The 59,214-nt window shown below is 41.4% G+C and overlaps 3 protein-coding genes and 2 long non-coding RNA genes across 5 annotated transcripts in view; all 5 read right to left on the bottom strand.

The window, feature by feature from the left end:
• Window positions 1–2,232, bottom strand: part of LOC145439004 (uncharacterized) — a 7,074-nt gene extending 4,842 nt beyond the window's left edge. The window contains exons 1-4 of the mRNA XM_080316423.1: window positions 1,545–2,232; window positions 1,223–1,342; window positions 1,032–1,163; window positions 33–195 (exon numbers count right to left, since the gene is read on the bottom strand). Of these exons, the coding sequence (XP_080172549.1) occupies window positions 33–195; window positions 1,032–1,163; window positions 1,223–1,342; window positions 1,545–1,671 (542 nt within the window). The 5' untranslated portion in view covers window positions 1,672–2,232. The remainder of the gene's footprint in view (window positions 1–32; window positions 196–1,031; window positions 1,164–1,222; window positions 1,343–1,544) is intronic.
• A 4,831-nt stretch (window positions 2,233–7,063) lies between these two features.
• On the bottom strand, window positions 7,064–9,956 carry LOC145439011 (uncharacterized). Its single transcript, XR_013915070.1, has 4 exons — window positions 8,297–9,956; window positions 8,161–8,226; window positions 8,013–8,102; window positions 7,064–7,774 (listed from the first exon to the last, which is right to left on the bottom strand). It is a non-coding gene; the product is annotated as an uncharacterized LOC145439011 (long non-coding RNA).
• A 1,197-nt stretch (window positions 9,957–11,153) lies between these two features.
• Window positions 11,154–16,308, bottom strand: LOC145439010 (uncharacterized). Its single transcript, XR_013915069.1, has 4 exons — window positions 15,685–16,308; window positions 14,293–15,628; window positions 13,682–13,842; window positions 11,154–11,589 (listed from the first exon to the last, which is right to left on the bottom strand). It is a non-coding gene; the product is annotated as an uncharacterized LOC145439010 (long non-coding RNA).
• Window positions 16,309–19,084: 2,776 nt separating this feature from the next.
• LOC145439007 (protein O-mannosyl-transferase TMTC1-like) lies at window positions 19,085–21,521 on the bottom strand. The gene has a single exon (XM_080316426.1). The coding sequence runs from the start codon at window positions 21,374–21,376 to the stop codon at window positions 19,298–19,300; it is 2,079 nt and encodes a 692-aa protein (XP_080172552.1). The 5' UTR covers window positions 21,377–21,521; the 3' UTR covers window positions 19,085–19,297.
• A 14,286-nt stretch (window positions 21,522–35,807) lies between these two features.
• LOC145439002 (tumor necrosis factor alpha-induced protein 8-like) lies at window positions 35,808–48,581 on the bottom strand. Its single transcript, XM_080316421.1, has 2 exons — window positions 47,610–48,581; window positions 35,808–37,802 (listed from the first exon to the last, which is right to left on the bottom strand). Exons 1-2 carry the CDS (start codon window positions 47,759–47,761, stop codon window positions 37,376–37,378), a joined length of 579 nt encoding a protein of 192 aa, XP_080172547.1. The 5' UTR covers window positions 47,762–48,581; the 3' UTR covers window positions 35,808–37,375.
• Between the last annotated feature and the right edge of the window lie 10,633 nt (window positions 48,582–59,214).

Raw genomic sequence — 59,214 nt, 5'->3', positions numbered from 1 at the left:
TTACTCCATCTCTATATATGTTGATTGCTTACCTTAGACAATACGGAATGTCTATCGGCGGTGTTATAATTTGCTGCAGTGAAACGCTCGGGCAGTTGAATGGAAATGGCTGACAAGCAGGCGGCGAAGCGGGTAGGCCAATGCCTCCGAACATTGGCGCGCTATCATCCATTAAACCGGGCGGCATAGGAAACCCTGTTCGTGGGCACAAGAGCTTTAATGATTGGCAGTGAAACACACTGTATATTTGAATCATATGGAAATATGCAATACATTACAATTTGCTCGGCACAAACTGTAAGGCCTGATATGTGACGTTGTGACGTGTATCCATTCCAGATTTGCGTCAAGTGTCAGCAACGATACGGCGGAGGTCATTTGATAATAATCGTTGCGGTAGGCATTGGATAATGATTGCGCGACGTTTCAGCAGCAATGGCGCGGTGATGAACGGCAGTTGATCATTAGACAGCGTCATTTCAGCATGAAACAGTTGAGTATGTGTCTTTATATCACTAAAACTAACCCTAACTCAAACGTAAGTCTAACCCGAACCCAAATACCCGAGTTTCGCATGCTCATGCTCATTGGTCATGTGCGTTGTGCATGTGCATGTGCATTTGTGCAATGACCATGTGCGAAGGCCTACGTGTACTGTAGGTGTTGTACAGTAGTATACATAATACATGGGAAAATAGTGATTTAATCGTTTTCAAGACTCACAAAATTAATCTAATTGCGGATAATCGTGATTACATTGCCAGTTAATCGGAACCGACTTTACTGCCAACTGCGAGACTGTATTTTCATCTAAATCGCGAGCTTCGGTTCGGTTCAGTTTAGTAGCTATATTTATCAGTTCAATGCACCACAAAATTGCGATACAATAAAAAGATAGGAAGGTGTCGAAATAACTTGGAGTAGTCTTTGGAATCAGACACCCACTTTCGTAAGTGATTTTAATCGCAATGGATTGCATGATGCAGTAATCGCTCCACTGCACAACAATGCGACCAAACAGAGCATCGTACCTGGGAACATTTGCAAACTTCTCGCTCCGTCAGAGTCACGCTGGGGCGCAGTTATGTTAAATTTCTGCTCCAACTCTTCGAAGAGCCTTTCCTCTCGCTTTTTGGCGGCATGCTTGTTGAATCGAGTTACTTCTGTAGACGTCGCAGAGATATAGATAGAGTAAGAAAAAAGTCCATTACAGATTCGTTACTTCTCCGGAAAACGCACGTATCTGCCACGAAGCAGCACTCCGGAGCCTGATCGCACTCATCTTTTGCAGTGATTTCTTTACCGTTGCAGGCATTTAGGCATCGCACGTATTTTGAAGTCACTGTATGCAAATCATCAATATCAGAACCGATAGACAAAGCAGCAGATGTGGCGAAATGCAGCGGCCTAGTCTGACCGTAGAAAGGCTCACGTTCCTGATAGCGTTCTGTTTGCTTTGGTTTGATCGCAAAAATCCCGAAAACAAATCTTGGGATAATATCGAATATGAACACAACCTCACGACTTAAAAAATTCTAACCTACCGTCTGGACACTCTCCATATTTCAGTGTAAGCCGAGCCGAACACGTGATCTCCTCTTCAGTTGTGTTTTTGCATTCTACCGATGACAACGCCACGAGTAAAACCATAAATATCCAAACAGGAGCCATGATAATGGGCAAGTCTTGTTGCCTTATCTGTAGTTGGTCTCTGTAGGGTCGCGGTCAAACCTCTTCTATTTATGCATGAGGTCACAGTCTTCGCATGCGAGTGAGTGAGGATAAGGACGTGCCTGAGGCAATATCACTTTCGCTCAAAATAGACTGGCATTGAGTACTACATCCATAAAAATTCTAGTAGTGCCACTTCGTCACAAGTAAATACTGCAAGGATGCCACGTCACCGGCGTCATGAGCATATAATTGCAATCATCCCTTATTCCGTAATTGGAAGTGGTGTTGAAAGAAAGTCATGTTGAAGTTGTTTATGAGATGTATATAATGATATGCTACACATACAGAAATAGAATTGTTCTGGAAGCCTCGGGACAGTGATACGCAACCTATGAAAGATTGCGAACCATGACGATCCAAGTCGGTGTCAAGTGGAAATAAGAAAAAAATAGTTTGTGGGGCATTCTTCATTCCAGATCGTCAGTTACAGCATAGGCAAATACATGCCCCACTACTTCACCCTGCTACTTCGGTAATTCCTTATTGTTTCTCCTGAAACATATATGCGAGTTCTATATTAGGGAATTAGAAATTGCAAGGTCGAATAAAGATCCTTAATCCAAACCAATGTGCCACGTTACAGACTTGGACAACTAGAAAATTTTCAGCTTTTCCAAATTAGATTAGAATTAGAATTAGAGCGGAACATTTTTTTCCAGATTAGATTGGAATTAGAATTAGAGCTACACAATTTCTCCAAATTAGATTTAGAATTAGAATTAGAGCTACACAGCTTTTTACAAGTTAGATTAGAAGTAGAATTAGTGCTACTCGGTTCTTTTACAAATTAGATTAGAATTAGAATTAGAATCACTGAATTCTCAAAAACTTTGACAATGAATGAAATTTAGAATGAGAAATATAATTACAGCCAAAATCAAGCTCAGTTCATATCGAATCACAGTGCATTCCCATGAACATGAGAACGGTTAACGTCTTTACACCAAGCTTGGCTCCTTCTGCACCATACCAGAGGCCACCAACACGCGGGCCACATGTGCCCGGTGATATGATTTGTGATTTTGGAAGAACGCGAAGTAAAGCATTTGAAACGCTGAAATTGATTTGAAAGCGTGGTCACTGATGGTCAGGCAGCGTACGCAGCTCATAGCTCAAAATATAATGAAGTTCATGATATTTCTTGTTGTATTTGTACTACTCAATAAAATATTACTTCTTCTTGTTATAACCATGACCATCGCCTACGTAAGTGAGCATGGCGTTGTACTAACGTAAAGTTTTAAAAAACTTGAGATGAGGAAAACGATTTTCTCTTCACCAGCAACTCAAAACACCGCAGTCCATGCTCTTACTCTCTGCTTCGAAATATATTTCCACTTCCACTTGTGATCGAAACTAGAATGTTGTTCGCAGATTAGCTACTATGCCAACATGGCTATTTTTCGTCACAAGCACTACCATGCCGGTACAATGTACATTGCTGTAAGTAATGCGACGGCGGTTTGGCACTGGATTTTCTTACGCGAGAGGGATATTCATATTAATTCGCTGCAAAATGCCTCGGACAAAGAGGCATTTTCAGGAAAACAATAAATTCGATTAGAATTAAAATTAGAGCATAGGAACAAGTTACAAATTAGATTAGAATTTGGACTAGAGCATAAGTCATAAGAGCATTTCACAAATTAGATTAGAATTAGATTACTGGCATTTCGCTCTATAATTTAGTGAAATTAGACAACTACAATTATCTAGTTGTCCAAGTCTGCCACGTTATACCAATCGTCGACTATAGGCTCCTACACATTACGCAAACGTAGGCTATATAATCCTAAAATTGATTCTGACCTTCATTATTTTCCTTTCTTCAGTTTTTCTCAATATATATAGTCAACATTGAATATATACATTGCATATTGGCCTACACTACACGAAACACGATATTTGTTGACAATCCCGACATGCACTACATATCTCATTTTCAGATGCGCGGCCGCATTTCAGTGCATAGTCGTTGAAATAATTGGACGCCAAATCTCCATGTTAACCTGTCCATGTCCAATTGTCCATTTCCGGTATACTCGGGTCCAATCTAATGATTCATATCGGCTTTAGAGATGTAGACGATCAGGATTTGCGCATTTTTTTCTCAAACCCGATTGGATCCGTATTCACATATTTGCCCAACTGCCGGAGCCGGATCAGGAAAGGATTCTAAATTTATAGTGCACGAAAGTGACTTTCTGTTTGTTCACTTCGATGTTTTGTATGGACTTGGAATCAGCTGACTTATGTATTGCACCGCTATTTCCAGAAAATCCTTGATAGCAAACTTCTATGCATTGCCGGAGTGTGATTAAAAAAATATCGACGACAGGGTCAAATAGATGCTCAGCCTTCACGGTTCACTTTCATCATTAATATTATTAGTTTCACATATTACTATCAAACATTTATCCTTTCTCATGTGATCAGATTCACCGGTAGAGTTGATGAAGCTGGTGTTTTCGAAATTTTAGGGCAAGTTATAAATGATGATGCATCTTGGGGTGGGCCAATTGTTATTAGTCACTTTGATGCATGCTGGTATTTCTTGGCCTCCCATCAGGATTGTCGGTATAGCGGAAAGTAGAGATGGTGTGAACGTGCGTTCACGTTCGCGTTCTGTGTGTGAACCTCGGAATTTTAGAGGTTCATGCTCACAAACGAACCGTTGCAGGTTCTGCACTGTGAACCTTTTCATATATATACAATTTTTCACGTAATTATAACATTTTTGGTTTAAATTATTTGCATTTCAACTGCGAGTCACACTATGCATGGCGCTGGCAGCATAAAAAATTAACACTAAACGAGCATCCACCTTGAAAATCTTAAACATTTTACTTGCTTTGTTAAAAAAGTTTGGTAGAAATATTCTGTTTTCCGTTTGTGAAAGAACTCTGCTGTAAGCTTAACCCGCAACCATACAACATCAAGAGCGAAATACGCTACATGTCGCTATAGTCAGCGAATTATACTTATACCAATCAATGAAATTTATGTAAAGAATACATCGTTGTCTAAAAAAAATCTAGTAGGGGCATGAGGTCCATCTTGATTTGATATGTTTATTGTGTCATAAAAACCAAATCCGTGTGATCGGGGTGTTGGCTACTCCTATATAACTTGTTAATGGGATAATATCGGCAGAAAGTACAGAAACCGGTTTTACACTCTGCTCAATATCAGCGTAGCAATACTCAGACCAGGGATATCTAGATATGCCTGGCAAGACCTCGTCAAAATTGTTGGCAAAGGGACGGGATATTGATTTTGTGGGATTATTATATCATTTGATTGCTCCAGTTAGTAGCCTACTTTTGGCGACTGTTAAAACGTCAGTATGTACTTCAGAAGTGTGGCATAATTTAGCCCGAGTTGTCGCTACAGGTATCGTGTACATCAATATATCAAGTCACTGAAATGTAGGGTTGGAATTAGCAACATGATGTCACGTGACGTCATGAGGTTCACGTTCGCGTTCACACAGAACCTTTCTAAAAGGTTCGAGTTCACACGAACCTGAACCTTTCAGAGGTTCAAACCATCCCTAGTGGAAAGATATTGGAATCGCTTAAACGTACCATGCAGAAACAAATTTCTTTCGTGAGGAAAAAGCGATTCCATGTTGGTATTTCTGTATGGGGAGCATCATTTTCCTCTGCTGTTCGCATCAGTATTGTGGGGCTCAGAATGCAAGGCTCCTATATTGAAATCAAAAAAATTAGTCGCATTTAATCGCGGCTAGCGCGATGAAAATTTCGAGAATAATTAAAATTTCTCAAAAATCCGGGAGTCAATTTTTGAATTCAATTTGCATGTCGACGGCATACAAATTGGATTACGTGTCGACGGCCACACACATCTCCTTATACAACAGCAGGTTGGCCACCAATGTCCATGCTAAGCTGCGTGCGTGCGCGGCCGCGCACTGCTGACAAAGTCGCCGCGCACAGGAAAATCTATGCCGCGCACCGGAAAGCCGAAGTGATTACCATTTTTAGTCGTAACGCGCTGTTGTCCAAGGAACCACGCGGTGAGTTGGTGAGTTCGCGCAGACTCGTGAAAAATTAGAAGGAACATTGTTGGCCATCCCTGGTAGAAGATATCATTGTCGAAATATTGTGGTGTCTATTAGGGATGTTGCAAACCCCTGGCAGTACCTCCATAATTTGTCCGGGTGTAGTATTACAACATGGTTTGCTTTTATCCGAGGTATGTCCCGGTGCAATAAAACGACAAGTTTTGCTTCTTTCCGAACACATTAGAGTAGTGCTGCTGATTTATCATCCGTATCTACCTAGTAACTCATGGATGATATCCTCAGTCAGTAATTCCCAATCGACTGTCTCCATATTAATAATATCTAGATTATGAAAACTTCTTCTTTTTATCAATTTATATCAAAACCTATATATGATTTTGATTATACAAATCAAACCGTTTTAAGGAAGCCTTAGCTGAAAAATGACGGTCAATATTGAAACAAAATGATAACATTGAAACGTTGAATGAGTGAATCTCATGACTTCTTTTGCTCATCAAATATTCTACTGATATTAATGCTTTGATAGCCGCGACAATTGCTAGATGTACTGTACCACTAAATAGCCTGTTCTCCGCGTCCTCTTCAAACCAAACATAACTGTATTTTTACGGTCAATCAATCGACCGACCACAAATCGGCAGCACCGTCGCGGTACTCAACTGTTAAATCACGTGTTGGACATCTATCCGTAGGTTAGTCAGTATTTCAGCTAGTACCGTGTCTCACTCTGTGGCGAGATAGCGCAGTGGTATAATCCGCGGCTGCAACAGCAATGGGTGCGGGTTCGAGTCCGACCGAGGTCGACTTCCGAATTCCGATACCTAAGGGTGGGTTTCAAAAAGTTGTCTTAATTTAGACCTGGCTTAAGGCCAGTGATTGACTTGCTCAAGACGCCAGACGTCGGCGGTCTTAATTCGGTTTCAAATGTCAATTTGGCGCCGCGCTCGGCCAAGTCCGTTAGTTGCGAGTAATTACTGTCTACTTCGTCGCTGTAGCGAGTTCAACACGGAACCGAGGCCAGTTGTTATTGTTTTGAGTTGCTTGCTGATGTCGTATAGTATGGTAGCGATGCGGTGAAGGAATACGGAATTGCTTGAGTTGTTGAAATTTACGGACGGATGATCAGAACGGAACCCCGAGGAAGTATCTGGCAAATGATCAGCACGTTATCGCAAAGTATTCGAAGAAATAGTGCGGCTGTGATGTGATACCGATTTTTGAAGACACAACTGCCCAGCATTTTGGCATATTAATTGATGAAGATTATGCTCTTGGAGATGCTGAATATCCACTGAGGACTTATTACTCACGCCACTATTATGCCCAAGAACTTTGACCGAAAAAAGTCACTATTGTTTTCATGCATATCGTTACCCTCTGGCAGAGCGCAGTGCTTTGTGTTGAAGAAAATATCTCGCACATTGGCTATATTCAAGGAAGAACCTCAGAATATCGATATGACAATAGCCTGCTTCTGCCTTTACAATCATAGCAATGCTGACAAGGCAGATGGAGCTGAATTTGATGACATACTGCAACTGGAAGCGTTGACCGCACTCCCACAGTATCGACTCCTACAGAGAAATCTGCACGACAACGCATGATCTAGAGATTTTTGCAATACATTTGATTACATTCCAAAACATACTGGTGCTTTATTTCTTGTGACACGTTAAAATGAGGTAAAATGTGCATTATGGCTTTAAGTAAGTTCAAGTTCATAAATTTGGACACAAGATAGCGAAGTTATTGCAAGGGGCTTGGAAAACTGGAGCAGGCGAACATGAACGGCTGAACAAAATTGAATCAAATGTACAAAAGACATGTTTTGACTCTAGATTCGGCTAGCGTCAAATTAATGTTGTTCAGCATCTTCTATAATTATTAACGTTGAGACCATGCTCAACTTGTTTCATTCTCTTCTGCTTTATCACTGATTTTCAAATCTTCGCTGCTTCATAGTTGACTTCGGGCCTGGACTTCGGTGAGCTGTTGGTAGAGATATAACTGATAAATTTCGAACGGATTTTTTAAATTTTATACTGTTGCTATCCATACAAAACTCAATAGTCTATTGTAATACATAGCATCAGCAAACTATACAAATGTTAATAGCAATAATAATGAGATAATAATTAATAGCAATAATAATGAGATAATAATTAATAGCAATAATAATGAGATAACAAACAGACAATTGATGGCCTAGTAATGAATGCAAACTTACCTTGATCTGGTTGGAAATGTTGCCCAAACAACTAGCAGATGCAGCTCCCAACTGCTACTCCATAAGTTGGCACATCAGATGGGTCAGCATCTATTACAAAACAACTTATCAAGCATGGTATAAATATGAATGGAAATGACATACTTACAGCCCAGTGTTGGTATCATGGTGCGAGGAACTGGATAAAGCTCGAGCAAAGTGCTTTCAGAAAAACCTTAATATAAAAGGAACCGGATATTGGTATGCGCATTCACACTCACATATACGGATAGATAGATAAATACCTATTTGATGGCTTGGCACATCACTGCTCGTTTGATTTTCTCTGTGTTCCAAAAGAATGGTGCTATCATTTGTTTCACAGCCTGCAGCTCACTCTGGTGGCACATTGCACAGCTATATAATAATTTTTACATGGACTGATTATGCTGCTATGTCGATACTATGACTGGGTAGCAAATCTGTGAAAATCAATGTTGAATTGACATATATCTCAAAACATTTGGATTACTGAAGCGTTAGCATGTACTGCACTTTGAATATTATTGGCATATATCACTTCACATCAATGGCCCCTTTAAGCTGCATACATGCGCAAATGCGCAGTGCTGACACGGTTTATGCACACAGAAAATCTGAAGTCATGACCCTTTTTTAGTCGTTACGCACTGTTTTTCGAGGGTCTGCGTAGTGAGTTCTTGAGTGTACGCACAGACTCGTCAAAAATTAGAGGGAACATTGCTTCACATCTATAGCAATTCACTAACAACTTCATGCAAAGTCATGTCATTTTTCTTTCCGAAACTTCTGGATCTTTATCCAGTATGCTGAAATTCGGTGCGCGTGCAGTGAACGGAATATCAATACAATGCTGGTTGAATAGACACATATTGATCAAAGTTCCATGTAGTCGGCACTATTCTAGAAAGTAGCAGTTAAACATATTTATGACAATGCTCATAGGGGTGGAGCGAAAATGGATATTGAGGGGAACCCTGCAATCAATCACAGTTGCGTGCAAGTGGTGCAACATTGATTAGGCTCAACAAAATGAGCATGATACATATTTTCCATTTTCTGGTGATGCGTCGTGTGTTCACTTTTTGGCTATAACCACAGCAAAGCCAAACTGTCAAAACGTCAACGTGCCTAAGTTAAAAGACGTAACCAGTCGAGAAAACTATAATGATGAGTTGACGTAGCATGTAGGCTATCAATAAAGGATCTGTTGATCTGCCGCAACCTAAAATCTCATCTTGGGGCTTCTTCGATACATGCACTATATTAACTGATGTTCCCCATGACCACTGATCAGCATCATTACCCGTAGCGGATTCTTATCGCTGACCTTTCTTTGCCAAAATGGGCGGGATTCGCAAGTCCAACGCTAGGCACCTTTACGCCTTACCCCAAATATCACTTCCCGTGTCTCGTAACCATAGTCATATCATATTCGTAACCGAATCGATTGGAGCCAGCGAACGCGGGTTATGGTGGTCATGGGGAACATTGCTTGATACTATATGGTGCGGTTATGGAAGAAGTGCTGATGTGTCCTGTGTGCCTCAGGGGTCTGGCTGTCCATTTGAATTGAAATCCGTTCAGTATACGAAGACCCCTGCAGCATTCCACTGTAAATCCCACTATAACGGTATATATGATACCAACTTGTCACGTTTGTGATATAAACATTGTTCCAAACTGCCTGACATCAATATAAAATGATCTAATCTGATTTGCCAAGCTATACATCAGAAGAACGGCCAGTATCCTTCAACAAACAGCACAACAGTTATCAGCACTGTTGACTTCAGCCTACCCCCTAGCTGGCTTGGATATCTGTCTTAACAAAGCGCACGCTGGAGGGGAAATCCCCTCAAGTCACAGTTTTGAAACCGACTTCAGCCTGAGGGGTTTAGCTTAAGCCCGACGACGGGCCTAAGTCGACTATTTGAAACCCACCTAGGCTCCTCCTCGCCACCTCATCCGCGTCAGCGGTGTCTTAGAAAAGCCTAGAGGTGGGCCGTGCTATAACTCGGCAGTTACGGAAAATAAAAAAAATATCGGCCTGGTGTAAATGACCATAGTAGTCGACAAACACCATGAATACCCCAAAAACAAACAAACAAACAAAACCGTGTCTCACTAGCCGCAATATCGGCCCAATAATTTTTGTATCTGAGAGGTCAATACAGTGGCGTATGCAGGTCAGGGGTTCGGTTTTGGAACCCCCATTTTGTGAAAATAATAGATTCATATTTCACTGTTGTCTACATCCGTTGGAAATCCAAATAATGATTGTCTGCAGCTTCGCAAAATCATATGCCTGCCACTGTAATACAATTAAAAAGATTGCAACTTGTAAAAGATCCACGTAACTCACGTTTCGCATGATCAGATGCAACCAGCATGATTAGTATGAGTTTTTACAAAGAAAATACGACGCACACGACGACTCCCAGTGAGTTCCAATTAGTGCTATCATGACCTCGTGAATTTTCAATTATGGTGTACCAGATGATTAACATGCATGCCTCTTTGGGCGTTAAAATGGAACATATAGGACGAAAAAGATTCCCGACCCCTGCTATATAGGATGCATATAATAGCGGACGAAAGAGAATAGCATAGGGCATGGGTGTCAAAGTCAACTTGGGTCGCATGCCGGATTCAAACCTTTTGTTCTCTCGCAGGCCGCACCAGTCAAATAATTCCAATAAGTTACCTCCAAATCCATACCTTTGTTTTCACTCGAATGCTTTATTATCCAAGATCAAGGCTATACATAATAGTCCTACAGATCATGTAGCTACCCAGCAAACACCCGATGTCCAGTTGACTTCCTGCGGAAAAGACGCAGGACGCCCAGTGTTACTTCCCTGGAGTGAATTTGTCGACTACTAGAAGCGTCCTAAACACTTCCTGAGTTGGTCTACTGTGGACGTGGAGCGACTCCAGATGGACTCATTGGATCTGCTGTGAACGTGACATGACTCTCTATGGATGCGTCAGACCTACTGTGGACGCGACGTGACTCCCTATGGATATGTCATTTATCACCTGTTCTGTTCTATTCCTCAGGATTACCATATCAGGACCCCCCTCCTAACCTGGTGCAATTACATGGAATTCAACATCATATAAACTAACGAACTGTTTATATTGGGTTACTGTAAAACGACAATTGCAAAATACAAGTACAACATTAACTAATGAACTATTACTGGTAAACAAAGTTCAGGCTTACGTGAAAAATCGATCAGGAAATCACTACGAATAAATGTGTCAGTGGGATTTTGCATATAACAGCAAGTTCTAAGTCAATTTTATATTACCATTACGAACATTTCAATTGAAGTGCATCATGAAATTAGAAATAAACGTGTCACATGACTTTGAAAAAGTACAACTGCTAATACAACTAAAACAGGGAAAAGGATGGAGCAATCATAAGTAAAATTTACATTGCATATTATAAAACGATGCATCATTTGCACCGCATCATGTTAAAAGCGCGAGTGCGTATTCGCAATAAACTTGGTTGCAACAACAGTTTTCTTCTTGGTCTTTGTTTTGCCTGAAACATATACAACAATGTCAGCAAATCATTTGTAGAGCCACTCTGCTGACATAGCACATGAAATTTGCGTCAGAGCTGCTTCAATTTCTATTCCCTCATGCATTAATTGTGATCCGCTACTTCTACTTGTGCTGAGTGATAATTTATGACGATACTACAATGTCTACTCGAGTACGGGAGCTTCTGACGTTGTGATACAGAGTATGAAACCCGTCAATCAAATTATATTGTGGAAACACCTCAAGTACATACTTCAGTACTTTCCAGAACTTCTACTTTACCTAAAATAGTTTTGATAAGCCATGTATATCGCTGCTTGAGTGCTTGAACCCGAGTAGAAATACATTGCGTTACTCTTACTTGTACTAGACGACTGACGCTACAAATATTTCTGATTGAGTGCTGAACATGATTGCTTTCCTTATCTCTGTTTAAAAGCATACAACTACGACATTCCTCAAGTCTCCATATTTTGACCATGTCGACACTTGGAAGTAGTTTGATGTCTTGTAAATCGCTATTTATACTATTTAGTACGGTACTAACGATGAATACTTTGACCACCTTTATTTGGAACTTATCACCTACTACAACTAGGGCTTGCCACGAATCTGAATAGAGCAACGATAAGTCGAAACAGATGATCTTTTAGGGTACATAAATTGTATTCAACAAGAATTAGAATTCCGATTCTATGTACCACTGCGAGGCCTAAAAATATAGAGTCGTCATATCGCAGAACACGGCACATGTAGGACGTAGCTACGCACGATCGTGTGAATGACAAATGTATTGTCTCAAAGTACAATAAAATAGGAATTATCTTAAATCTAAAAAACATTCTTCGATATGATGTAGAGCCGGTATTCATTTTCTTCGAATTCGCATACGAGATAGATATTTCAACTTTTCCTTGTTCATAATGTTGTCACATCATATAGAGCAGAGGCTTCAAATTCAAATGTGGTCGCAGGTCAATTTCCGGATTTTTGACGACGCAGCAAGATAGGGATATTCAATGTAGAATTTCCATGTAGGCCTTATTTGACGGGAGCTTGCAGACAGGCATTCCACAAACATCTCGAGAATATAATTTACTATTGTATTATTCACGTTTGACACGAAAAAAAATCACAGTTTTGAATATTTCAATAAAATTATTTTTGTGCTGGGCATAATTTGTTAAAATAATGAGTTATAGAGATGATGCAATAGGATGCATCATGACATCATCAAACTCTGGGTTATACTATTTCAGTTGGTGGACCTTTGACGTGTCACAGTTGTATTTTAAAATCTACTGAAATTTGATCTGGTATCAGAGCATTTGAGCGGTGTAGCCTAATCCGGGTTTTGATATAGTCGTGATAAGTAGGCTGTTGCTACTGTCATTACCAAAGTCAAATTAATTCAGAATTAGATGTTGGCTTCGATTATTATTGGAACATATCAACAACTTTAGCCATAGTAATAGCATTGATTCTTAGCCTTAGCGATCGCACACTTCATGCTACTCATAAGATTTCTAGCAGCCCAAAATTTATTTTCAACACAATTTCTGATGGTACCTATATTAAAATCAGATAGTCAATTCACATAAAATTGCGCATAGCACGAGAACCACAGCATATAGGTCTAATTCCACGATGCATATCGTACCACAAAAGGGTCTACGGGCCCTGTTCAAGAACCCCTGGGATAGAATAGAGCACAAAATCTTCTTTTAGAACTTTTTACTTCATTTTGAAGTGAATTTTACAAGCCTGGTAAAAGGCTAATTGTACAGTAGAAATTCAAGGCGTTGCAACTATTCAAACTCCGGTGCAAACAATATGTACTTTGACCACCAACTATGATTAAACGCTAAGAATGCCTACGCAACACCTCGACCAAATCTACTTTTTCAAACTTATTATTTGTATACTTTCCAGAAGTGCATTATCTACTTCCATTTCGAGTAGATCTAACGCAACTTTAAAGTTGTTACCTCTAGGTGTGTATAAATCCATAACATTACATCTACTTCAGTTCAAAAGATGATTACTTTCACAGCCTCTGGTTTCCATGAAGTGTATTCAATGTTTTATACCTTTTGACTTTTTCCTGAGGATGACGCAGCACCGATTTTACAGCAACGCTTGTTCCATGTGGCAGTAGTTCTTCCGAACGTTTTTGGTTCCAGTCATCAAGACATACTTTGTACAGTGTTCTTGACGTTGTTGAACACTATCAATTGAAGACATTGCCGATCTAAATAATCAAAGATATTATAATGTTTGTAGTGAAGCCATTTGTCAAGAAGCCAAGCGAGGAATCTAGAATATCCTGTAAAAAAAAAGACAATGAAGTTCAAGCTGGACCATTCGCACATTCTACTCACTACAATGAATAATCAGTAGGGCTGAGCACATTGGTATGGTTACTCAAATCTCGAACGAGTATCAATTCTTATTTCTTATGATTCGAGCCAAGTATGCGACTATTTTCAAGACAGCCTACTGAAATTACACGCTCTGTGCCACTATAACAATGCAGTTTATAATAAAATTATAGTTCCACCCAGCACGTTTTAGCAGCCCGATTGCGAACCACCGTCAATTGTATATTTCCGCATCATCGATGGCACTTTTTTCAGGGTAATAAATTGCTAATTAATGAAATATCATAAATCATCATATATAGTTCGTAACTTCAACTTACATAATTTAACATCTTGATCCATGAACAATGCACCACTGCGGCGCCTTCCTCTGAAGTTTAGAACTACATAACATTGCCTGTTCAATATCTAGTCTCCTGGTAGAAATGAAGTAACTTTGTATACATAAACACAGATATGTCCCATCCATATATAGTAAGAATCCATTGATAATAAGGTTGTGTTTTCTTATCGACGGCAAGATGACCATGAGCAATGAGCCTTCCTTAGGGCCCATCCATAGCCTACTTTTTTGATACTGCTGCAATGTAGGCAATGTTTCCGTGTATATATATACTAATATCGAAAGTTATAATCAAGCAATAAAAGTATGCACGGAGGCCGTGCCAACATTGCGGTAACATTGCCAACAACCCGTCTGCACCAGGCCATGAACATGTTAAGTTTATAGAGTTTATAATTGGTTTAGTGTTTGAGTATCCTTTGATTAGAGCGAGGTTAAAGATGGGCTAACAAACTATTATAATGTTGTTCCTAAAATACCCTAAATATAAACCAATATTGCCAAAAATTCTTACATGTACACTGAAAGCCTCAATTATTTTATTAACGCTATTATCTAGATGGTTATGGTTATATACTGTTGTGGACACAAAAATACGAAAATGGATGTTAATGTGATGCTACAATCTTCATGCATCCACAAATTCAGCAATCTCACATTCCATAAAGGAACATTCCACATTTCTGTAAGCCTATACATAACATTTCAAAATTCAGTATAATATACCGATATGTTATAAAATACCAGTACATTACTTTATGCGGCATCTGGTTTGCTGATTGGGTCCTGCAGCCCTAGGAAATCCTTGTAAAACTTTTCACAGGATGCACATGAAATGGCAAGTTATTGCTTGTGAGACATTATGGAACAGAGCACAATAAATCAGACTTCTATGATCAATACATTATCATATAGTATCAAATGTAGCCTACTACAAGAATTATCGGCTTGCATGAGTTACCGATTAGCAGCGGGTCGATCAATTCCGTCTGTAGGTGATATTACAGCCGTGTCACTATAATCATATAATCGAATTCATTATATCGCATCAGCAGTTCATGATGATCGAGACTATTGCTGTTTATTAAATATAGCACTCAAAAACCAAGCTCCCTGCCCTTCCGGTACTCATGATAGAGACATCTCACAGTCCACGCTGTTAACGTTTCCAATTATGAACTAAACCATTACTGTGATAATTCGTCCCTCCGCCATTGCTACATACGGTGATCAAATTGAATTACACGCGCGGCGCATGCGCGATGCTCGCCAAATAGAAGAAGGCAGGCTTCTGGTTTTATGGTTGGATGAATCTGAAGCAACAGGCGTGTTCGACTCCATTATCGAAATAGCCGAGAGGATTGCTTACTGCGTTGTTCCGTGATTGGAATAGTCATCACAATCCCATCATGACGATTATCAAGTTCTGATATCGGAATATTTCACATGCATTACGAGTATTTGCCCCTGATGTGGGCATTTTCGACCCAGTAATGTCACAATAAAATAAGCCACTGTGTCTCTGTATCGCACATTATATCGAGCCTCTTTAGCACTGTGCGACCGCAATGATCGACAGCCGGGCTTGTGAAGTTCCACGCGATGAGAAAGTCACACCATATCAACATTCACGGCTTCACTCCACTAGATTTCACTTGTATCATGACTGTATTCAACACAACTTATTCAGCATTGACTGCAGAATAATGCACATTTGAGTTCATAGAAACGATTTCCCAGTAAGGACATCCAAATCAACTCCTGTGTTGGTGGCATCCAGGCATCACACTATTATGACATCCACTGGAATGGTCATTGGTGACTGGCATAGGAGCACTCTTAAAGTTACTTCCTCTGGGGGTCTCTTGGAGTTACATAATTGGACGTCAATTTGTGACCTACTGAGCAAGTCCTCAGTCACTAAAAGTGGGACGTGGGACGACTGGGCACAATTGTGGACGTACCCGTAAGTCCGTGGGAGATCGGGTGTTTGCTGGGTATTTTCTAGCAACGACTTATTTCGCAAACAATGGAATTGACTAAAATACGAGGATTAGCCGATTAAATACAGTTATAAATTACTAAAACGTTGGTACTAATGACAATACTAATACAAGTTGGCGTATTTCTATGCTACCCTTGTTTTAGCCGTGATCCCGCGTAAACCGCCCTGCCCCTGCTTATTCGTTTTGAGCAATACAATAGTTGACTGTAAACGCAAACGTTGCTCCATTATTATTATAGGCTATAGATACCCATTCAGGTTTCCCTGGAGCCGAGGCTGGGAACTTTTGGGTCACAATAAGATATACAGCGGTGCGATCAAGGATATTTGAACTATATTCTTTTTCAAACTATTATTCACCATGTACCTTCCACTTCCATGTATAAACTTACCCAATGGGTAGTACCCATACATACTATATGTAAAATGGTTTCGCATTGCATTTCCACCTCTGTAAATAATTAAATAGTATATTCATATTGAAATGAATCAACTTTTATCAAAATACACCAACCAAAACTCTGTCAACAAAAGGAGTTCGTGTATCACCTAAAAATAGTACATTGAACGCTCTCTCATTCGAAATTTCATGCTGGTGACGTCATATTTTGTGATACGATTGTTGATATACAATGTTCTTTCCAATTCTCTACTAGTTGCTGACGATTACCCCTGACGAGTGTCAGCCGAAAATATTCGGGTTCATTTCAATATGAATATACTATTTAATTGTATATTGAAGTTCTGTACCTCCAAGAAGCTCCTCTGTAAATAACTACTTTGGTCGACCTACTCAGAAAACTCTAATCTGAGTTGAATTCTTTTTCCTTCACAGAATTTGACTTCAATGTCATGGACTAGTTCAGTGGTTCCCAACCTTTTTCGACTCATCGCCCCCTTTTGAAGTCCACACCGATCATCGCCCCCCAAATATTGGGAACCGAAAAACAGCACTTCGTCACCCCCCTTTTGGCCCGATAGGGTGATAAACCACCTCCGACCCCCTGTCAGCCAGTGTTTTTTTTCGCTTCATATCAGCTATACCCTATTTCATGTACTGTTTGGTAAGTCACCGTATTTCACCTAAACGCGCGAAGTGCCACAAATTTATATAATTCATGTTTGAATCGGTCAATATGGTCGGGAATTGCATATATATTGCTATCAATTTTTTTCCTCTTTCTGCTCACGTAATCAGATTTACCGGTAGATCTGAGTGTGGTGTGTTGGAAAAGTTAGGGCACCCTTAAATAATAATTAAACATCTTCGGCCGTATACCCGTTGGCAGGAATGAAACAGCACTTCGTCAGGTCACCAAAAAACTTTGGTCTTGGGCTCCCATAGGGTGATAAACCGACCCCCATCACGTTGTTCGCTTTGCCACGAAATTAGGTGGAATCTTTGTTATATTGACTTCGTTACATGATGCTATCTCGCAGTGTTGGCCCTACCAACGGAGTGGGGGGGGGGGGCTGGGCGAGACTTACCGGGGGGCCGCCTATAAGTATCTATCCGTAACTTCTAGGGGGCTCCGCCCCCCAGACCCCCCTTTCGCATCGGTTATTATTATCTATCTTTCACCACCGCAAAAGGTTTGTCCAGGTGCTGGATTCAGCCATGTCTATTTTGCATGTGTGCAAGTATAGACTACATCAAAACTAAGTAATTCTACCGCATGCAGAGACGTGATGATTATCGGGATACGGGACGTTTCTTACAAATGCAGTGATGTGATGATGATTGACACATCTGTACGGAATCATATTCTTGCTTGGTGCAAGGATTTCCATGTTTCTTCGTCATTCTCCTTTAAAAAAGCGCCAAATCCAAATAGGGGCCCCCTCGACCAGGAGGGGGGGCGGGCGACCGCCCACCTCGCCCACCCCAAAAGCCACCACTGCTATCTCGTGACCTCCTATATCTGGTATGTCAGCAGATATGGAAATCGTCAAAACGTACCAAACTAAAAGACGCAGTTGATTTCAAATTGGTATTTCTTAACTGGCAAATAATTTTTTCTTTCCCGGATGGCATTTGTCCTGATAGGGTTAAGGTCGCCAGGACAGGAACATTCGACGCCAGCCATTGAGGCACATTTGGACAATTAAACATATATGTATAAGTATACATATCGAAGTTTTCGGTCAGCACAAGGGCATTCCTTTTCGGCCAAGGTCTTCTCGCTGCTGATTGTTCTGGCACACTTCTCGGAGTCGCATGTTACATGACCTCTAACTTCATATGTCTTGGTGCGTCGTGGCGCAATAATGGCTGACGCCGAAGTCTCCCATTTCCATAAATCATGTGTATTTTTGTTGGGGGACGGGTACTCCAAAGTCAAAATATATGAAAATATAAAATCGCGCCGAGGGCGAAAATTTTTGGAAAAAGTTCCATGAATTTCTAAAAAATTACACTACAATTTTTGTTAATTCACGAAAGATTTTTTTGCCCCCAATTGGGGGTTTGGGGTGCGGTAGTTACGGTCCCGACTCCAATATAGCCGTCTTAACGCGCCATCGCCCCCTTCGTTGTTTTCGCCCCCTATCGCCCCCTTCGTCCGTTTTCGCCCCCATATCGCCCCCCTAGACCGCCAAATTGCCCCTGGGGGGTGATATCGCCCACGTTGGGAACCACTGGACTAGTTCCTAATGGTGACCTGAATCAAAACTAAACACTGCTCCACGGACATTCGATGTCGGGATTTCTCACGTCGAATTATTTGGTAAAAATCTCGACTTTTGTTAGAAAAATGCCGGACAATACAACAATTTTTTCATTTACTCAGAATTGCTGCGGGGCCCGATGAAATCGCCTGGCAGGCCGGGTGGTATGTTTGACACCCCTGGTATTTGGGGCAGACAATTTTACGAAACCAACAATATAAAATACCAAATTTAAAAACAGAGAAGAGGGGGAAAGCATCTTCGCTTACGCATTCTGATGTATTCTATATGTTTATTACTATCACCAATATCATCCCTCCATCTGCTTCCGTACTTTCAAAACAGATTGCGTCATAGTTTCAGATTCTTCGAAGAGACCTTTGGAATGTAGTATGCGCGCGTACAGTAACAGAGCCCGCGTGAAAAGTGCCTTCTCGTCAAAACACTGCTTGCTTTGACGATTGTTATTGAGCTTAAGCGCCGCGCGACGCTCTGCCAAAAGGCCCAAGACACGCTCGTCTCTCCTGGCGTGACAAAACTGAAAGAGCAGATTACTTATTGCGGATTCCGCACTGTCCAGCGAATTGTTCTCCACGAGAGTCTCGGCAAGAGATATGGTCGGCAGAATAGGGTACATATGTCGACTCATCATCTTCAAATAGATATCCGCTGCCTTCTCATAATCTTTGGTGCGGTTAAAAATCGAAGCTAAATTCATGTACGCTTCGGCCCGGTCCGGCACGATAAGAATCAAACGAGTGTACATCTCCCTGGCTCGCTCTAGCGTAGAATCGTTTTTCTCGAGTATGACCGCAAGATTATTCAGCGCTCCGGGATAATCCGGTTGTAATTTCAGTACCTCCTCGTAATGTATGACCGCTTCTTCGTAGCGGTGGGTTTCTCGGAGGTAATTCGCCCAGTTGTAACGAATCTTCGGATTATCAGGGGCGGATTCCATGCCGGATTTGAACAAGGCTTCCTTCGTTTGCCAAACCTTATTTCTTTCCCAGGTTTTTGCGGCGTAGAACGCCAACAGTGCGATGAGTAAAATGTGCGATGCCGAACGAGATTTAACTTCGATGTAATTTTTTATAAAACATACCATCAAAATCGAGAATCCTATACTCGGCAAATACAGCGTTCGCTCAGCGACGACGAACCCAACAGGAAAAAATATGTTCGAGCACGGAATGTACGGTAAAATGAGCAATAACATACCCCATGCTTCTGGCGTAAGAAATTCATATAACAGACATTTCCGACAAATTTTGAGAACAACAAGAAACGAGGTGGTGAAAAATGCGAGCGTTGCGATGCTGCGATAATCGCTGAAACAGTCAACCAACGGGACGGTATCATACGAATAATCGTAGAGGAGATTAATTGGCATCAATAGTAGTTTAAAATTGACCCAGCTGATGTATGAGTAGGTAAGAAAGCGTGTTTTTAAAAACGGACTTTTCGAAGCTGGGTTGTCCGCCGATGAAAACGTCGGTTTTGTCCAACCCATTGCGTAAAACCGTAAGAACAGAATCGATGACATCGCTGCCATGATCATCACAACCCTGAATATTTTCCAAACTGTGGCGCACATTTTGCTGACATTGAAAGTTGCATACACGTTGAACGCGTCTATCACAAACATCAAACCGAAAACTGTGATACCACTCTCTTTCATTAACATTGCACATCCAGCGGTTAAAACAGACATAGATAATGTTACGACTTCAACTATTCTGGAATCGCATTTGATACTGATGTTATGCAAAAGCACAGCCACCAGGAAAAACAACGCCGACAGCAATTCAGCTCTGCCGACAATATTCGCGACTGCTTCTGTATGAATTGGATGAGTGGCGAATACCAAGCCCACAAGAAAGGCGAGATTTTTTCCGCGGTCTTCGTATCTGCAATATATCACCTTGTGACTTACCACCGATGTGAGTACCGATACCAAGGCATGTGTCAAGCAGTTGACAAGATGGAAGTAAAGCGGTTGCAATCCGTGAAGGTAGTAATTCAGTCTAAACGTCAATACGCACAGCGGTCTGTATGATTTGTGACTCTTCTTGTTGACGATGTAGGTGCCCCAGAAATCGTTTTTGAATAAATTAGTTAGCGATGTGTTACCGACGACATCCCGATTTCTTACAATAGCCACAATGTCGTCATGTAGAAATTGTCCATGGTTGACGTTGGAGTATATCAACATCGCGGATGCAAATATCACAATGTGTCGATATGGAATGAGTTTAAGAAGAGGTTCGTAACTAAAGGTCGACTTCGGAGTATTACCGTCGGTACTAATAAGCCTCGTTGATTCGTCGTCAGAGATGCAATCATCATTTTGTTTTTTGCGCTTCCTCAATTCTGCTGATCTATCTTCCATGCCTGTGTATTTAGATTAGCGACTGCTGTACGAACTCCTAACATTAGTGAAGGTTGGAGGATGCTGGCGACATCTCTGCAATATCAACGATACGGAATACATGCTGCAGTGTCGGCTATATATGATCAGTAGCTAGCCTCGGGCTATGTTAGCAACTGGTAGTGTCTGACATTATCCGTTCTTTATCAAGCATGTTCTGCTCGTTTGGATCCCGAATACAGTCGACAAAATCACCCCGATCCAGCTAAGAGTGAACAGAGGACCAGAGATGGAAGCGGGCCGGGTGAGCCGGACCCGAACCCGGCCCGAACCCGACAAGTTCAGCCCGAACCCGGCCCGAACCCGACGGTTGAGTTTTGAGCCCGTTTCGGCCCGAAACCAAGTTCAAATAGCAATTTTCAACTGTTGCGAGCAAATAAGCTGATATACGATTCAAATTTCGAGCATTTCAATGCTCTAACTTTGTTTTCTTTCGATAGCAATCTTGCATATGGCAAGAGAGCTTAATATATCTGAATGAGAATACGCTGAAAACAGCCCCACTGTTAACTTAGTCTGCAACTTTACCCTGAATTTTAGTCGGTTCACTATAATTGAGATTTAGTCGCTTCTGCATGCTCGATCGTGGCGTCTTTGGTATCATAGAAACAAGGAGATCGCCCTCTACAGTATTATGCCATCGAAAAAGCTATCCGCAAGGTGTATCATAGGGCTATTGGCTGTTGAAAGCGAAAATATTAAGTTTTCCTCAACAATTCTGTTTTTATAACTGCTGATGAACCCTGATAAACTGTTCTGCGGCATTAAACATGTTGCTATTTGAAAAGATAATGATCTTCTCTTCTCAACAAAACATCAATGATTTCTTTACCGTTATTCGTCTCGAAATAGTGTGTGGAATTATGACCTCGGTTTACAGAATTTCGGTAGGCCTGATATCTCGATGCGATGCCGAGTAATCACGGCTGAGTGAACACTTCTTGAAATAGTGATTACGCGATGCCTACGCAATGTCGACGGCTTGTAGCTACCTTGCCTGCAACGATACAGTCATTGGACACAAATCATATAACAGATATGAACAAAATTTGAATGAATTGCCTAAAAACTATGTACATACATGACGCTCACAATATGAAATGTTCATAACAACAGGATTCGTGTTCAAGTCAAGAATCAAATTAGACTTTTTGGTGATAGAACAGAAAGCATTGTTAGACATTGTGAGACCATTGTCAGACAAAACAACATCCACTCTAATGGCACTCTCTATCTATAAGCTACTTGCGGCCATTGTTTATACTGAAAACAACATAAATTGGCCGGCCTCTACGCATTGGAAATATTATGATAATTAAATCAGAAGACTGCTGACTTTCAATAAAATCTAACCTTGGCCAACTAGCACGTATACACACGGAGAAATTTGCTACCGACGCTTGGGCTTGAGATCCATGTCTATTTATAGACGCAGACTTCAAAGGGGTTAAATGGTTCAATACCAAACTAAATTAAAGAAATAAAGGAATGAAATTGGCCAAGATGAGAAAAAATAGTGTGTTCAAAATACAATTCAACTTTCATCCATACAAAGGGCGTTGCATTCACACGTTATACGAAGAATTGATTATTTCAATAGCCTCAACAGTTACTGGAGACAGTCGGGTTCGTCTCTGGGACAAGGTCAGACCGCACGATGAAAAATCTCTTTCGGATTGCGCACTTGAGCACTGGGCTGCAAACATCTTTCTAGCCACCCTGGAGAGCGTTGGAAAGTCCCGTTCATATTTTCTCCAGAAGTCCAGCGGATTGGGGTGCGATGATGCATTTTGGTATTCCTTGTACCGTTGAAGTTCCTGGAGTAAGTTTCGCTTGATACTGTCAGACGAAGCGAGGCTTGGAGCGGAATGTCTGTCAAGACCGTCGCGAAATTGGGAGAATGGATCATCAAGTTCGATTGGTCGCATTTCTCTTGCTTCTGATCGAACATAGTCTTGATTGCCTGGGCTATAATCGGCAACCTTTTCCATGTGTTCAATTACCCATTTATCAATGTCCGAGAGCAATCTTATCTTGAATGAGACCTCTTCATTACTGATAAGTGGCAGAAATTCAAATCGTTTGAAATTTGGATCAAGAAAGGTAGCTAGCCAGTGATGGGCCTTCAGCGAAGATTCAAAATATACTGTGTCCAAAAGTTGTCTAAGTTCTGTCTTCATGGCCTTGATAACGGGATGGTCATTCTGGCAAGGTTTTGCAAGTTCAAACGCCTTATAATACGCTAGCACGGCGTAGCCTATCGTTGGTTTGGAATTAAATTGCATAACATCAAATATATCGCCGAATGGTTTCATGAATTGTAAAATTTCCGCGTTCATTCTTCGATTAACAGATGCTATGAGCTGCATGCGGTCTCTGTGTGGTTCTGAAAGAATGCGCACCAAAGCTTCATAACTTTCGTTGATGGAATATGCTCTATCAATATAGCCTTGCCATCTCCGAGTTGACGAGCCTTTTTTCAACGACACGGGCAGTTGTTCCTGCACACCGGAGGCTTGATTACAATACTTTACCAGAGAAGATGCATTGTTATCGTAATCGAGCAATTCTGACTGTGAAGTGCATACCCGTGACCACATGGTTGAGAAGCAAGTGTGTAGCCTATGTGCCATACAGTCAAGGCGTGCGGACGTTTCCAACATTCCTACTCGAAAGGCAGCGACCACATTTGCACCGTGGTCGGTAGTTGCCGTAATGTTTGAAGCATCAATAGCATATTCAGCCAATATAATATAGTCTGTATAGCCTGTGAAATATTTTCAGCAGTGTGACGTTCAGTCCCAAAATGACGTACCGCCAAAACTTGATGTTTCATTTCAAAGGACTTATCAATCCAGAAGACGTGTACGTCTAGGTATGACGTATGCTTGTATTCGTCCGTCCACAAGTCCAACGTTACTGCGACGGCTTCGGCTAACTGTGGTTCAACTAAAACCTCTGTTATCCTTTCCCTTATTACTGCAGCTTTTTCCTTGCAATATAACGATATAGTTTTACGTCCATATATCACGTCTGATACATTAAAACGTCCATGCGTCGCGGACATGTTCACAAATTGCTGTAATAGCTTGATCAGGCCGTCATTTTCAACTGAATGAAAGGCATGATAGCCACGAACGCAAAACTCCAATTCAGCAGTTTTTATGTCCAGCTTTTCAGATTCGCTTAGTCTAAGCGTTTTATTTGCAAACTGTAACATTAGCTGCTGCTTCTTTTTTCCATGAGGCCCAGGCTTGCAATGTTCGGAATGGCGCTTGATATGGGACGACCCTGTTTTTTGGCAATCGTATTTTAATACTAGTTTGCAAACACCGCATGAAACTATTCCGGTCAAAATTTCCGGCGTGACACCAATTACAGCATTAGTAGGCTGACAACGCCGTGCTACGACTTTCATTGTCGATTCGCATTATATTTTTGACGCCATTGTTGTGCCTTGTCTTGACCTCAATGACCATGTATACGTCATACTAGATTATGCCTTTCGTGATCGGTATCCCACCAGGACGCATTCAGCCTTCAATAGCCGCGCCGAAACTTGTTTGAGATTCCCTCGCTTTGCGAATAAGTCATTATTCACACGCCGGTACAATTAGTATATGCGCCATGTTCGAAATGAATGGAATTAAAACGCCGAGAAGACGTTACTCTTACACGCGAATTGAGTCATGTCAAAATTCATGAAGATATAACAGATTCTGCGCTGTATAGATTGTTCGTCGTGAAATGTTGTTCTGGTATTGTTTCAAGGTCGATTACTTATTTGAATACAAATAAGATCTCCTGCACTGTCACGGGATGAGCGCATGCGCATCGTAACATGATCCCCGTGCAAGTTGTTGATTGCTAACACGATCCCGTGCAAGCTGTTGATTGCTAACTCGCTTTCAGTAATTAGATCCGCCAATTAGTTACGCTGTCAAAAGCGTACGGAATACAGAAGTCGCTATCGCTAAAGGTATGACGCATAGAGGCTCATTCTGCCCCCTTTATTCAGTTCTACCCCCTTTTTATCTCGGCTGGCTACGCCCCTGACTATGGCGCATCTAAAAGCTTTCTTTAATAAATATTAACACCGCCTTAACACATCTATCGATCAATCCTGCTGTGCCACAACGGAAGCCGTCGTCTCATCACCTGCTTCTAGCTGTTCAGATCAGCATGCCTCATCGAAAATAAAACTAAATTGGTAGTAATCCAGGCTCCAGCATGGTTATCCATCCATCCGTAATTCATGTTTTCGTCACAATGTGGCCTGAACAATGATCAATGTTTGGCGTATTTGGGACGCTTGTTTACTATTTAGCTGACATTGTTTCATTACAATCATAGTCTTCGGGCCGTCTTATAATGAAGTTTATCTGGGTTCGTACTTCGTATAAAGTTTATTCACAGATATTGCCATACTTACGTGATACGGTATTGGTGTATCTTATATGTAGTTGTGCCACTTTCGATCAAAATTGCAAATCAAATTTGTATATGAAGTCAATGCTTTTCGTAGTGACTATTCGGCCCGATTCAAGCCCGATAATTTTTATAACTTTGGGCCCGAACCCGGCCCGAACCCGGCCCGAACCCGGCCCGAACCCGAAAAGCCCGGCCCGACTTCCATCTCTGCAGAGGACACCATAATCCAGTGGCCAGATCGTCCGCTCTAGCTGTGATCTCAATCGACCACATCGACACACGTAACAATATTGGTCTCGCTCGCCAGAACGAAGAGACTGTAAAAGACGAGTATCAATAGTGGAGGTCCCATCGGGCTTTTAGTAAGAAAAGGCGTGAACAACGTTTAAAACGTATGTGTAGAGGCGTTTAATTTTTATAATACTGCAGTATTAACGATACTCGTCTATTTTACTGTTTTAACACTGTATGTTGTTGTTTGAATGTCTAACGTGTGGTAGCCTACCTGTGCCGATCCGTGTCATACCCAGGTTGGTGTCCGATTAAACGACTACTCCAAATCGTTTCAGCAGCCTCCTAGCTTTTCATTATATCGCAATCTTGTGATGTTTTGATATGATAAAAATATTTAATAAAATATTGATCATGATGATGATGGTATCTCGCATCTTGCCGAAAACCGTAACGCGAACAGTCTTATTCGTACAGAAAACTTTCGAATTCAGCTCTCAAAATCTTTTCACCCGCGATACCGAGTCTCAAAAGCTCAGGTGTTACATCATAGTTTATCTGCTCATATTACCGTCGATTTTATAAGCGTTCATTTCTGGTAAGTGTCTTTCGAAGGGTAATGATACCAGGTAATTGTAGTCGCGGCGGTGACGAGCTCGAGATGCGCGAAGACGCTTCTATCGCCCATTATATTATGAGTTCGTCCAATGTTGTGTTGTTCGGTCATCACATTTGATAACACGCCAGTGCTTTTTAACCTTTTGAAAATAATGAGCACTTACATTTTTTGTAAAATCATCCGCACATAAGTCATTCAAAATTTCCAACAAGTAGGCTTCCGGTTCATCAATGACTCGATTGCTGCTGAATATTTCTGACATTTCCAGGCCGGCTATAGGCACACCTTCTTGCTCCAAAGCTCCCCGCATTGGGCCATCAAGTATATCATCAAGAAGACAACTCCTTACCCTCACTTTGAAGTCAAATATTAGTTCACTAAACCCTTTTTCGGCCAAATTAATTGTGGGGTTTTGCACAATAACTTCTAGTGCTTAGATCATTGGATGGTCAGGTCTTTATCTGCTCTCGAATCAGACTTTTTAGTGCGAAATAATAATAATAATTCAATAATCTGTAATCTACATGTATTGCATAGGAATAATAATTTGACTGTACTACTGAAATCTTGATAGTATACGTCAATATGTGTGTATTTACCAGTGTTATTGTGAATAAAGAATATAATAATAGTGAGCTAATATTTATTCACTCCTGCTGCTGCTCGTGCGAGACAAAATTATTGTGAAAGCTTCGATTAGCTGTGCAGAAGTTAGAGAGCTATTACGTTTATTTGAATTATTCCACGTCAGAAAAGTAAAAAATATGCACAATCTGCATACGCACTCATCCGCTCCACGTTTGTCGTCCGCACTGCAGTTTTTCCATCCGCAGAAGTGCGTGCCATCCTAAAGGTTGAAAAGCACTGTGATGCCGTATCTGTTTCTCTGTCAAATCCACTTCAGTTGAATTGGCCAACCTAAAGTTCCTCCATTGTTAAGGATATGAGACGAACACGAAAAACGACATTACCGGAAAGTGGTATTGCCCTGTGGAAGCTGCATTGTCTGGTGTGGAATTCTGCCAATTCGGAACTGAAATAGCTAAACAAATATGTTGATCAATTCATCCCAAACGGGCGTGGATAACTAATGTATGAGTTTCGTAAGTTTTCCAGACGCCTCCCTTGACGATAGTAAGAGAGAATCCACCTTCACATCGCCAAATCATAAACAATGAAAAGAGAAACAGGATCGTTTGAAGTAAAAAGTTGCCATATCATGATCTGGATGGATATATATTTCACGCATCTGCATAGACGGCTAGATTCGAATATGCGCTCAGCCGATTATATCGTTTGGTCGTAGGCAAGTTTGTAACGGTCATATTTTACGGCCCGGGACTTGATTTGAGATTTCGGAAGAACGCTTAGAATGAAGCATTTTGAAATGATGATATTGATGTCAGTTTGAAAACATTGTTGTTGTTGATCGAAATAAGCTATTCTCCTGTGTCCAACGCAACATCAACATTCCTCACTAGCTGATACGGCTTCGGCGATGGTAATAGCATTTCACAGAAGAATTAAGTGATATTAATGGGCATATTTCCTTGACGTGCGATATGGCCCAGATATTGCCAAGACCCAGACACTTAGAATACGACTTGAGCCTTCCCCATGAGATCAAGATCTGCGAGAAGATAGTTTTCCAGCAAGTAGGCATACCGTGTCTAGCTATAACCCTCAAATCGATTCTTTAGTCGTAGAAATGTGTTGTCCGGTATCGTGCGCAACTCAGAGTTCAAAATTGACTGAAAGTGATGATCGTTATGTTTTTCGACGTAGGCCTATTTGTGTTTCATAAAATACTATGTATTTTGTGGTAACATGCCCGTCGCCCATTGTTAGAGGGCACAGTGCTGTACTGTCATAACGTTATATAAACATGGTTTTTAAACTGTGCGGCCTATTTTATCTCGATATTGAATTTATGCGGCCCGCGGCCTCTACGACATTTGAAAAGGGGCCTGCGACCCGCTATGAGTTGGCGGCGCCTGGAATTGAATAGAGTCATGACTCAACTTTAACCCGACTCGCGTCGCAATTTTTTCATGACATAGCGTCACTTTCTTGATTACAAAACTGCTCGTGACGCGAGGCATTTTATATGACTTCGAGTTATATATCTGGGGTCTGGAACAGTTTTCGACCGAAGAGCCATATAGACCCAATATTTTCAATTTTAACTCCCAAAGAGCCATAAATGTCAACCAGCTTGTAACGTCACAATTGAAAATTCGTATCGTACTGGTACTTGGTAGCAGAGATGAGCATGGATTAGGATTAGGTTTTGAAAAAACAGGATTTGTGAAATTTTGTCGGATTTGGATTGGATTTGGATTAGACATTTTTTTCAGAACCGATTAGGATTTGGATTGGATTTACCTATTTTCTGGGAGATTGAAATGTCGTGTGGCAAGTGGCGACAAACTTTATTCAGATCAGTTATTAATGTACTTACGGTTACTAAGTTATCTTGAATCAAGTGAATGGTTGGTTGTGAAAGAATCCCTCCCTTGCAGAAATTAGTATTTTTTCTGAATTTCCAGTTAAAATCGGATTAAGATTGGACATGGACTTGAATATGAAAAAGTTATGGATTAGGATTTGGATTTGGATTTGAAGGTTCGGATTTGGATCGGATTAGGACATAGAAATTTCAAATCCGCTCATCTCTGCTTGGTAGCACAAAGAGACCAATACAAGGGATTTGTAGTGTGCACCATATTTTTTCTGCTCACATGCGTTGGTGGAGCCAAACAGGGTCACTACTCACTACACCAGTACACAACTTGAAACCTTCAATATTTTATTTGTATTTTCTATGGATGTTTGTGAATGACTCGATTTTGAACATTTTTACTTCCAAAATCAAGGCATTTTCAAATTCTGCTCGAAGTGATGCGCGAAAGGAAAGGCATAGACAGGCCAAGCCTCACTAGTGATAGCGCAACTCATCGTAAATAGCTTAGAATTCGTAATCTCTGATATTAATCAAATGTTATTGTTCCACTGATTCCGAATATCTAAATATTGATCGACTTCTTCAGCATTCGGCTAACAAAACGTTGCGCTACACACCTACCTACATTTTAACCGCGGTATTAGCCAGCTACTTACCAATCAAGAACATGGATATTGGATAGCTATGGCTTTGTTTTGAATTTGAATTTCTAATTGTGAATGTCACCTCCAAGGCAGTTCATTTCTCGGCGTACATCAGGGAGAAAATACGTATTTGAAAACTGCATTATCATACAAGCGTCGCTACGTCCGATATTCTCGTTGATCAATCAACCAAGATTTCAAGGCGAGCGATGTCGGGTACATCGAATTCGCGAGTGATGTTAGTCGCCGGCGCGACAGCATCATAAATTTGAAGATTTAGAAAAGGGGAATACGAGCCCCTAACCCTGGATACCGCATTGCCTTGAACTGTCAAAGATATTTTTTTGCTGCCACGAGAATAAATATTCAGGCCGTTATGAAGATTCACTAACAATTTGCTGCAATCTTGATGTATTAGTTACAAATTAAAAAAAATGTTGAAGAGCCCTATCTTGTACCCAAAAGAGCCATAGGTTCCCGACTACTGTTATATATTATAGTATTTTGATAGCCTGTATCGGGCCTCTCATACATCCTCACATATATCTTCATTCCTCGTGCTGGGTTACGGATAGGGCTGTGCACAATGATTCGAGTACTCGAATCTGAATCGAGAATTAATTTTAATGATTCGAGTCGAGTAGTAAAAGACAATTTTTTCGAGTACTGAAATTCTACGCTCCTCGCCACTGCATGTTAATTTATCAACGAAAATTATAGTTTCGATACTATTTTCCACTCAGGAAGCCTTCAAACCAAAGTCCATCGCAACATACGAAACATATAGTACAAAGCCACGAACTTTACGTGACATAACACATTTCCGAAGTCCTGATCATCCCACAACATTGTCACGAAGTGCAACGAAATCGGTATGGCCGAAAAAGTACCCAAGTATCTTTAGTGTGATGCATAACAGGCATTATATTCTTTGTGATGACATAAAATATACATATTTGAACTTGGACATCTTTCATTCTGTTATGACGTAATAATGAGCGATAGTCAATAATTCGACTCGACTCGAAGCATAATACATGATACAGAATCGAATCACCCAGGTACTCGAATTTGCCCTGCCCTAGTTACAGATGGAATAATCCGACCAGCATTGCTGCATTACAATTCACGTTTCCGGGATACGCACAGAGTGACTGCGTGAGCAAGTGTTGTTTTAGTCATCATGGCATTTCGACTTAGTCATTTTTACACCAGGCCGATATTTCTTATTATCAATCCTAATATTCCGACAGCACCGCCAACTTTCGTTCCAGGGTTTTGTAAGACACGTCATTCGCGGATCGTATGACGAGGAGAAGGCCAGATAAACCTTTGCAACACTTCGATATAGGAATTTGGAGTCGACCGCGGTCGGACTCAACTTCCATCCTATTAGTGCTACAGCTGTGGAACATATCTCTTCCATCTCGCCAAAGCGTGAGCAGAGTTCGACCGTCGTCCATCGTGCACTCATGGACACGTGGTATACTGGTGCATTGCGTATTTTTGTAACTGCGATGACCCGTGGCGCACAATTTTATGTTTTCAAATCGGCAGCGTCTAGCACCCAGCGTCACGTCGCATTACTGACGTGGTTTACAGAATTGCGCTTGCTTATTCGTAAGGAATATTGATCAATGATTTTAATCACCGTGTTCCCGCAGAGCACGCTGGAATGGCGACAAGTTCGAGTGGCATCATAAACATATTTGTACTCAATCCATCATCGTGGTTTAGCCTCCCCAGTGCCTCTCGGCCTCCACGCTTTAAAGTTTAAACCACATCTACTTATTCTCGAAGAGTTATTTCGGTGAAACCACATACTTTTGCGCTATTGAAAAGTAGAAAGCATTGGGAGAAAACTTCGCACTTTAATGGGTGAAAAACGCACGAATCACACCCTTTTCATAGTAACTAAATATATATCCTATTGTAGCACTTCTTTGCAGTTCCATCATTGTGCGTTAATCGCAATCATACTAGTTGGAATTTCGAAAGTAGCCAATTGCGATTAACTTCTCAGTGTGCGACCCCACGATGAAGTCTTTTCTTTTTAAACTACCTATTAGGCTACTCGAGTACTTGTCCGACGTTTCTGTAAATTTCTGTTCTGCAAATCAGCAAACCAGAGACTGTCTGATGGGGTCATTAACATCGTCAACTGGTAGTTTGGGCCACCACTTCCGATAATCTGGTGATATTCGAACTATGATTTGGCGCTGGCACAAGAACTGAAATCTGAACCCAAATTGAAATGAGAATTATTTTTTCATGCTTTAAATATTTGATGTATCTCACTATAATCCTTTCGCCATTCTTCCTATATCAAATCCGCATCAAGCAGGATTTCATGCAATGGCAACCTATGCGTGCAGTTTACATAAGTAATAAGACATTGCAAGCAAACATGGGGCGATCACTGTATCATCGTAGCCTCATTAAAATACGATTACTACTACTGGATTGCGGTGACGATTACAGAAAAATCTTCAAGATGACGATTACGATGGCATGGAAAAGTAATCAACAGTATGCTACACATTTATTTATTTTGCTTGCGTTTAGTATTCCACATCCAGTCTGAGCTTTAGTGAGCTGTTGATATTCAGTAACAGGACAAGGGAGACGAGCCGTGCTCGGACCTTGCCAAATTTTCAATACGGACAGTGTGCCTTTATATCAGAGATGAGCGAATTTGAAATTTCTATGTCCTAATCCAATCCAAATCCGAACCTTCAAATCCAAATCCAAATCCTAATCCATAACTTTTTCATATTCAAGTCCATGTCCAATCCTAATCCGATTCCACCTGGAAATTCAGAAAAAAACTAATTTATGCAAAGGTGGGATTCGAAAAATTTTTTCACAGCCAACGATTCACTAGATTCAAGATAACCTATAGTAACCATAAGTACATTAATAACTGATCTGAATAAAGTTTGTCGCCATTCGCCACACGACATTTCAATCTCCCAGAAAATAGGTAAATCCAATCCAAATCCTAATCCGTTCTGAAAAAAATGTCTAATCCAAATCCAATCCAAATCCGACAAAATTTCACAAATCCTGTTTTTTCAAAACCTAATCCTAATCCATGCTCATCTCTGCTTTATATGTGTTCATTTCGTCATGGTTGATTCGCGTTGGCAAGTAATTGATAACGAATCATTGCTCCCAATGCTCATTCTGACTACAGCTATGAACGCAACCTTCCAAAACGGACGACTTGAAAGTCCTGGACCTTTCGGCGGATTACACTATTTCTCCTTGGCTCAGATTAGAACAGATAATTCCCACTTTTGAGATGTCCCAGATTCAACCTTTCAATGGCCTGCTATACACCAATATGTCAAGTCACCGCGATTACCTCAATGTACTCCTACATTTCACCTGGAAGAATGATATCCAACGCTGAACTCCATGAATATAACTACAGATGCAGCGACGAGAGCCTTCTATCTCGCGTAATTAAATGTACTGATAATGAGACCGACGAAGACGCGTCAACCTATCGCTATACTCTGGCAAAGCGGCCTATCACGAAACCATGTCGACTTCAGCATTTCTACCAAAGTATTGGAGGTTTATCTAGGCTCCTCCTCGCTATGTCATCCGTGTAGGCCAGGGTTCTCAACCTTTTTGTCTTCGCGGACCCCTTTCGGACCGTCACGGACCCCGCAGACCCCCACGAAATATTAATTCAAATGTAGCTCAATTATCATGCAATCGTCATTTGTCTTGTGCAAATGGTAACTGTTGGCTTTGTGGATAAACAGCAACAAAATGACTTTTCTTGAAAATAAGATCATGTACTATTCATATAGAAATTGGGTTCACTTCCATTATTTCAAAGCGAATTCTGCAACTGCGCTTCTTGAAATATGTGGTCGTGTCTAGAAAATTCGCGCCTTCGATTTGATATGAACGAGTGCCGAAAATCCATTTCCACAAATATAGGTGGTGGCGAATGTAATAATAACGCGTAACGCTTCCGACGGCACATTTGGGTATGATCGCAACGGCACTAAAATTGACAAGCAATTCTTTTAATGAACATGTGACGTCAAGCCTAGTCATTTCTATCCAGCAGCTTATCTTGAAGTTATCATGAAAAAAATTGTTATGTTTATCACAAGAGAAAATGGATTTTTGTAAACATTTCGAAGTCACAGTGATTGACCTTACTCATCCAACTTCCCCCCCCCCCCTAAGCCCCAAGAACACAGCTCTAAACAGCAAAATGTTTGTATCAGTTGGATATTGACAATTTAGCAATTAAAATAAGTCTGCACAGTAGGATATTTTATCTCAGACGGCCATTCTGTTGATGTGAGCTCTGGAGTTTTACTAGTAATGAAGCGAAACTACCTGGTGATTTTTCAATTCATAAAATACAAATTAGGTTATACACTATTTTGAGGCTTCGCGGACTCCCGGTTGAGAACCACTGGTGTAGGCGGTGTCTTATAGAAAGCTGGAAGTGGGCAGTGCGTACGGCAGCTACGTAATAAAAATGAAGAATATCGGCCTGGTGTAAATGACCGTAGTAGTCGACAAACACCATGAATACCACAGAGAAGGAAAACATAGTTTGGTTTATCCCATGTCCAGTTGTCCACTCGTCCCCTGCCAACAAATGAGTCGGTCTAGTCAACAAACCAAGCTATTTCCAGTAGCGATGGGGTATTGCCCGAGACGGCTTCCAAATCGTTCGGTTCCTATAATTCCAGTCACTGTTTTTGGTCGGGTTTCATACTAACTAGAGTCCAGGGGTCGCCAACTCAAAATAGGTCGCGGGCCACTTTTCCAAATTCCTGGAGGCCGCGGGCCGCATGACATCAATATCGATATAAAAGTAGGCAACGCAGTTCAACAATCACGTCTGATAACTCTACGTTATTACAACGCTGTGCTTTCTAACATAGGCGACGGTTATAGTCACCACAAAAGAACTAATATTTTATTGAACAAACACAAATACAACAAAAAGTATCATGATCATCAATGTCATTATATTTTGGACTATATGAGCTGTACACGATACCTGACAATGACAACACTCTTTAGCCGCTAAAACAGGGGTGGCCAACATTTTTGTAATTCACGGCCGCATTTCGCGTACTCATGTAGCCTGCGGCCGCATACCGGTGGTTAGTCGTGATAAACTAGCTGGGGCCAAATACCCACGTTATCATGTCCATGTCCATTGCCGGTACACTCCGAACTAATCTATATGCACATATCGGCTTACTATGCGCACCAAATCGTTAGTAGTTATGTTGTAAAGAGCCACAGAGAACCAATCTGTAGTCGCGCGAAGCGCGAAAAATTTTTCATGTTCATGAGTGAATTTCGTCAATAAATATTAGTATAGTTTCACATATTACTATAAAATATTTATTTTTTCTCGGCCAATGTGATCAGATTCCCAGATACAGCTGATGCAGGGGGTATCTGTGAAAACTTAGGGTTGTTATTACAAGTGTCGACAGCCGCATAATTTCCCTTCTACTGCTGCAGATTGGCCACCCATGGATTGAAGAATCAATATTGGGGTTAGCTATACACGGTAGGCCTACTTGCTAGACAACTATCTCCTCGTAAAGCATGGTCTTTTGGAGCGCCCGAAGTCGTTTTGCAGGCGTCTCGGTCTTGGCAGTGGTGGGCCATTGCACGTCAAGGCAATATGCCCATTCGTACCAGCAAATTCTTCATCCATGGAATGATATTACCATGCCGAAGCCGTATCAACTAGTGAGTAATAGTGATAGTGGGCACATAGAATGGCTCACTTTGAAAAACAACAACATTATGTTTCAACTGAAATCAATTTTAGCGTTTCAACATGATTTACTAAGCGTTTTTCTGAATTTTTTTCAAATCAGGTCGCGGGCCGCAAAATAGGACCTCGCGGGCCGCATGCGGCCCGCGGGCCGCGTGTTGGAGACCCCTGAACTAGACGCTCCCTACTTTTCATACCGCCGGAACACAAAATAAAACCAATTCATCGCGAAGAAAACATCAGTATATTTCGTAGTCCATCAAGGCAACGAATAAACATCCAACGATGACATGACACTGCCGCTATAAAAGGCGTCCTTGAAATAAGATATAAAATGGCGACTACATCACAGGACAAAGCAGAGTTGCCAACATGAGTTTTTCGATAAACAGCGTTTTTTCGATAAACAGCGTTTCAGCATATGCTATACAGCAGAAACCACTGAATGACTAAACCATTAAAAGCAGTATTGCAATTCCATCTTGCTCACACACGGAAGAATATATGCGAGCGTAACCGGAACAGTTACACTGGAGGTTGGTGACAGCACACCGACATGCAAACAACCACCGATTCGTGCAGTGATCTCACCAAGTTTACCATGCGCCAGATAAGAGATGATGGCAGGAAAGGAACGATAATTTCGCTAGATGTATATTATGCCCACATGTCAAGTTTTATAGTGCAGTTGTGCGAAAAAAGTGTAACACTCAATTCAGATACAAATTCGGCATTCGGGTGCTGTTAGTGATATCCAGGGATATCTAGAACTCTAGATCTCCCAGGTGATATCTTTCAAAATCATGGCGATCAAACATTTACTGACAATGCATTCTATGGAAGTTTGCTCCAATGGATATATAGGTGGTGTGGTGAAGGAGAGAACACGCGAGTAAAGTGACAAACGAACGTTCATACTGCCCATTAGTCTATTGGCAATAGAGCTTCCGGCATTCGAGACCGTATAGTTCATCCGAGATTACCGCCATATGCTGGTTTCTATACGAGTCCACTAGCTAACTAGTTCTAGTAAAATCTCATGACATGGGTTAGACTGTTGCCGTAATGCTTATTCGAATATCAAGACCATGGTATACAGATATGGCTGGTATGGATACCAAGGTAGTATGGTCACAGGAAAGCGAAACACTGTAAAAACACTAATTACGAGCTGGTTTTAATAAATATAGATGACCAGGCGCGTAGATACAACAAAACATAAATGGGGCCTCATTGTCTTCTTGAAGAACATCTAACAGACTGCATACGACTACACAATGCATCGACCACATATTCGTAACTCAGTACTGACAGAATTGGGCGTAGGTTTTTAAATCTTTCAAAGAGAAATCGCTATCGACAACCCACTACGCGCCTAATTTGGATTTTATCTAGAGTATCACGAAAAAAACATATATTCAAAGAGTTACTGAAGTCGCTGAAAAAGTAACAGTTGATTGCACGGGCCGATTTGCTGCTGGAATGGAACCACAACGCATACGTCCATCCACCAGCCCAGGCGAGAACGGTTACGGAGCAATAAAGTAAACAAGTCTTCAGACGTTCGCCAAGGAAAACACATAGGCAAACGCATAGGCAACCCCGGTTATACACCTCAAAGACCACTGCGGACGACATGGAATAGCGATTCCACATCGCTTCCGTACGACATCTCAAATTCATAGTTCATCTGGACACATCACGATCCCGGGGCGTGATCCTCTTTGACTCGGCGGCCAGCTTTCAGCACTTAAAAACGTACGAAATAGAGTACCTCGCATGGAGAGCATCACAACACCCCGTCCTCTATTAGATCGTTGATGCTGCCGGCCATTTTCTTAAGCGAATCGGCGTACGGCCCGCCGGGTTCGAACAACTTTTCCAAAAACTCCGTGTCGCCCAGCTGGTCGAAAACGGAATTGATCCTCGCCTGCGACTTCTCCGTGAGGTGCCGCGCGACCAGCTGCTGCAGTATCCCCCTGCCCTCGTTCATTTGCCGCGACAGCACGTATTTGTCAAAGGTAAAGTCGACCTCGACGAAGCTGACCAGCGTCATGGCGGTCATCTTGACTTTGGTCTGCAGCCGCTCGGCGAGCTTCTTCTCGGCGTCCGTGAACTGGTCGTTTCGGTGCAGGACGGCGATCTTGATCATGACCTTGATCAGGTTGTGGTTGAACTTTTCGGCGTCTTTCTTGTTGCTGAAGTCCTTGCGCACTCTGAAACGGGACGTCCGCGCATGTTTATAAACGGAAAAATGTTACAAATTTACAAACGCTAAATTTAGTACGAATGCGTACATAATGGTATAAGTTTTATTGAAACTTTTATCGATTCATTTTTTTTTCTTTTTGCGATGATAAATAAATTCTCTCCACAAGAATTGCTATATTATGAAAAGAAAGGAGTCGAAAAGACTTGCTGAAATCCGTAAACCAATCTGCCACCTTGGCCTGCTGATATAGATAGAGAAATGAAAAAATATATATATAAGGAGGCATGCACGTCTACCGTACTAGGTAAACGAGGCACTTGGCGCCCTCTTACGTAACCCTAACCCGAATACATTAACACGGTCATCGTACAATCGTACATATCAAGTGCCGAGTGCAGAATTCCCGAAGTGCCGGATATCACCATGCGCACTCACCTTCGTGATAGATTCACATTCCAATTTATTAATGCAATATTGTTGCATCGGTTACGTAATAATGATAGCTATTACATTGCTAATGCCAAATTCACTGGTAACGGTTTTGTTCTCAGAGGTTGCAGGAGCAATTCCAATCGCACTCGCAACGCAGTCATGGCCATTCAACCGTCAACACAATACTCATACCTTCAATCTCAATGCTAGTCGGCTGGCAACAGTAGACACTGCGCAATGCACAACTGCACATGAATCAAATCAAACTCATTGTCGAATTAACAGAATTCGAACGACATATCATTCAGTTAAAAAGCGCACGCACTATGGGTTAATCATTCTGCTTGGTTTTGGACTCAATCCACCAATTCATTAAGTATGACACAACAGTGCTGTCAACCAGTTATGAGCTTTGCCAACCATGGAATATGACAATTCACACGCGTACCAACCAATGCGAAGGTCTGTGGCTTACCGCGCGACAGAGGTTTATGATTAATATCAGCGTGCAACATGTTTTCAGGTGTGGTGAATGCGTAAAGATACCGCGATTCCACTGCGCACCAGCAGGGTAGCTTCGTTACTGAAATAGGCTACATCCCCGGGTAGGCTTCCCGGGCAGACTTTCCAGTAGCCAAGTAAATTGAAAATATAAACTGCAATTATACAGTCAGGGCCGTAACAGCACTTCGTCAGGCCCCCCCAAAAACGTTGGTCTCGGGCCCCCCATAGGGTGGTAAACCTAACGTCTGGGGGAGAACCCCCCAGACCCCCCTCCCACTACACGCTGTTTACATAAGGTGTACGCTGTTTCTTCATTGGTTGTCCGTTTAGTGAGTCTGTTCTGCTTGCCTAATCGCGCGAAGCGCGAGAAAATTTTGTAATTCACGACTGAATACGTCAATATGAAGCTGTTTATACATGGGGTGTCCGTTTAGTGAGTCAGCTTTGCTTGCTTCATCGCGCTTCGCGCGAGAAATTTCTGTGATTCATGACTGAATCTGTCAATATGGTCGGTATTACTTATATATTGCTATCAATTTTTATCCTCTCTCTGCTCCCGTAATCTGATTTTCCGGTAGAGCTGAGTAAAGTGTACTTGAAAAGGTAGGACCCCTCAATAATAATTGAACATCTCCGGGTGTATACCCGTTGGCAGGAACGAAACAACACTTCGTCAGGCCCCTAAAAACTTGAATCTTGGGCTCCCATAGGGTGATAAACCGATCCCCCCCTAATCACGTTGTTCGCGTAGTCACGTAATTACAGTTGTACAGTTCAGTTAGCCAGCGCTACGCGCGAAAATTTTTGATAATTGATGATAAAATCGGTCAATAAGATCGGGAATTGCATATATATTGCTATCAATTTCTTGTCCTCTCTACTCACGAAATCAGATTTACAGGTAGATGGTGATGGGTGAGATGGGACTTCGTTACATGATATTATTTCGTGACCTCCTGTCTGCTATATCAAAAAATATAGAATCGCCCAAACGTAGCCTACTAAACTAAAAGATCACACGATTTCATATTGGTATTTCTTCACTGGCATCTAATTTTTCGCTGCGGGATGGTATCTGTGCTATGAGGTTCAAATTACCAAGACAGGAACATTCGGCGCCAGTCATTTAGGCGACTATGGACAAATAAACCTATATGTATTTCGTAGCCTATAACCTATATAACGAAGTTTTTGGTCACCCTAAGGGTAGTCCTTTTCTGCCAAGGTTTCTCGCTGCCGATCGTTCTGGCACACTTCTTGGAGTGGCGTGTTACATGGCCTAAAACTGTATATGTCTTGGTGCGTCGCGGAGCGGTAATGGCCAACGCCGATATGCCCATTTCTATAAATCTTGTGTATTTTTCACTGGGGTAAGAGTACCCAATAATCATCACATCTGGCAACTTGAAATCGCGCGCAGCACGAAAAATTTGTGAAAATGTTGCAGAAAGTTTCAAAAAATACTCTATAATTTATGCTAATTCACCAAAAAATTTGGGGCCCCCTTCGAGCTCGGGCCCCCCCAATTGGGGGGTTTGGGGTGCGGCAGTTACGGCCCTGTATACAGTTAGAATCCGTTAAATTAACACTCTTCTCGGTCGCAACTCGCAAGAAGGTGCGAAGACCAAATTTCCGCTTCACCAATTCTCAGGCTACTTATTCAGCTAGTCATAGCTACGAGTATGACAATGATGTCATAATTGTCAAGGTACATTGTACTGTACAATTTTGGGAATTTGTCTACCAGTATGGGAAACAATCAACTCAAGCTGGCGTAAAGTATGAATATCACACATGCATACTTAACTCACTTGGTTGACAATATAAAATTACTAAATACACTACACAAGACCCATTATTCTCATACAACAAGATGTACAGAGGCACAATCGCAATGTAAGCGTTCGCCATTGATTGCCATCGAAACTAAGCAGTGTCATTGATAAATCACCAGTAATTACCTCAATGATCGTGAATGATTCTAGTTAAACGCATCGTTACGAGTTATACGTGTCATTAAAACGATAGATTTACGAAGAAGTCATGAAACCACCGCGTAAACTGCGAGCGTGTTGCATTGGGAAACTAGCTACTGCTATAGTTATGCCTCCTGTCGCCCACTATTGATCCTGGCGCGACATCGCTTCTTAGAGCACAGATACACTTGAAGTCACAGGAAACAGACGCTGGTATGGTATAAAGAATTTGGACGCAACAAAATACACAGATATTGTATTATATTCGAGATGAGTAATCGATGACAATACCAATAAATTCCCACGGATATATCGGAGTGTATAATTCATCATTGCTCGAGAGATCTCTACTGAATATTAGTAAAGATTTCAAAGAGAAAACCGAGTAGCAATAAATTCACGTTGTATACAACTGGCCATGCCATGACATTGCTCGACTGCTTACATCAATCATAACCAAGTGTTATGGGCCGGCGCAATGAATTTCGAATTTCAAAGTTTGGTTTATGCGCGAGTATCTGTCGACAAGTTTGTGACGTCACTGTCGTAAACCTATACCGTAGGATTCTTTTGGGACTTACTAGAATAGATTATTATTATTATTACTAGAGCGACATATTTTCCTGATATTATACGCACGCTACAGATAATGATTTTCACGCATATCTGATTATATACTCGTATTCCAGAAAGCTTGCTGGTGACTTATCCCGGGTAGGAAGTGCGACGCCAATGAGCGTCAGTGACGCGTTTTCTCATCAATTCAATCGTTTTCATTTCCAAACCAAACACAATTAACTGTCGGGGTAATGTATTGTCCGCGCAATGCGTTGTCAAATGCACGCAAAATAGCGAGAATGTAAATACTACCCTGACACGCTTATCATGTATACTTCGCTTATTCCCGTTGATTACGCGCTGGAAGTCAGCTAGTCATGCTGTTAGACTTATTTCTCTAATCGTTGCCCGTGACTGCCAATAACCAGTCTGCTTTCACATTTAATTGAAAGGCGGCGAGATAGCGTAGTGGTAACACCCACAGCTGCAACACCAATCCGATGCGGGTTCGAGTCCAACCGAGGTACAGACTCCAGAATTCCTGCCTAAGCGCCGGGTTCATTTAGGCTCCTCTCGCCATCTCATCCGTGTAAGCGGTGTCTTATAAAAACCCTAGAAGCGGGCCGAGCTACACACGGCAGCTACGGAATAAAAATGATTTAACGTACTAACTACAAATGATTCACATCACATAAAATTGCTTCAAAATTGTATTCCTAGTTGGGTCGTGTGCAGTATCGCGATCCCGTACTAGTGCGACGTTCTGACCTCGGCAAATTGTGTCATACAGCATATCTATTGCATTGTACAGTAGCACACGGTTACGCGAGATTATGCAAATTACTAGACGACTAATGACGAAAATGAGCCGAGTTAGATGGTAGCGGATTTCGCTAACTGCTATCAAAATGCTGTTGCTTCCAGGATTCGAAACTACAGTACGACCCATACATCCGCACCTTATAACTAAATAGGTATACACTTAACGAAACGAGTACCACCCCTGATATACGGGTGTGAATATACGACCCATAACACACGAATCCAGGACCTACCGCAGACTTATAGCGCGGTATAAATCGAGTACGACATTTTAATCCAAATTATGCATGCACGTAGGATTTAGGGAGATATACCAATCCCGTTGTCACAAACGATCGCGACGATTCCAGGTTCATGCTAACATAGCAGGTCATCTAACTATACACCCAATATGAGTTCGGACGCATTGCTAAGAAGAACGCCTGTCACACAAGGGTTACTCGGGAAAAAGTAATCTCGTCGGAAATTCAGGAATCGGACAATCGATTTTATTTTATTCGATTTTCATTATTTTTTCGGGACAATTTCACGAATATTTCCACCCAAAAGGTTGTGGCAGTATAAGGTATATACACATTACACATGCTGTAGGGGGAAACGTACCATGGTTATAAATAGGGTAGCATTTAACAAAAACGGTGTTTTAAAACACTTTGCTTAAAAAATGTTTTAAACAGTGCTTTAAACAAAATCCTTTTAAAAAATTCAAGTTTCAAGTTGTAAAATTATGCCATAATTGAGTAACTACTTTCCAAAAAACATGTTGTATGAGCCCACGGACAATTATCACCCTATTTAGCTGACGTATATCGACATGTGATGGTTGGAACTCTCAAAATAGTCGGTTCAACATTTATAGTTAAGATATGTCGTCAAATGAGCTATAGTTACCCTATATTTTCAATTGTCAAATGTCAATCCGTTATGACGTCACAACTGAATATTCGTGCCATCGTGGCTTAAAAAAACACACAATAAAAAACAAGTTTTCAATTAGGGTCTTTTGTTTAACTTTTTTTTTTAAATTGACATTTGTTTCAAATGCAACCCTCGTTATAAACAGATGTCGATAGAGTCTATACGAGGATTTTGTTTTGCGAACTGCAAAAACCGTGGCACATACTGCACTGTCTCTTATTGGACCTAATCACGAAAATAGCTGAATAGGCGAAAAAATGAAATTGCATTTTGTCGCCATTATGTTACCGCGATAGGCGCGCCGTCATATATTTATAGTTTGCTGCATCGCAATAAAATATCTAAATAGCTCACAAACCAAAGTCTATTCAAAAATCGGATCTAATGTAGGCTAGTTTGTTTGTGGGGTGTTCATGGTGTTTGTCGACTGCCATGGTCATCTACACAAAGCCAATTTTTCATCATTTTCATTCCGTTGCTTCCTACTCGTAGCACGGCGCACTTCTAGGCTTTTTTAAGACACCGCTGACACGGATGAGATGGCGAGGATGAGCCTAGATAAACCTCCAACCCTTAGGTAGGAATTCCGGAGTCGACCTCGGTCGGACTCGAAACCGCAACCCATTGGTGTTGCAGCTGCGGATTGTACCACTACGTTATCTCGCCACTCCGAAATGTAGGCTGCTGTTACCGGCAGGACCGTAGCTGCCGCACCCCAAACCCCCTAGAGCTCGAATGGGGCCAAAATTATTTCGCGAATTAATATAAATTATAGAGTATTATTGGGAAATTTATGCAATTTTTTCAAAATCTGATGATCAAATGTTGCCAAGTATCTTGATTATTGTGTACCCGTCCCCGACAAAAAATACACATGATCTTAGGAAATGGGCATTTCCGTGTCGGCCGCGCCACGACGCACCAAGACATATGAAGTTTTCGGCCATGTAACATGCGACTCCGAGAAGTTTTATATATATGTTTAATCGTCCATAGGCGCCAAGTGGCTGGCGCCGAATGTTCCTGTCCTGGCCATCTGAACCCCACAAGAGAAATGCCATCCCGCGGAGAAAAATTATTTACCAGCGAATAAATACCAATTTGGAATCGTGTGCGTCTTTTAGTTTAGTTTGGGCGATTTCAACATCTTTAGACATAGCAGACAGGAGTCACGAAACAACGTCATGTAACGAAGTAAATATACCGACGGGGTCCGCCCGAAGCTGTTTAATTATTATTTAAGGGCCCTATACATACTCCAAGACACCTCACACATCTCTACCGGTAAATCTGATTATGTGAGCATCGATTGAGTATTGATCGAAATATATATGCAATTCCCGAACATATTGACCGATTCAATCATAAATTATAGAAAATTTTCGTGCTTGGCGCGTATAGGAGACATAAGCTGACTCGCTCAAAGTACGACAGATCTCGCTGATAAGTAGCGGCATAAACACAAAGCGTAATATGGGTCTGGGGAAGTTTGGTTCATCACCCTATATGGGGGCCCCAGACCAGCGTGTTTTTTTTTGGGGGGGGGGGGCTAACGAAGTGCTGTTTCGGTCCTGGTTACCGGTAAAGTAAATACACAAGATCTTTCTATTTCGGGTAGTTTGGATTGCTGTAGAGTGCTTTACTTTCCGATGGTACAAGAATATATTTTAGCATACGGTGCATCGACTGATGGTTCTGAAGAAATCTTGACACGTGACCTTAAGAGAAAATTGGCGCCAAATATCCCACATATGACTTATGATGTTAATCCGAGTCACTGTTATTTGCCACGCATCGGTCGATATGTTGGCTATATGGCCAGATTAGCTACGGTGATTTTCCACATATTATGTATAGAAGGTGGAGGTTCTCAACCGGCCGGTTGGCACGATATAATTTTGTGGTGAGCGAGAGAGCTATTTGAAAAATCGTGAATAGTGTTAGTTTAATCCGGCAGACGAATTACATTGCAAGAAAAAAACATGAACAGCACAGAACGCTACAACTATTAACAAGGTGCTATATGTGGTATGCAAACGAATACAAAATCCTTTAGAGACTTTGATAAGAAATTAAAGACGGAATATTATCAAAATGAAAGAAAGCCATCCGCAGGACCGCTCTTGATTTACTGAAACCCCTTTATAGCGGAATTCCCCATTCACGAAAGCGATCTATCTGATCGCAGGCCCGATGCTGGCTTGGTCAAATCCAGGGCATGGTATGGGACATTTCCATACTCCATACCAGCCTCAATCTTTCCATACCATACTTAGAATTTTCCATACCATAGCAACATTCATTCATACCATATTTAATACATTTCCATACTTTCGGATCATCATCATCATTTTATTAAATTTTTTATCAAATCAATACATCACCAGGTTAGTTATCTTTAGTGAGACGCGAAAACGATTCACGCATCAGTGGATTTGGGTTTAGGTCGCTGCTGTCATCAAGTCATAGTGGCATATGTACGGGCAATATATCCTTCAACGCCTGGACACAGTGGACACTGGACAGTGCTTGCACAATAGGCGCGGTGCGAATTTTATTATAAGACACTTGTGTGGACAAACAAGTCACTAACGAATCGATGTGCATATTAGGCGGCTAGTGTGAAGTTAGGTAATGGATGGATTATATCTTTGTGAAATGTTCTCCATGATTTACCACGCGACGGAGTCGCTCACAGGCTCAATGCGAATCGATTACATTGTGGATAGCAATTGCGAATACACAACATGGAAGAATGCACGTTATGCGCAAGTATACACAACTCGCGAGCGTAACAAAAAACGATTGGAACGGTCGACAAAAACATGGTTGGACGCATCAATGCTGCAAGTTGATCACTGAGCAGCCGACTTAGAACGACTTGCCTGTAATATATGCCTACTGGCCAGATATCCCATTCGCCAGAAGTACATTACTAGGCTATATGCAATCACTGCAAATATATATATTTTACGAAGACGCGCAATAAACGCGCATCGATATCTGCCTAGCAGCAGACAAGCACGCAATGGTGTGACGTAGCGGAAGTTAGCGCAACCAGTCCTCCGCGCTCACAATACCTAGATACAGTGCTTTAGTTGACGCATTATAGCGACGATGGCAATAAATCCTACGCGCTGTACAGCTACTCGGCAACCGCAGATTTCATGCGCTTAATTCTGATGACTCATTCACAGGCCTTGGAAATTTTACATGTCCTTCTCTTTAGCATGAAACATTTGGCTGATGTTGAGACATATTCGGGAAAAAGAAAAATGCCATTTACGGGCATCAAAAATACTACGTGCCACCAAATACACGGATATTGCGTATGTGCTAGGACAATGATAGAGAGACACGTAACTGAAATTGACGAAGAAGATCGATCGGTAAATTAGAGGTGTAGTTATGGACACGATGCTCGGATAATTGAGACGTGTCGCCCATCAAAATACAGCCTAATTGGGAATCATTTGATAGCGTACAACGTAAAACAACGGAATAATGTATTCCAACTGCGAGTCTGTATGCATTGCGGTCGTAAGGTGTACGAATGGGCGTTCCTACAAGATAGATTCACAGTTTCGTACATTAGCGTGAAATTCAATCTGTCAATAATTCTGACCTATAAGCTGCGGGTCTACTGTGCATATCCGGTTACTAAAACGCTTGGGCGAAATCTCGATACCAATTTCGCACATTTCAGTGTTATTGTACTGCATTGACAAATCGAAAAATCCCTAATCAGATTCATTAGTAAATAGGATCCCAGATATTCGATAATACCACGATCACACGTTACGAATGCATGTGATCAAGGTCAGCCTATATACTTACTGTAACCCCAGTATTTTACTGTACTGTACAAAAAGCACTTATTGTTTGATGACGGATAAATCTCGTGACATATCTTCGCATACATGCTGGCAAGCCATCATGGCATGAGAATTTGAGCAATCATACAACATTTTAGGCAAAAAGATCGGGAAGGTCTCTTGATATTGACTGACGTTACATAAACGTATTCGTATTTCAACAAGAGACCACTTTGTGTCGTTACCTTCGGCCGGTTCTTCGGATATAAATGGGATTACCAGCGCATAATTCCACAAGATAGGTCACATTTACCTCACCGATTGTCTTTCAATATTTCTAATATTCTTTTTAACACTATCCTATTTGTCGTTAGAGCCGAAATCGTGATCGCAAAGTCGTTACCAGTTGATGACCACAGCATCAAATACATCATCAGGCACAGAGTCACGGCACTGTTGTAGTATCGGCTCGAACATTAGCAAAAAGTTGTTTGAATCTCGGTAACCGATGCCTGATAGAGGCAGGCGTTGGCATGTTCTGTTACAACTTTACCATATCTTTTCATAGCACTATACGATTTTGACGGCGGACGACGGTTCGCATTACGATAAGCTTTGTCTTCTATATATCTATGAATCTTTATCGCCTTGGCAGAACATAGTTGCTTCCCTCGGGGTATGATAAATCCAAGGATTTAGATTAGGGAAGTAAGTGTTTCCAGGGCTTGTACCATGGTAATAAAAGTTTCAAAGATGAGCCGATATAAAGCATAACACTATACCCACTTCCAAAATTCGTCGAGCAATTCAGCGGTTTTATCATCAATTAGCAGCTTGGTTAAACTCTTCGATGCCATCTTCCCTAAAATTTTCTTCTGTGCCTTGATGGCAATATCTTTCGTCTTCGCCGATTCGTCTGCCATGGTTCTATCCGGCATTTATACGCCGTCTATTGCAATATACCGACAACACAGACTTCCGCTCCCACTTTAGCTGATATGTAATCCAGTAGGCGGTGAGAGGCGCAGAGTGAAATGCATACAATTGCAGCAGTTTCCTTGAAAAGCCACTGTTTTGACGTAACTTTGCAATTACCTAACCGCAGATGCCTGTACTAACAGATGCAGCAGCAGAATAAAGGGAATAAGTATCAGGCGAAATCACTGCACAGTGCACACTATATCACTGCTTTGAAATAATCTACAATGATTGTACTGATACAGCAAGTCTACGTCTGCACAAGGTGTCCACTGTACAAACTGTCCTCATCAAAATGAGCTAACACTACGCCCGTCGAGGTATTAGCATTTCCAGCGATAGATCAAAGCTGCTGAAGAATGGCATGCATAACAACGCTGAACCGATACATAACGCATCATATATCCGAGAAAATCTTATGATCAATTCAATGTAGAGCGGTTTCAAGTCACGAAATTTGGCACGAATGAAGTTTCGTATGATTTCACGCAAAGTCCGATAGTTTTAGAGCGTAGAAACCCATCTTACCAACATTATGCAACTATAATACGTAAATACATCTCATTCTCTACCGCATGCCGGATTGAAATGCGCTAACAACAATGATCGGCTACGTCGAAATTAAAACAGGCGCCTTAGGCTCATTCATTTACCGTTATTGTAGTCTTTGACTGAAATGCGTCCGACGTTAAGCGGTTAAATCTACATAATCTATTACACAACAGAAGCGCATGATGCCATCCTGACCGCAACATGCAAAGCGTCACCTCAGTATGACGATATAGCAACGCTGGCCTACTTTTCACAACAGCATACTGATGGGTGATAAATTCAGCACGAAAGAAGAATAGCTGTCCGAGTGTGGATGTACTAAATTATCACTGCAGGCTACCGAGTTGCACAAAAGCACCCGCGTTGATACCACCATGCGCTACCAACAACACCGCTACTTACTGCAATCTATAATACGAGTTCAGGCGCGAATACTCTGTCTGCACGATTTTGCAATCACTGCGCGGAAACGACTGACGCCGAAGAAAAGGTTTCGAAGGGAAGTCATTTTCTGAAGAACGCTACTACTTCGCCATGTTTTAAGTTTCGTGAACTTTCTGATCAATTCGCTATTCATGTGCGATTTCATATCGCAGTGCGAAATGCTGCATTGAACTGTTGCATGCAAATATTGTTGATGCAGCCTATTATAAAGCATTATGACCTGTACAAGGAAGGAGTGCATGTGTACTATATATATATATATAATACCGAAGTTGAAGTATCAAGTTGCCACAAATAAGAACAAAGTGAGAACACAGATCTAAAATAAGAACGATGTAATTTTCTCATACATCGCCCTTGCAAATATCGACAAATCTGAGAAAGAAGGACGGAATGGCGAACCTATAACATGCTAGGACTATGACCCTAAATTCCGGGAGTATTATCTGCATGATCAGAAGCTTTATTTTATGGAATATTATGTGATCGCGATGAATATGAACATTACGATTAACCTTTCTAAAATATCTAAAACGGTGCTGAAATAATAATCAAATTTTGCTCAATGTAAACTCTACATCTCGACATGGGTAGGGCCATTGGCAACCGTGTTATTTTTGGCATACGCCAAAATTGCCAAAAATAGCTTATTTTTGGCATTTTTCAGTTTTTAGTTTTGGCATTGTCCTCTAAATACATAATTTCAGACTCGATTAGCCATAAAAACGCTTTTTTTTGGGTCTGTTTATCAAAAGAAACCACAAAATGTGCAGCATCCAGCACTTATAATCAGTGCCAACAAACAATAATAAGAAACAACCTAGCGATTTGATAGATTAATAATATCACACGAAACCATAAAATGTGCAGTATCCACACGGAATCGGTGCCAATAAGCAAAAAGAAAGAAAGCCTAACAAACACGCTCAACACCTGTTTGTTACAGTTATTGAATAGACTTAAATTATTTGCATTGTAATAGTGCTTCCAAACTCAGGTCAGTTAAATTTCTCCTGAATTCATTTTCGCCCAACGAGTCTGTGAAAAATCGGCTTCAACAGTAGCAGTTAAGGGAGAGAATGTTTCCAGTCCTCCACAAAAGGTTTTCAGAGCTTCAAAATCTTCGGAGGGTCGAACCGGCTTTCAAGCATCATGAAAAGAGATCACTTCGCCAGTGCCATCGGTCTCATCCCGGAAATAATTTTCTTCCCGATACTTTTCCAGGAGTTTCCCGTGTTGCTTCTCAACACATTCTATTGTGTAGCCCGATCATCCCATCTCCTTCAGTCTACCGAGATAATTTCGGAGGACTTTTGTCACTTCAGATGGCCTAATTTCATCAAGTTATAGCTTATTTCTCAGAAAGAGCCAGACGGTGTTTTGCGTCACAATGCAAAAATCGTGGTTGATTTTGGGGGTTCCAGATCCATGAGAAGAATAAAATTTATATTTTCGTAATCAGTACAGCAGCAGCTTTCCATTGATACCCGTTTTATCAAATTTAGCGCTCGGCAAGCCGGTCAAAAATAGTCGTAAAATTGCCTTTGGACAAATGGAAAGTATGACGTAAACCAAATGCAGTCATCCGTGGTACGGTGGTGCAGACTAGATGACCTTGCTTAAAGGTCGTATCGCATCTCCATCGTCAAAGCATCTCGATGGTGCAGGCGAAAATAAATCTGATCTCTCTCTCTCTCTCCGTTCAATCTCGTTGTGTCCACACCGTTTAGGACACTATGCTTTCAACCCTAATGGGTGCACTGGGCCCAGATTGAGAAGCCTGCACTTCATTCACGCTTTTCTCGCTTGTAACGTGGTCCTGTTAACATACCACGATGAACGAAATACACTATTGGCAGGCCCTGTTACTTTTGGCATATGCCAAAAATTGCTTATTTTTGACATTTTAAATTTTTATTTTTGGCAGTTTTGGCATCTGGCTCCTGAAATGCCAAAAATAACATGGTCTGGCCATTGGGCATGCTTTGATAGAATAGGCTAGGACAGGGAGTAAATAATTATGGAATTTCGTTGATGGATTGCGCATGCGCAGTCTATATAATTTGGATACACAGTTCGCTGCACAGTGACATCATGCCTGTTGAGTATTATGACTACGGCTGGAAACAATTATATACGACATATATCTCATTTTTCGTTAATACCCTAGTTATAATCCGAACAGTGGTTACGATAATGCAGTGCTTTTCAACCTTTTTGAGCTTCATTCGCACTTTTTTTGTAAAATAAATTTCATTCGCACAAACTAGACGAATATTATACAAAAAGAAGATGAAAATACTACATTTATTTGCTTTGATATGCAACAAATTGGCTACTATGTATCTTAAGCTATTAAGTGTCTCGATTTTCTGATGACTCGACTTGACTCGAGTCATTTTCTCAAGATACGGAAATGACTCGACTCGACTCGAGTCAATGTGTGTATTGACTCGACTTGGACTCGAGACTCATACGGCCAAGACCGACATTTCCATGTAATTTCGATGAATAGTAAAGTAACCACACTATTGGGATTTCGTCTATTGGAACTGGTACTGGAAAATGTGACCAGAAACTGCTAAAAGTGAAGAAAATTAGTATATTATAAATGCGAAACATTCGATATCAACAAGCAGAGTTTTAACAAGCGGGTTTAACAGGACTGGAAACTGAGCAGTCAACACAATGACTTTGACTCGGACTCGAGTCATTATACCATGACTCGGACTCGAACCTCTGCTCGCTGACTTGGACTTGACTCGGAGGTGAATTGAAAATGACTAGACTTGACTCGAGTCAAAACTATAAAAGTGAGATTGACTTGTGACTCGAAGCCTTGTGACTTGATTACAACCCTGTTGAAAAGGCTACTATTTTCGCTCGTTTTGATTTCAATTATTTCACTAAAACCCTTCTACTAGTGCTTGGAGGGCCAGGTCTTGAAGTCTGTTCTGCACTCCTATCCAACAGACAGCGTATTTTCCACGAGTGAAAAATGCCTGCTGAAAAAAAAGATCGATTTTGAGAGCTGACAAATAGGTGTAGGAGGCTCCAGTATGTCGAAAGGGTGAAAACCCACCTGTCTGTGTTAAGGCTTTTGCCCTATGTCTTGAAAAATAAGGTTCAAATGATCAAGGAGAGTAGGCACATTAGAGTTCGCTACTTTATGATACGTTGCTCTAACTTTTTTTCGATTTCCCATTTTCTGTCTCGCAAGTATGAGGTAAGAGCAAATTAACTCACGATACTGTGTGTTCTGCTCTTTTAGCTCAATCTAAGTTGAGAATTCATGACAGTTTAATAGCGTTATAGCAGGTTTTTAGACAACAGCCAAAATCTGAGTTTTTGTGGCATTTCACGACCCGAGCCTCACCCATGAAAAGGAATTCATTTTTAATATTACAGTAGTTGCTATGATTTTACGGACATGCATGACATACAGAACGAGCACACCACAATTCTATATTCTATCCAACACAGCTCTACAAAATATGTCTGACGCACGCGATTCCAAATTAGGGTGAATTAATTTATTTTGCGTGTCGCAGTTGTACCACTGTCTACTCTACTCAGATTGCGATAACGGAACTATTCCGTGCCGACAATGGAGCATATCCATATCGAATGGTTTGGCCATCCATTATAAGTCATTTTGGCCAAGGTTTTGTCGACGCTTATGTTTTGGCACCGCATTTTATCAGCCGTTTGTTGGCCAAAACTTTCCGTCTTCCTGTAGAAGGGGTTGGCCTCGAAATGAATGAGTCTCATAGACCTGAAATCGCTCGTTACACATTTCTGGTCCCTACAGTAGTTCATCGCAACGGTCTTGGACCACATTTTCCAGAAAAAACAGTCGGGCAAATCTTATCATGAATTCTCATGATAAAGCCATTTTCTGCGTGTCTCGCATATTCGCTCCAGTACCCAACACCGTGACCTTGTATTTGCAAAAAACTATCGCAGGATTTTTACAATAAATTCAGCAATTATTACATACATATTAACAGATAGCTCTGGCACCGGGTCGACCCACAATTATGCCTTTTGCAGTCCATACTTCAATAACCTTTGAAGGGGTTAAATTTGCGTTACAATAACCTACAAATGGGAGTCTATGATGATGGTATTTACTACTATCCTCGTGCCTCGCACTTATCGAACAGGTATTACGGAAGTATGATGATTGTTTAGCGCAGTGGTTTCCAACCTTTTTCGACTCATCGCCCCCTTTTCAAGCTCAACGCCGATCATTGCCCCCCAGATTTTGTGAACCAAGAAATCGGTATACAACAGTGGTTCCCAACCTTTTTCGACTCATCGCCCCCTTTTCAAGTTCAACGCCGATCATCGCCCCCCCCCCCAGATTTAAATTTCCGTGGGTTGACTAAAAAAAGGTCATTTCTCCGTTTTGACTCCAATATAGCCGTTTTAACGTGTCATCGCCCCCCTATCGCCCCCATTCGCTATTTTCGCCCCCTGTCGCCCCATTTGTCCATTTTCGCCCCCCTATCGCCCCCTTCGTCATTTTCGCCCCCCTAAGCCGCCAAATCGCCCCCTGGGGGGCGATATCGCCCACGTTGGGAACCACTGGTTTAGCCTGGTTTAGCGAAAGTCAGCAGAAAGTCAATTCAACGTCATTTTCCCAGCCTGTCACAGGCTCAGACGGCCTGATATACTGTATGTCTGCCACTACACCAGATTCCGCGTCATCCGCGTCAGCGGTGTCTTACAAAAGCCTAGAGGTGGGCCGTGCTATAAGTCGGCAGCTACGGAAAATAAGAAGAATATCGGCCTGGTGTAAATGACCATAGTAGTCGACAAACACCATGAATACCCCAAAAACAAAAACAAACAAACACCAGATTCCAAACCAGGCTTTTGGTTACGTAATAATTGGGGTGCGAAAATATTAATTCACTACGGCTACGACTAGCGGTGCGTCTTAAGTTGAACAAGTTTTTACAGTCGCGTCGCAACAACAAAAGTTACACTGCCCTTGAATTTCCTATAAGGTTTATTTGAATTGTTCCAGGTCAGAAAAATTAACAATTATTATTCACGATTTTCATTCGCACTCATCCGGGATTTTCATTCGCACCGTTCGCACCATGTTCGTCATTCGCACTGCAATTTTTTTCATTCGCACAAGTGCGAACCGTCACACAGGTTGAAAAGCACTGCGATAATGTATTCGCATTCACACACGTATAGATATGAATATGATTAATGACTACGCGGCAATTGAACCGACCAACTAGGAATGATTCACGAGACAATCTGCAGGTATACAAGTAAATTAATACAGCATTTTGTAGCCGACGATGATTCGATAGGCGACGCCACATAAAACTGAAATATGTCCTACTCACTGGTCAAGATATATAACAATATAAACGATGTAAAATACTCTTAGCATCGATCTGATCGAGCTTGAAAAAGGCCCCAAATTATTTTGCAAAATGAACATAAATCAGAGCGTGTTTTTTGAAAACTTTTCCCAACATTTTTCAATTTCTTTTCGTGCTTTGCGCGATTTAGTGTCACTGAATGCCTTGCATATTAGGTTCCCTTCTCCGAGAAATACGCATGATTTCTAGAAATAGGCATTTCGGCGCCAGCCCTTAGCGCGCCACGACGTACCAACAGTCCAACACATATAATTAGGTTTACGCTAACATGGGACTCCGAAAGGCCGGGTTGCAATGACTCGAGTCATGACTCGACTCGAGTCACGGTATTCGGATGACTCGACTTGATTCGAGTCAATGTACATGATTCGAACTAAGTCATATGACTCGAGACTCAGATGGCTAGAACCGACCTTTCATTGTAATTTCGAACAATATTAAAGCAACCACATGCAATATTGGGATCTCATCTATTAGTACTCGTACTTGAAAATGCGATAAAACTCCTGCTGAAAGTGAAAAAAACCATTCGTTATCATCAAACAGAATTCTAAAAAGTGGGTTTAACAAGACTTTAACTGGGAACTGAACAGTCAACAAAATGACTTGGACTCGGACTCGAGTCATAATACCATGACTCGGACTTGACCCTCTGCTCCCTGACTTGGACTCGGTCTTGACTCGGTGGCGAATTGAAAATGGCTATAGATTTGATTCGAGTCAAAATTATAAAAGTGAGATTGACTTGTGACTCGAAGCCTTGTGAGTAGGTTACAACCCATCCGAAAGACGTGCTAAAATTTCGGCAGCGAGAAAACCGATTGAGTCATGAATGATTAAAAATTTTCGCTATTGGCGCGATTAAGCTACATAAACTTTCTCCTTACACTAAGTAGAATGAATGTGCTCACTAGTACAGGTGAGAACCTCGACCCAACAGCAGGGTCTTGGGCCGAAGTCCCCGGAAGTATTGCTTATCGGCTTGTGGGGGCCCAAGACCAACGTTTTTTTTTGGTGGGCTGACGAAATCCATTTTCGGCCCGGTTCTGCGCATGGCCGGTATAGCTGCTGTAAGGTGTTTTCTTGCTGTACGCATTGTATTCGTATAGCTGCCAGAATAGCCTGCATCTGGTGGTAGTGGGCAATGAGCAAGGTAGCACGACAATGAGCTTGATTCGACTATAAAACGCTTCTTCTCTCGATATTGTCAAAAGGAAGAATATTATTCGAGTCGGCGTGGTCGGTTAAACCCACGGCCTTCGGCGCGAAAGACTGTAAACGACTCTCGGCGGTATCACGTTTATCTGGACAAGGCAATTCTATCGCGACTCAGCAGACTCACTACCATAAAATGTCACTCTCTAGCACCATATAATTGCAAAAAACGGTTGCATACTCTACATTTTGGCTCATATCAATTTTGAAAGTTCACCGGTCCGCCAGACAATTTTTGAAATTTTACCGGTTCGCGGGGTGAAAAAGGTTGAGAACCACTGACCTAGATGTCGGTAGGAACCATAACGGTATTTTGAATTTTCACCTTCGTATTGAATGATGATACATAGGCCTAGCTACCACAAATGTGATCTCCATCCGGGCGGGCGTGTGTGCGGATTCAGTCATCAGGCACGATGTAAATCGGGGGCGGGCAACTTCTCCATAGAGGTCGACCGATATTGATTTTTGCAGGCCGATACCGATACCGATTATCGACACACTCACCAAGCCGATAACTGATATCATAGGCCGATATTAATATGGAAGTCGCGGAGAGTCATTTCGCCTAAAATATCATGTATTATAAGGCAAGATGGCACTTGTAAATACTACAGAAAGCTGAAAAACAAACGAGCAAACTGAAATTAATAAGAATTATTGCTGAATTGTGCACATTCATTGAAATTTGGGCTAACCCGAAAAGCAAAACGTGATACAGAATTGCAGATCAGTCCAGTAGATGTAGATTGTAATGTAGGAAGCACAGTTTATCTGCAAAATCACCCAGCGTAAAGATGTCACGTATCGCCCTTTTCGTCGTCAATTTCTTGAGATTGAGAACTCGGAGCTTTGAATTTACAATCTTTCTGATTTTTTTTTGATAAAAAATATCGGTCGCGATATCGGCCAGGTCGATAAATCGGTCAACCTCAACCCCTCCAGTCGGCAGGTCGGATATGAGAAAATGAAGTAGCCTACCTGGCGGGCCGGATTCCTGAATCGATACATCAAACGCGTATTCATCAACATATGCAAGAATTTAATGGTATTCAATGTAAATGTTAGGTTTGAAGTATAGAAACCAAAAAAGTATTCTATAAGTATAGGCCTAATGTATTTCAATAGCTATATTGAAGTCAATGAGACATCTGTGGTCGATCAAAGTTGTGAACAGGTTCTTTGAACTCTGGCTGCATGTCGCTCACAAAGAAAACAAAGAACCATAGAATATCTAAAAATCACTATTATTCGTGTCCGACAAAAATAGTTAATAACCTACAGGCACTATAATTTGACGTAGTGAACAAGTATAGTGGAGAATTGCGGCTGACTGTGTCCGCGGGCCGTATGATGCGCGCCCCCGGTATAATGTATTTTATACGAAGGGGGGGGGGGATTTTGCGTAAGCTTCACTCCCGTACTTAGTCACACTCACACGCCGAAGAATAACTCAAGTAGCCTACTTGGGCTGTCATTACAGTCACTATCATTTGACGTAGTAAGCAAGTAGTGGGGGATTGCGACAGACTTTGGCTGCGGGCCACATTATCATGTATGACCGGAAACTTCCTGCGGGCCGTTCAAAGTCAGGTCGCGGGCCGGATGCGGCCCGTGGGCCGTATGTTGCCCGTCCCTGAGGTAAATGACTGTAAATCAAGTCTATAGTTTTAATCGGCCGTCATTAGACCATCGTAGGCACACCATAGCATGTGCCAATTCAGTGCGCTGTATATGCTTTATAGCGGTATTCCGTGGAACACTAGGGCATCCTTGAACTATTCCGGATTACCTGGAGGTCGAGACACAAACTCAACTCATACGGATCTGTAATGATACGCCCGGTTTGGCTCTCATTGGTTGCTTGCAGATAAGTAGCCCTGATCACAAGTCGAATAGTGTCTTTTGTGGTGATATGTCGTTTGCAGTGGCATACGAATGGGGTGCTTGGGGTTCGAAATCGAGTTCCAGTTCCATCTCCAATATAAGCTCATTTGTAATTAAGAAATTGGTATCAGGTTGTTGCGCTTCGACCGACACTGTCGATGACCCTCTATCTCTGAAGTGATATCTGAAAGGGAGCCGCACATGTCACACTGATATGCAATAAATATTTAATGTAATGTTTTCGTTTAGTGTGAAAATCATTTTTATGATGGTCGTGTTGATGCACAGTTCATCTTGTGCACCAATGATCTATATCAAGTATTGGATTACCAGATAGCCTATTTACTCAAACTTCACCCCTAGATGAAGTGTGATCAAATGAGTAAGCTTGTCATGTCTTGTGTCAGACTCTGATGCCTGAATTTTCTACTGCCGATTAAAATTAGTAATATATCGGTTAAGCCTGCGCAGTTTCGTCATTCGAGCACCAGCAGTCCAGCAGCCATAACCATCGGGATTGTCGTCACCATCCTCTTTTCAGTCGTCGGTTAACCTAGCCAGTAGACCATCTTATTTGTTAATGAGCTTTTTCAACGGTACCGTATTGATTCGCATTATAATTTAGCTTAAATTTCTAGGCAGACTGCTGTTCAGTGCTCACTGTTCAGTTACAACTACTCGATGCCAGTGTTGCGATCAAGTCACTACCTTCGAATCACGAGTCATTTCGAGTCATTGCACATTTTGACTCGAGTCAAGTCAAGTCAATCGATTTTCGAAGGTAACTCGAGTCAAGTCAAGTCACTCGATTTTTAAAGGTGACTCGAGTCAAGTCGAGTCAAGCCAAGTCGAGTCACGAGTCAAGTCACAATTCAAGTCAAGTTGCCTTTTCGAAACATGAGGCATGATTGCGTCGTTGCATTTTGCGAGGTGTCTGAAATACCAATTGCGTGATCATTGATTTTGAATTAAATAGTTTGATTTTTGATTTTGAGTTAAATATACACGCAAGAAGGGATTTTATTGCTCACATATACGTAAAGCTGGTAATTGCATAGCCTCCGTTTGTATAGTTACCAGCCGAAATAGAGAATAGAGAGACGAATTAATAAGATGCAATACATTACCCATTTAATATACATTTTAATAATATATTCATTGCAGAAATATATTAAAACCCGAAGCTTTTCGAGCTGACACTCTTCAAGGGCAATCGTCAGGAAATGGAGAATTTCAAAAACATGCATCTAGCTACATTGCATACAACCAATTATGACGTCATAGAAACAAACTTCATGAAATACAGACAAACCGCGAGCGCAGCTAGTGGCCAATTTTAGATACACTAAAAATTCCTTCTGCTGACACAAGCGCGGTCGGTGGATTTTAATATAAGTCGATTCCAGTGCAGACAGATTGAAATTAGTGCGGCCTCTACCTAATATAGAGAATCTTTCATCACGATAGTTTTTAGCGCAAGTTGCATTCTCAGCCAAATGCTTGCCGATGACGTCATAATTGGTTGTATGCAATGTAGCTAGATGAATGTTTTTGAAAGTCTCCATTTGCTGACGATTACCCTTGAAGAGTGTCAGCCAGGGTTGTAACCAAGTCACATGGTTCCGAGTCACGAGTCAATCTTACTTTTGTGGTTTCGACTCGAGTCAAGTCGAGTCATTTTCAATTCATCACCGAGTCGAGTCCGAGTCCAAGTCGCCGTTTAAAGGGTCAAGTCCGAGTCATAGTGTCATGACTCGAGTCGAGTCCAAGTCACAGTATTGAAGTCATGTTCAACTCATGTTTTCAATCCTGCTTGGGTGATATCGAATTCCTTGCCAAACATGCTCATTTTGTCCATATCAGAGTCTTGGCACGTGTTTATTTAGGCAGTTGAGAGACAGGTC

The sequence above is a fragment of the Botryllus schlosseri genome, chromosome 5, assembly GCF_051294905.1.
Source record: "Botryllus schlosseri isolate E-star chromosome 5, Bs_hap1, whole genome shotgun sequence".
Classification (NCBI taxonomy): Eukaryota; Metazoa; Chordata; class Ascidiacea; order Stolidobranchia; family Styelidae; genus Botryllus; species Botryllus schlosseri.
Note: the sequence above shows the minus strand (reverse complement) of the source record. Positions and strands in the feature narration are given on the sequence as shown.

Bases quoted from the DNA above. Each gene is read 5' to 3' on its own strand.
- LOC145439002 (XM_080316421.1), bottom strand. From the start codon at position 47,761: ATGCCGGATAGAACCATGGCAGACGAATCGGCGAAGACGAAAGATATT. The intron at 37,803-47,609 runs GTGGGTATAGTG...GTCCCGTTTCAG, and splicing joins TTGCTCGACGAATTTTGGAA to AGTGCGCAAGGACTTCAGCA.
- LOC145439007 (XM_080316426.1), bottom strand. From the start codon at position 21,376: ATGGAAGATAGATCAGCAGAATTGAGGAAGCGCAAAAAACAAAATGAT.